Genomic DNA, 72089 nt, shown 5'->3' with positions numbered 1-72089 from the left:
CAATCTCTCTATGGCTCTCGAAGCAATAAAGGAATGAGAAGCACCGGGGTCCATCAAAGCATACACATCTGAACACCCAATGATGAGATTACCTGACACCACTGTGTTCGATGTATTAGCCTCCTCCTGAGTCACAGTGAAAATCCGTGCTGGGGCTACAGGATTTCCACCTCGGGAACCTGCTGCTGAAGTAGAGGCTGCCCCTCTCCCTCTACCTCTGCCACTACTCTGAGGCATGGCTGGAGCCACTGGCTGCCCTACTGGCTGTGCTACACTGCCTGAACTCATCTGCTGGGAAGGTGCCACAAAAGTCACCTGAGGACACTCTCGAGAAAAATGCCCTACCTGTCCACATCTAAAACAGGCTGAAGATCCCAACTGACAAGCTCCTCTGTGTGGTCTCCCACATCTCCTACATGCTGGAATAGCTGTGCCAGAGCTTGAGCCACTACCCATTCCCAGACCAGACTTGACTTTACTCCAGAACCTATTCTTTGTTCCTTTTGCCTTATCCCATCTTTTGCTACCTGAGGTGCCTGAACTGGGGGCCTTAGAACCCGAAGCCTGTGCCTTTGACTATTTTTGAATATTGGCACTAGCTTCCATCTTTCTAGCTGCATCCACAATAGAGTGGAAACTCTCCTTTTCTGCTGGAAGGATCAAAGAAGAATACCTGGGATGAAGTCTCATGGTATATCTTCTAGCTTTCTTCTGATCAGTATCATAGGCCTGACCCACGTACTGAAGTAAATCTAGGAACTTATCCGTAAACTCATCAACCGTCATCTCATCTGTTTGTCTCAACTGCTCAAACTCTATTATCTTCATCTCCCTGGAGCTATCAGGAAAAACCCATCCTGCAAACTCATTAGCAAACTCTCCCCACGACATACTGTTCATTCTAGGCTCTATATAGTTCCTGAACCATTCCCGAGCCTTCCTACACTTTAGTGTAAACCCTGCCATCTTAATGGCTCTACTATCATCCGCACCCAACTCATCAGTAATCATTTTCACAAATCTCAGATACTCAAATTGATCATCTCCTGTATTAAACTTAGGAGCATCCAATTTAAGGTACTCAGTCATCTGCACCTTACTCCCAGATGAACTAGGTGGAGGTATTTGTGCAACAGGGACTACTGGTTCTGTTTGTGATGGTGGAGGTACTGGTTCATTTATTTCTGGGTGTGCTGCACTTGGATGGATAGGGGAGAGTGGATACATAGGATATGGTGGATATGATGGGTAATAGTAAGGATATGGCATATATGGCATGGATGTAGGATATGGGTCAAATCGAAAGTACTCCGACATACCTTCCATCGGATACTCTGGATCCTGGGAAACAGCTGGATAATCAAAACCTGAGGCCTGTACACCTCCCAGAGATTCTCCCATACCTTCATCCATAGACGGATCAGTCTCCATGGCCTCCCTCACTTCCTCTGATCTACCTCCTCTAACTATCTCTCTTCTGCTCTCGTCTACAGACCTTCTAGGGTCTATTGACAAGCCTTCCCTGCTAGATCTCTGAGACCTTACCCTCGGCAATGCAGGAGGACGAGCAGCTAATCCCTCACTATCTGATGGGACTCCAGTCAATCGAGCTGATCGACGAGTTCCTCGCATCTTAACTCTGAAAAACAACACATACTATCGCATATCAGCACATAACATATATCTCAATCATAATACACATGCATATGCATTTCATAGCATCAAAAAGACAGGACTCCACATCCTATCCTAGTAGACATGATTCCCTATTGTGCTTGACCAACTGTAATCTCTATGAGCCCGACACTCTCTCTATAGGTCCGATCATGTGAACCTAGGGCTCTGATACCAATCTGTAACGACCCCAAAATGGACCGTCACCGACGCTAGGATTCAGGTCGGCTTAAGGCCGCCAGAACCCGTAGCAAGCCTGCTATACTCTCTGTGTACCTGTAAATCTCATACATGATCATACATTTCTGTGAAAATAAAACTCTTTGCTGAACCACGGCTTAACCTGTGCATGCACTATCTCTGTATCCTGTACTCTGTACCCCTGACTAGAGCTTGCTCTAGATGGGTTATATCATACCTGTTAAGCCTGGTTTCTCACATACTCTGTAAAACATATACATAGACAGATCATGTACACAACAAAAGATTTACAACACAAACCACTAAGTCAAGCACATATCTAACTGAATATACAACAAGCACATCTCTTTAATAGTACATGTCCACTCTAAGCTATTACAAGTCTCTTCTCTTTTTCTGAACTCTTCTGAACATCCCCTGTACACTGTACACTGAACCTGCAAGACTGGGGTTAAGGGAGTGGGATGAGCTCTATAGCCCAGTGAGTAGAAAATATGATATGATGGAATGCGTCATAACACAGACAATCCACATCAAGAGTAAACCTGTCACCACATAGTCCCAGTAAACCGTGCCAGGCCGTAGACTGGGGTCCTGGACTTCCTGTACCATATATGTATATGTGTATATAACACCTGTACTTACCATTTGCCAGCATAGACCATATGCCTATACCCGCCAGGCCGTAGAATGGGGTCCTGGACTTCCTATACCTGCCAGGCCGTAGAATGGGGTCCTGGTCTTCCTGTCTGGAACTACTGGATCATTCAGCATTTACCCACACCAACAATTAAACTATGCAATGCAACATCTTTGTGAATTCTAATGCAATCAACCTATTGCATATATATGATGCATGAAATATGCCAAAAGCAGTTAATGTCTTAATGAAAACGAGTAATAAGTTTAGTTCCACTCACCTCTGGCTCTGGACTGACTCTGCAGGTTCTGTACACTCTGGAGCAGTACTCACTGCTGCTCTCTCTGGTTCCTCTGGTCTGTATAAGCACATAAAGACTCAATATGAGGGACCAAACTATCTTAAGAATAACTCTATTAAACTCCCCAAGAATCCCCTTAAACTCACTCTAAAACTCAAGCAAAGCATGCAAAAGAAAAGCTGGACAGGACACTTTCGGCGGCAGGTTCGGCGGCCGAAAGTCCTCTCCAGAGACGAAACTCATGCACCTTCGGCGGCCGAATCTTTTCTTTCGGCGGCCGAACCCTTTCAGGGGCAAGTTTCGGGGGCCAAAACACACTCCAGAGACGAAAGTCTCTACCCTTCGGCGGCACCTACGGCGGCCGAATCCCCCAAACAAAGCCGAACATTCAAAACTCTAGAGGGCAAGCTGTGGCAGCCAAAGCCACCATGCAAGAGGTTCGGCGGCCGAATGAACCTTCGGCTGCCGATCCTGAGTTCATCCAGAACTCAGCCCCGACGGCAAACAAGCTCCTCCATCCCTTCAAGCACTCAAAACATGCATACCTCAACTCCTCAACACACATATACTCATGTATATGTACAAAGGGGTCCAAAACTACCTAAAAACCCCAACAAACACATCAAATATAACACATAATCATGCTTTCATGCATAAACCATCAAAAAAACACCCTTCTTCACCCAAGCATGCATCTCTACCCAACCCTTCATAAAACTTTTGTAAAACATTAAAACATGTTCAAGATCTTCACTTACCTCCTGTAAACAAGAAGATGAACGATCTGAACAAAGAGAAATGGATCAACTCCTCTTCAAAGTCATAAAATCTCAAAACTAAGCTTTTTGCTTCAAACCGTCAAAACCTTTTGAAAACCAACAAAACTTTGCAGGAGCTGCTAAAAGGCTTGCAAATAAAACATGGGAGACGTGGCCAATCTTCTGGACAGGGTTTGGAGATAACACCTGTCCAAAATGCTGACTAAGGAATGCTCAATAGTTGGCTAGCCAACTCAGCTTCGGCTGCCGAATCGCATGCAAAACCATGCAACATTCGGGGGCCGAATCTGAGCTTCGGAAGCCGAACATTGGGCACTTTCGGCGGCCGAACTTACCTTCGACGGCCGAACTTGGCAAAAGTCCCCATAGACGTTTCTCTTCAAAACACATATCATTTCAAATTGAACACCTTAAAACAAAACATAACACTTAAGAAGACAGAAATCCTATCCTTCTATAGAATTCCAACACCCCGGATTCCACCAGACGACAGGAATTCCGGTGCCGGATTCTAGCCGGGTATTACAGCTGGAGGTGTCTCCTAAAGAGAGGGTGATTCGTTATGGGAAGAAGGTAAATTAGCTCTAAAATATACCGGATCCTTTGAAATCCTGCAAAGGATTGGGAAGGTATCCTACAAGCTAGATTTACCTACTTCAATGGGGGAGATCCATCCGATTTCCATGTTCCCAAGACATGTGAGTTTGTGTCGGATCCGAGTGAGGTTCTTAAGGAACCAGAGGTGGAGATTGCAGGGGATCTCACCTATGTTGAGCAGCTAGTACGGATCATAGACACGCAGGCCAGAGAGTAGGGGGACAAGGATATCCCGATGGTAAAGGTCCCTTGAAATCACCTCAGTATAAAAAGTACGCCTGGGAGACCGAAAGTTCATACTCCAGTGGTACCATGTTTCTTTTTAGGCTAGAATTATGTGTATGTTTATGTTATGTGTATGCATGTGCTAGTTGAGGAACATTCGTGGACGAATGTTCTTAAGGGGGGAAGAATGTAATACCCGGCTAGATTCCGGCATCGAAATCCCTACCTTCCGACGGAAGCTCCGTTGGAACTTGGAATTTCTAAAGATGCCAGAGTCTTCTAGAGGAGTAAAAGGTGTTTCTAAAATGTTTTCATATGATTTTATAGTTTTAATGCAAAAGAAACTGAGTTTTGAAAAGAAAAGACCAAGGAGGCATTTGCCAGGTTCGGCCGCCGAAAGTCAAGTTCGGCCGCAGAACATGGGGCTGTTTTGGGAGTGCTTTAGGCTTCCGAAGGCTTTGAGTGAAGTAAACCAAGTTCGGCAGCCGAAAGTCAAGTTCGGCCGCCGAACATGGGATAGTTTAGGAGGCACGTTAGGCTTCCGAAGGTGGTTTCCTTTCTGCCGCCGAACGTGGTGAAGTTTTGGCAGCAGAATTGGTTGCCGAAGGAGGTTTAGCTGGCCACCTATAAAAGGCCCCGTGTCCGGAAAATGGGCGAGTTTTCTCTCTCTTTTCGGGCATAGGTGAGTTCATGCTCTCCTTTGGTTGTTTTTATGCTTTTTCTTCAGATCCCTCAAGTTTTCATGAGTTTTATCTTTGCTTTGAAGAGTTTTAAGCTTTGATCAAGGTTTTGAGAGCTTGGAGACTTTTGGAGCTTGGACTCTCCATACCTTCAAGCTTGGGTCGCACCAACCCTCAATCTTCAAGAGGTAAGTGTAGATCCTTATCTTTTGTGATGTTTTAAGTGAGTTTTATGAAGGGTTATGGGTTAGGAATGCATGGGTAGTATGGATGTGCATGTTAAGGGTTTTGATACCCTTTATGATAAAAGTATGTTAATGCATGTTTATGTGATGTTTGTTGGGGGTTTAGGCTAGCTTGAGACCCCTATATGCTTGTTCTATGAGTTGTGCATGTTTTGGAAGTGTTGGATGTGAGTGAGGGAAGTTTTGGAGGCGGATTGCATGAGGCAGAAATGGGTTCTACCTTGCTGGGGAACCCAGGTTCGGCCGCCGAAAGTGGTTTCGGCTTCCGAACCTGCCTGTGGACGCAATCTTTGGCCGCCAAACCTTGCCCCCGAAAATGGACTTTCGGCTTTGGAAAGGACTTTCGGCCGTTGAAGGTGCCGCCGAAAGTGCCTGGCTTTCATCTCTGGAGGAGACTTTCGGCCGCCGAACCTGCCGCCGAAAGTGCCTGACTTTCGGATCTGTGGGAGCATTCGGCCGCCGAATGTGCCGCCAAAGGTGCCCTGTCCAGCCTTCCTTTGCCTATTTTGCATGCATGTTTTGAGGTGTTTTAGAGGGGTTTTTGGGGAGATGTTTAGTGTTATGTTAGAGTCGTTTGGTCCCTCATTTGAGTCCACCTGTGTAGGATTAGACCTGAGGAACCGAGGTGATCAGCAGTGTTAGCTGCTTCAGAGTTAGTTCAGAGCTAGCTAGAGGTGAGTAGGACTGAACTTTATGTTTTAAAATAAATTAAATGTTTTAAGCATGTTCATGCATCATGAATGCCATGTTATGTAATAGGTTGTTTGCATTAGAATTCACGAATATGGTGCATTGCATAATACGATGAAAATGATGTGGATGAATATTGAATGATCCTCTAGCCCGTAGTACGATATAATATGATATGATATGACATGATGTGACATGAGATAGAAAGACCAGGTGTGGCCTAATCGCCCCTAGCAATATGTTATAAGTAAGAAAAGACCAGGCGTGGCCTAATCGCCCTTGACATAGTTGGACATGTTATGATATGAGCTATGTAAGAGGAGACCAGGCGTGGCCTTATCGCCCCTGGCACAATTGGACATGTTACGATAGGTAGAGGGCTATTGGTGACAAGTTCATCCTTGATGTGATATGTTTGTGATGTGATGCATTTCATGAAAGCATATGTTTAAATGATTTTATTATTGTTCTGCTCACTAGGCTTTATAGCTCACCCTTCTCCCCTAACCCCAGGCTTGCAGGGTCAGAGATAGTTCAGGAGGTCAGCAGGTTATGGCTATGGTTATGTTATGTAATAGAATAGTAGTGGACATGACGTAATGTAAAATTATGTAATGATGTAAAAGAGATGTATTGTAAACTAATGTATTGCGGTTTAGTATTGTGCTTAGCCCTAATGTTTATGGTTTGTCCCTGGTATACATGATCTTTATGTATGTTTAAAATGAGATATGATGAACCAAGCTTGACGTATGATATGTGGACCCAACTGGAGCATTTGATGAGGGCTCCAGTAAGGGGGGTTTTATGTTTTCAGCTTTTATGCATATTCAGGTTAAGCTTGGTAGATGTGAAAAGTTAAAGTTTTATGCTATGTTTGATCATGTATGGGATTATACCAGCTGTACAGGATGTATGTTCGGCTTGCTACAGGTCCTGGCGACCTTAAGTCGATCTGGATCCTAGCGCCGGTAACGGTCCGGTTTCCGGGTCGCTACAGACCTCATGAATAGAGTTTTCAGTCAGTATCTGGATCACTTTGTTATTGTCTTTATTGATGATATCTTGGTGTATTCTAGGAATGCAGAGGAGCATGCCCATCATCTAAGGCTAGTATTGCAGACCTTGAGGGAGCATGGCTTGTATGCCAAGTTCTCCAAGTGTGAGTTCTGGTTAAGGAGTATTTCTTTCTTGGGGCATGTTGTGTCAGATCAAGGCATTGAAGTAGACCCCAAAAAGATAGAGGCTGTAGTTAGCTGGCCTAGACCCACTTCAGTGTTAGAGATTAAGAGTTTTCTGGGTTTGGCAGGCTATTACAGGAGGTTCGTTCAGGACTTCTTGAAGATTGCTGCTCCTATGACCAGATTGACGAAGAAGAATCAGACTTTTGTGTGGTCTGACCAATGTGAAGAGAGTTTTGAAGAGCTCAAGAAGAGGTTGACTTCAGTACCGGTGTTAGCTCTGCCTATCAGCAATGCAGACTTCACAGTGTTCTGTGATGCATCCTGAGTGGGACTGGGTTGTGTGTTGATGCAGAATGAGAGGGTAATTGCTTATGCTTCTAGGCAGTTGAAGAAGCATGAGATAAATTATCCTACACATGACCTATAGATGGCAGCGGTGATCTTTGCACTTAAGATGTGGCGGCATTACCTTTATGGGGTTAAATGTGAGATCTTTACAGATCATAAAAGCTTGCAGTACATCGTGAGTAAGAGAGAGTTGAATTTGAGGCAGAGGAGGTGGGTAGAACTGCTTAGTGACTATGATTGTACGATTCAGTACCATCCGGGTAAGGCAAATGTTGTGGCAGATGCCCTAAGCCGAAAATCATTTGGCAGTTTATCCCACATTGCAGTAGAGAGAAGACCGGTGGTGAAAGAATTCTATAAGCTCCTTGATGAGGGGTTGCAGTTAGAGTTGTCTGGTACAAGTGCCTTGATCGCTCAGATGAGGGTGACGCCTGTGTTTCTGGAGCAGGTGGCTCAGAAACAGCATGAGGATCCAGAGTTAGTAAAGATCGCCAGGACTGTTCAGTCAGGCAGCAATGAAGAGTTTCGATTTGACAACAAAGGGATCCTCCGCTATGGAACCAGGTTATGTGTACCAGATGATGAGAGAAGCTCATAGTGTCAGATACAGTGTTCACCCGGGAGCCACCAAGATGTACCAGGATTTGAAACGAGTTTATTGGTGGCCAGCCATGAAGAGAGAGGTGGCACAGTTCGTGTCAGCTTGTGAAGTTTGTCAAAGGGTAAAGCTGGAACATCAGAAGCTGGCTGGAATACTTAACCCACTGCCGATTCCAGAGTGGAAATGAGAGAATATAGCTATGGATTTTGTAGTGGGGTTACCGGCAGTGTCTAACAAACTAGACTCCATATGGGTGATTGTGGATAGACTGACCAAATCTACTCATTTTATCCCTGTCAGGAGTGGCTACTCTGTAGACAAGTTGGCCCAGGTGTTTGTTGATGAGGTGGTTAGGTTGCATGGGGCTCCTGTTTCAATTGTGTCTGATAGAGGACCCCAGTTCACCTCCAGGTTTTGGCGAAGTTTGCAGAATGCAATGGGCACAAGATTGGACTTTAGCACTGCTTTCCATCCACAGACTGACGGGCAGTCAGAGAGGGCCATCCAGACTATTGAAGATATGCTCAGAATATGTGTGCTAGATTTTGGCGGTACTTGGATGTAATACCCGGCTAGACTCCGGTATTAGAATTCCTACCGCCCGGTGGAATCTCGGATGTCGGAGACCTCTAGAAGGGTAAAATCATGTTTTCATAAAATGTTTTAATGTGTTTTATGATTTTAAGTAAGAAAGAAGTTGAGTTTTGAATGAAAAAGACCATGGAGGCATTTCCAGGTTCGGCCGCCGAACATGGGATGGTTTAGGGGGGCAAGTTAGGCTTCCGAAAGTGGCTCAGGTTCGGCCGCCGAACCTCATGTTCGGCCGCCGAACTTGCATGAGTTTTGGAGGCACCTTAGGCTGCCGAAGGGTGGTCTGGCCAGCCCTATATAAGGACTCCATGGCCGAAACGGGCGAGCTTTCTCCCCATTTTCGGCCAACGGTGAGTCTATGCTCTCCTATGGTCTTTTTGATGGTTTTTCCACCAATCTTTCCAGTTTTAACAAGTGTTTGCTTGGTTTTTGAAGATTTGTGAACTTTGAGCAAGTTGTGGAACTTGGAGACCCAAGGAGCGAGATCTCCCCCATCTCCGAGTTGGATCGTCTTCCCTCTCGATCTTCAAGAGGTAAGCTTCGATCCTACCATCCTAGTATGTTTTAAATAAGTTTTATGAGATTTGTGGGGTAGAAATACATGTTTAGCTTATTTTTTGAGTTTATGGGTTAATGTTGAGTTTTTGAACAATGTGGGTTGTTTATGTATGTTTGATGTATTGTAGTTGGGGTTTAGGATAGTTTGAGACCCCTATATACTTGTTGGCTTGAGTTTGCTTGTTGTAGGATAGGTAAATGCATGATTGAATGGGTTGGGAGGCATTTGTGCATGTAAGACGCTGAGTTCTGCCCTTTGGAAGAACTCAGGTTCGGCAGCTGAAGGGACTTTCGGCCGCCGAACCTGCCTGTGGAGGCAAGCCTTTGGCTGCCAAACCCTGCCCCCGAAAGTGGACTTTCGGCTCTGGAAGGGAGTTTCGGCCGCCGAAGGTGCCGCCGAACATGCATGAGTTTCGTCTTTGGAAGGAACCTTCGGCCGCCAAAAGTGCCGCTGAAGGTGCATGACTTTCGTCTCTGGAGGGACTTTCGGCCGCCGAACCTGCCGCCGAAAGTGCCCTGTCCAGCCTTCCTTTGCATGTTTTCTATGATTGTTTCAAGGTGTTTTAGGGGGTTTTTGGGGAGTATTTTAGAGTCATATTCATGTATGTTTGGTCCCTCATTTGAGTCCACCTGTGTAGGTTCGGACCCGAGGAACCGAGGACCCCAACAGTGAGTCAGCTGCTTCAGAGTCTTGTCTGAGCTAGCTTGAGGTGAGTAGAATGACTCTTTACGTTTTTAAGCAAATAATGAAAGTTTTAGCATGATCCACGCATCATGAATGCCATGAGATATATTAGGTTGTTTGCATTAGAATTCACGAATATGTTGCATTGCATATTATGTTGTTGATGTGGATGAATGTTGAATGATCCCTTAGCCCTCGTATAAAATGATATGATGATGATTCGGTATGGAAGTCCAGGAAGACCCATTCTACGTCCCTGGCACTATGTAAGAGAAAGTCCAGGAAGACCCATTCTACGTCCCTGGCACATTGGAATGTTATGACATGTTATGTAAGGGAAAGACCAGGACCCATTCTACATTCTGGCACTATTGGATTATGTAGAGGGCTATTGGTGACAAGTTCATCCTTAATGTGATTTGTTTGTGTTGTGATGCATTTTATGAAAGCATGAACTATAAATATAATGTTTTATTATTATGCTCACTGGGCTCTTGTAGCTCACCCCTTTCCCTTAATCCCCCCAGATTTGCAGGTACGGGATAGACCAGGAAGTCAGCTTGAATAAAGTCTTGGTTATGTAATAGCTAGTGGTGGACATGATAACTATTGAAATGTAATGTAATGAATAGTATTGAATAGTCATGTAATGTAATGATGTTTATTGAGGTTTAGAGTGGTGCTTGACCCTAGTTTGTATGTTAATCCCTTTTGTTACATGATCTTTCAAAGGTAATGGTTTAATGATGTTCTATGTAGACCAAACTTATTATATGCTATGTTACCCTATTGGAGTATTTGTTGAGGACTCCAGTGTGGGGTTGATGCTTATAATCATAAGTTGTGCATGCACAGGTTGAGTTTGGTGATTGATTGAGAAAAGTTCAAAATTTTTATGTAATTGTTGATCATGTATGGGATTAAACAGGTATACAGGTTGTATGTTAGGCTTGCTACAGGTCCCAGCGTCCTTAAGCCGATCTGGGTCCTAGCGCCGGTAGCAGTCCGGTTTCTGGGTCGTTACAGTTTGGTATCAGAGCCCTAGGTTCATATGGTCGGAGCTAGAAAGTGTCGGGCTCATAGATGTTCTAGAAGGTCAAGCACAATAGGAAAATCATGTCCACTAGGATAGGATGTAGAGTCCTGTCTTGAATGATGATGTGAAATGCCATGATTTTATGCATGTGCATTGATGATATGCTATGTATGCCATGTATGTGATGCGGGTTCATGTGTTTCCACATGAACCATATGATGCTAATGTTATGTGATGTGTGTTGTTTTTCAGTAAGCAAGATGAGAGGAACTCATCGATCTTCACGATTGACTGGAGTACCACCCTAGGATGAGGGCAAGGATGCCCGTCCTCCAGCATTGCCTAGGGCAGTGTCCTGCAGGTCTAGCAGGGAGAGAACATCAAGGGACCCTAGAAGGTCTTTTGTTGTGAGCAGAAGAGGAATAGTGCAAGGTGGAATGTCAGAAGATGTGGGGAATGATATGGATGTGGATCAGAGGAGGGATGGCAGTCTTGGAGTGAGTATGTCTGAAGAGGGTATGGGAGAGTCCCAAGGAGGCACTCAGGCCTCGGGATTTGTTCAGCCACCCCAGTACCCACCCTTTTCACAGAATCCCGGGTATTCGATGGGAGGTACATCGGATTACCCCAGCTTTAACCCTTATCACTCTCACATGCCATACCCACCCTTCTACCCACCATACCCACAGTACCCTATGTACCCACCCCCATCTTTCTACCCAGGTTCAGCAAACCCTACCCCAGGAGATGCTGCACCTCCTCCACCACCAGCAGAACCTACTGTCCCAGAAACCCAAATGCCTAAGCCTAGCTCATTTGGAGGGAGCAAGGTCAAGATGACCGATTACATGAAGCTGGGTGCTCCCCAATATGAGACAGGTGATGACCCGTTTGTGTACCTTGAGAGGGCCAAGATGATTACAGATGAGATAGGAGCTGATGACTGTAGAGCCATTCAGATGGCTGGGTTCACACTGAAATGTAAGAAGGCCCGAGAGTGGTTTAAAAACTATGTGAGCCCGAGGTTGGATAGCCTATCATGGGAGGAGTTTGCTAATGAGTTTGCAGGATGGGCTTTCCCTGACAGTTCAAGGGAGTTGAAGATGATTGAATTTGAGCAGTTGAGGCAGAAGGAGGAGATGAGTGTGGATGAGTACACAGACAGATTCTTGGAGCTGTTGGCGTTTGCTGGGTAGAATCTTGAGACAAATCAGAAAAAGTCTAGGAGGTATATCATGAGGCTTCATTCCAGGTATTCCTCCTTGATTCAGTCAGTAGAGAGGGAGAGTTTCCATGCCATAGTGGATATGGCTCGGAGAATGGAGGCTAGTGCAATAATCAAAGGGAAAGTCAAGCAGTCAGTGGCACAGCCTTCTGGTTCCAAGACCCCAGGTGGGGGAAGGTTAGACCCTTCTTCCTTGAGTTCAGGCAGTAAGAGGTGGAGCAACACCACCAAGAAGCCAAAAAAGAACAAGTTCTAGAACAAGATCAAGTCAGGTCTGGGATTAGGGAGTGGCTCGAGCTCAGGTGCAGATAATGCAGTATGCATGAAGTGTGGGAAGCCGCACAAAGGAGTATGTCGGTTTGGGATGACAGCCTGCTTCAGATATGGGCAGGAGGGACACATGGCTCGGGAGTGTCCTAGAGCAGCTGTTGTGGCACAGTCTCAGCAGACAGCTTCTGGTAGTGTGGCTCAGCCAGTAGCTCCAGCCGCGACTCAGGCCAGTGGCAGAGGCAGAGGGAGAGGGGCAGCCTCTTCTTCAGCAGGTTTCAGGGTTGAGGGTCCCTCAGCTCCAGCACGGATCTTCACCATGACTCAGCAGGAGGCAAATACATCAAACACCGTGGTGTCAGGTAATCTCATCATTGGTTGTTCAGATGTTTATTCCTTAATGGACCCTGGTGCATCTCATTCTTTCATTGCTCCGAGAGCCGTCGAGAGGTTGGGTTTGATGATATCTGGGTTAGAGTGTCCCCTATGGGTCAGTGGACCCAAGTGTGACCCGTCAGTGGCAGAGTCAGTCTGCCAGTGTAGTCCAGTTTTTGTTGAGGGGAGATGCCTTTCAGCCGACCTTGTGGTTCTAGATTTGACAGATTTTGACGTCATTCTAGGGATGGATTGGCTATCTACCCATGGTGCTACCTTGGACTGCAGAGACAAGGTAGTCAGGTTCAGATGTCAGGATGGGTCAGAGGTTGTCTTCAGAGGAGACAGGAGTGGTACACCTAGAGGTTTGATATCAGCCCTACAGGCTCGTAGGCTGCTCAGGAGGGATTGTCAGGGTTTTCTAGCTCATGTGAGAGAGCTAGACAGTCATGTCAGAGAGCCCGCCTCAGTGCCCATGGTAAGAGAGTTCATAGATGTTTTCCCAGACGAGCTGCCAGGTTTACCACCTGCTAGGGAGATAGAGTTCAAAATTGAGTTGATGTCTGGAACCAGTCCGATCTCTATCCCTCCCTACAGGATGGCACCAGCAGAATTGAAGGAGCTTAAAGAGCAGTTACAAGAGCTGGTAGATAAGGGTTTCATCCGACCGAGTACCTCGCCTTGGGGTGCTCCAGTGCTGTTTGTGAAAAAGAAAGATGGATCTCTTAGACTTTGTATCGACTACAGGCAGTTGAACAAGGTCACTACCAAGAATAAGTACCCGTTGCCAAGGATCGACGATCTATTCGACCAGCTAGCAGGAGCAGGTTGTTTCTCCAAGATAGATATGAGATCCGGGTACCATCAACTGAGGATAAGAGAAGAGGATGTACCGAAGATAGCATTCAGGACCAGATATGGGCACTATGAGTTCCTTGTAATACTGTTCGGGTTGACCAATGCCCCTGCAGCATTCATGGATCTCATGAACAGAGTTTTCAGTCAATATCTGGATCACTTTGTTATTGTCTTCATAGATGATATTTTAGTGTATTCCAGGAATGCAGAGGAGCATGCCCATCATCTGAGGTTAGTTCTGCAGACCTTGAGGGAACATGGCTTGTATGCCAAGTTCTCCAAATGTGAGTTATAACTGAGGAGCATTTCATTCTTGGGGCATGTTGTGTCAGAAAATGGAATAGAGGTGGACCCCAAGAAGGTGGAAGCCGTAGCTAACTGGCCTAGACCCACTACAGTGACAGAGATCAAGAGCTTCTTGGGTTTGGCAGGTTACTACAAGAGGTTCGTTCAGGACTTCTCTAAGATTGTAGCTCCCATGACCAGATTGACTAAGAAGAACCAGAGGTTTGTGTGGACCGACCAGTGTGAAGAGAGCTTTGAGGAGCTAAAGAAGAAGTTGACGTCGGCACCGGTGTTAGCTTTGCCAACTAGTAATGAAGACTTCACGGTTTTCTGTGATGCGTCCCGTGTGGGACTGGGTTGTGTACTGGTGCAGAATGAAAGGGTGATTGCTTATGCTTCTAGGCAACTAAAGAAGCACGAGTTGAATTACCCTACACATGACCTGGAGATGGCAGCAGTAATCTTTGCACTCAAGTTGTGGAGGCATTACCTCTATGGGGTTAAATGTGAGATCTTTACAGATCATAAAAGCCTGCAGTATATCTTGAGTCAGAGAGAGTTGAACCTGAGGCAAAGAAGATGGGTAGAACTGCTTAGTGACTATGATTGTAAGATTCAGTACCATCCGGGTAAGGCGAATGTTGTCATGTTTCCATGTTAAGAAAGTTCATGTCAGATCCGGGCAAGGTTCTTAGTGAGCCTGATGTGGAGATCCAAGAAGATCTCACCTATGTTGAACAGCCAGTACGGATCCTAGACACCCAGATCAGAAAGCTAAGAAATAAGGAAATCCCGATGGTGAAAGTCCTTTGGAATCACCACAACATCGAAGAGTGTACCTGGGAGACACGGGAGTCCATGCTTCGGCAATATCCTCATCTCTTTTAAGGTGAGTATTATGTGTTTTCTATGTATGTTATGTTTTATGCTATGTTTTGCTATTCATGTGTTGTTTGGTGAACATTCGGGGACGAATGTTCTTAAGGGGGGAAGAATGTAATACCCGGCTAGACTCCGGTATCAGAATTCCTACCGCCCGGTGGAATCTTAGATGTCGGAGACCTCTAGAAGGGTAAAATCATGTTTTCATAAAAATGTTTTAATGTGTTTTATGATTTTAAGTAAGAAAGAAGTTGAGTTTTGAATGAAAATGACCATGGAGGCATTTCCAGGTTCGGCCGCCGAACCTCAAGTTCGGCCGCTGAACATGGGATGGTTTAGGGGGCCAAGTTAGGCTTCCGAAAGTGGCTCAGGTTCGACCGCCGAACCTCATGTTCAGCCGCCGAACTTGCATGAGTTTTGGAGGCACCTTAGGCTGCCGAAGGGTGGTCTGGCCAGCCCTATATAAGGACTCCATGGCCGAAACGGGCGAGCTTTCTCTCCATTTTCGGCCAACGGTGAGTCTATGCTCTCTTATGGTCGTTTTTGATGGTTTTTCCTCCAATCTTTCCAGTTTTCACAAGTGTTTACTTGGTTTTTAAAGATTTGTGAACTTTGAGCAAGTTGTGGAACTTGGAGACCCAAGGAGCGAGATCTCCCCCATCTCCGAGTTGGATCGTCTTTCCTCTCGATCTTCAAGAGGTAAGCTTCGATCCTACCATCCTAGTATGTTTTAAACAAGTTTTATGAGATTTGTGGGGTAGAAATGCATGTTTAGGTTATTTTTTGAGTTTATGAGTTAATGTTGAGTTTTTGAACAATGTGGGTTGTTTATGTATGTTTGATGTATTGTAGTTGAGGTTTAGGATAGTTTGAGACCCCTATATGCTTGTTGGCTTGAGTTTGCTTGTTGTAGGATAGGTAAATGCATGATTGAATGGGTTGGGAGGCATTTGTGCATGTAAGAGGTTGAGTTCTGCCCTTTGGAAGAACTCAGGTTCGGCAGCCGAAGGGACTTTCGGCCGCCGAACCTGCCTGTGGAGGCAAGCCTTTGGCTGCCGAACCCTGCCCCCGAAAGTGGACTTTCGGCTCTGGAAGGGAGTTTCGGACACCGAAGGTGCCGCCGAACATGCATGAGTTTCGTCTCCTGAAGGAACCTTCGGCCGCCGAAAGTGTCGCCGAAGGTGCATGACTTTCGTCTTTGGAGGGACTTTCAGCCGCCGAACCTGCCGCCGAAAGTGCCCTGTCCAGCCTTCCTTTGCATGTTTTCTATGATTGTTTCAAGGTGTTTTTAGAGTCATATTCATGTATGTTTGGTCCCTCATTTGAGTCCACCTGTGTAGGTTCGGACCCGAGGAACCGAGGACCCCAGCAGTGAGTCAGCTGTTTTAGAGTCTTGTCTGAGCTAGCCTGAGGTGAGTAGAATGACTCTTTACATTTTTAAGCAAATAATGAAAGTTTTAGCATGATCCATGCATCATGAATGCCATGAGATATATTAGGTTATTTGCATTAGAATTCACGAATATGTTGCATTGCATATTATGTTGTTGGTGTGGATGAATGTTGAGTGATCCCTTAGCCCTCGTATGAAATGATATGATGATGATTCGGTATGGAAGTCCAGGAAGACCCATTCTACGTCCCTGGCACATTGAAATGTTATGACATGTTATGTAAGGGAAAGACCAGGACCCATTCTACGTTCTGGCACTATTGGATTATGTAGAGGGCTATTGGTGACAAGTTCATCCTTAATGTGATTTGTTTGTGTTGTGATGCATTTCATGAAAGCATGAACTATAAATATAATGTTTTATTATTCTGCTCACTAGGCTCTTGTAGCTCACCCCTTTCCCTTAATCCCCCAGATTTGCAAGTACGGGATAGACTAGGAAGTCAGCTTGAATAAAGTCTTGGTTATGTAATAGCTAGTGGTGGACATGATAACTATTGAAATGTAATGTAATGAATAGTATTGAACAGTCATGTAATGTAATGATGTTTATTGAGGTTTAGAGTGGTGCTTGACCCTAGTTTGTATGTTAATCCCTTTTGTTACATGATCTTTCAAAGGTAATGGTTTAATGATGTTTTATGTAGACCAAACTTATTATATGCTATGTTACCCTATTGGAGTATTTGTTGAGGACTCCAGTGTGGGGTTGATGCTTATAATCATAAGTTGTGCATGCACAGGTTGAGTTTGGTGATTGATTGAGAAAAGTTCAAAATTTTTATGTAATTGTTGATCATGTATGGGATTAAACAGGTATACAGGTTGTATGTTAGGCTTGCTACGGGTCCCGGCGGCCTTAAGCCGATCTCGATCCTAGCGCCGGTAGCGGTCCGGTTTTCGGGTCGTTACATTAGAGGCAGCATCTACTTTTGGTGGAGTTTGCCTACAATAACAGCTATCATGCTAGCATAGGGATGGCTCCATATGAAGCTCTTTATGGGAGGAAGTGCAGGTCACCTGTTTGCTGGGAAGAAGTTGGCTAGAGGTCCTTAGCAGGGCTTGAGTTGATTGAGATCACCAGCAGGGTAGTGCCTATGATCAGAGAAAAAATCAAAACTGCTGTGAGTCGGCAGAAAAGCTATGCAGATGTTCGCAAGAAGCAGCTAGAGTTTCAGGAGGGTGAGTTGGTGTTGCTCAAAGTGTCTCCAATAAAAAGGGTGGTTCGTTTTGGGAAGAAAGGGAAATTAGCTCCGCGATACATCGGACCCTTCGAGATTTTGTAGAAGATTGGGAATGTATCGTATAAGTTAGATTTACCTACTTCTATGGAAAGAATTCATCCGGTTTTCCACATTTCTATGCTACGAAAGTTCGTGTCAGATTCGGGCAAGGTTCTTAGTGAGCCTGATGTAGAGATCCTTGGGGATCTAACCTATGTTGAGCAGCCAGTACGGATTCTTGACACGCAGATCCGGAAGCTGAGAAACAAGAAGATCCCGATGGTGAAAGTCCTTTGGAACTACCATAATCTTGAAGAGTGTACCTGGGAGACACGGGAGTCTATGCTCCAGCAATACCCCTACCTCTTTTGAGGTACGAGTTTATATTTTCTGTTGTGTTTTTATGTGATGTTCCTTGTTATGGTTTGAGTATGCATGTGTTAGAGAGGAACATTCGGGGACGAATGTTCTTAAGGGGGGAAGAATGTAATACCCGGCTCGAACCCGGCATCGGAATTCCTACTGTCCGACGGAATTTCCGTTGGAATCTAGGATTCAGGGACGTCGGAGCCTTCCTAAGGGGTAAATCAGAGGCTTGTTAAAATGTTTTTATGTTTTTGAGTAAGAAAATTGAGTTTTGAAAAGGAAAAAGACCAAGGAGGAAATTGTCAGGTTCGACCGCCAAAAGTGAAGTTCGGCCGCCGAAAGTTGCATGGTTTTGTTGCCCCCGAATCCCCACTTCGGCTGCCGAAGGTGATGGAGGTTTGCATGCAACTTGAGCCGCCGAAGGAGAGTCGGTTGGCCACCTATAAAAGTCCCGTTGACCGGAAATGGAGGGTGTTTACACTCTCTTTTCGTGCAAGGGTAGGTTTTTGTCCTCCTTTGGTTGTTTTCATCTTGTTCTTCTAAATCATGCAAGTTTTCATGAGTTGTGAACTTTGTTTTGAAGTTTTGAGCAAAAGAAGGCAAAGGTGAAAGATTTGGAGGCTTTGGATCGTTTCCTCTCCATCTTTGAGTTGGGACCATCAATCCTCTCGATCTTCAAGAGGTAAGCATGGATCCTCACCTCTCCTTATGTTTTGAGCATGTTTTAAGGGTTTAAGAGTGTTTTATGGCATGTTTAGAGTGGATCTAGGTGTTTGAGTATATGTTGGCCATATGCTATATGTGATGCTATGTTGATGTTTGAGGAGTTTGAACTAGTTTGTAAGCTCCTATATGCATGACTAAGGGTATATGTGTAACAGCCCGAATACCGAACTGCTACCGGCGCTAGGATCCAGATCGGCTTAAGGCCGCTGGGACCCGTAGCAAGCCTACTGTGAACTCTGTGTACCTGTGAAATCCCATACATGATCATACATTTTCGGTAACAAATTAAAACTTGTCTTTGTTCCAAGGCTTCACCTGTGCATGCACTATCTCTGGTCTCATCATTACTCTAGGCGGATTAATCTCATAATGGTAAGCCTGGTTTTTCTCATATACATAGAGGACAAACATAAACATAAACTGACCATGTATATACAAAAGGGATTACTACAAATGGTCAAGCACTATGCTATACATCTTATTACACAACGACTATCTCTGTACAAGTACATGTCCATACTAGCTATTACATAACTCTGCTTCTTCCATACCCTGCTGGACTCCCTCTGGACTCTGAACCTGCAAGACTGGGGTGGAGGGAGAGGGATGAGCTATACAAGCCCAATGAGTAGAACTATAAAACATGATCTCATGGAATGCATCACGTCACAGCTAGTCCAGTCTGAGTCGCGGATAGACATGACCACCAAAAATCCCTACCCTGGGAGGATGCCTGGCCTAGCCAGGTCTTATAACCTCAAGTTGCCTGGCCCGGCCAGGTCTTACTCACTCTGCCCGCCTGACCCGGCCAGGTCTTACTATCTCTGCTGCCTGGCCTAGCCAGGTCTTACCTATAGATGGCTGCCTGGCCCGGCTAGGTCTTATAACAGAGTCTCTCTGCCTGCCTGGCCCGGCCAGGTCTTACATGACAGAGGTAGGGCTATTGGGGTCGCCTTGGTCCATCCACATCATCATATACAGCAAATTATGCAATGCAATGCGCCATCTTCGTGAAACTAGTGCAATCAACCTACCATAATCATCATGATGCATGAAAGATGCTAAAAGCATTTTAACCCAGTAGAAGTTCCACTCACCTCTGATAGACTCTGAACTAACTCTGCAGGTTCTGCTGCAGTACTCACTGCTGCCTTCCCTAATTCCTCTGGTCCGTACCTATACAGGTGGACTCAAATGAGGGACCAAACTAACTCAAGAACATGTCTAAGAAACTCCCTAAAACCCCTCTAAACCATCCTAGAACAATCACATAAAACATGCAAAGGAAGGCTGGACAGGGCACTTTCGGCGGCAGGTTCGGCGGCCGAAACCCCACTCCAGAGACGAAACTCATGCATGTTCGGCGGCCGAACTTCTTTCTTCGGCGGCCGAAACCCTTCGGGGGCAAGGTTCGGAGGCCAAAAGGCTCTCCAGAGACAAAAGTCCCTCACCTTCGGCGGCACCTTCGGCGGCCGAACCTTGCCTCCAGAGACGAAAGTCCCAAATTGCGGGGGCAAGCTTTGGCAGCCGAAGCCACCTCCAAACATGTTCGGCGACCGAACCTTCCTTCGGCGGCCGAACCTGGTTTTTTTGTCCAGTGGACAGAACCTTGCTCTGTTTCATGCAAACTTTGCCCAAAAACCCTACAACATGCATATCAACTACTCCCAACTAGCACATACCATATATCATGCATATAGAGGTCCAAAACTAGCCTAAAACCTCAACAAAACATATGAAACAACACTTAAACATTCATGAACACAAAAATCTCCCAAAACCTCACCTAAACCTAATCATGCATACTACCCATCAAACTTCCATAAAACCTTCAAAAATCAGTAAAAGAGGTTCTCGATCTGTACTTACCTCTTCTAAACAAGAGATTGCACGATCCTAACGTGGAGAAATGGAGAAATTCTCGCTCAAACTCTCCAAGCTTCAAACTTTGTTCTTTTTGCTTAAAACCTTCACAAATCACCACAACTCTTAAAAACTTGGAAAGATTTGAAGGAAATCATGAAAGTCAACTTGGAAAGAGTTTGGACTCACCTCTGGCTGAAGATGGAAGAAAATCTCATCCTTCCACCGACTTAGCGCCCTTAAATAGGTGGCTGGCCAGACCACCTTCGGCGGCCAAACATGAATCCGAAACCATGCAAGGTTCGGCGGCCGAAAGTGACCTTTGGCGGCCGAACTTGCCATTTTCTTCCTTTGTTGTTTTTCTTTCAAAAACTCATTTCTTTAACACTTTAAAACATTAAAACATGTTAAAATACATTCATAAACATATGTATTACCCTTGTCGAGGGTTTCGACACCTGAGATTCCCCCGGTCTATAGGAATTCTGATGCCGGACTCAAGCCGAGTATTACATTCTCCTCCCCTTAAGAACATTCGTCCCCGAATGTCCTCAAACAGATAAGCACATAAACACATCATAAAGGGGAAACTAACGAACCTTAAAACAGATATGGGTATTGCTGGAGCATAGACTCCCGTGTCTCCCAGGTACACTCCTCTAGATTGTGGTGGTTCCACAGAACCTTTACCATCGGAATCTCCTTGTTTCTCAACCTTCTGATCTGGGTATCAATGATCCGCATTGGCTGCTCTACATAGGTGAGATCTCCTAGAATCTCCATCTCAGGCTCACTGAGAACCTTCTCTGGATCTGACACAAACTTCCTGAGCATAGGAACATGGAAAACCGGATGGATTCTTTCCATGGAAGCTGGTAAATCTAGCTTGTACGACACATTCCCGATCTTCTGCAAGATCTCAAAGGGACCAATGTACCGTGGCGCTAGCTTACCCTTTCTCCCAAATCGAACCACTCATTTCATTGGAGACACCTTTAGCAACACCATATCCCCCTCCTGAAACTCTATCTGCTTCCTGCGGATGTCTGCATAACTCTTCTGTCTGCTAACAGCTGTTCTGATCCTTTCTCTGATGATGGGCACTAACTTGTTGGTAATTTCTACTAACTCTGGCCCTGCCAGAGCCTTCTCTCCAACTTCTTCCCAGCAAACAGGTGTTCTGCACTTCCTTCCATACAGAGCTTCATAAGGGGCCATCCCTATGCTAGCATGATGGCTGTTGTTGTAGGCAAACTCCACCAAAGGTAGATACTGCCTCCAAGAACCGCCAAAGTCTAACACACACATCCGGAGCATATCCTCGATGGTCTGGATGGTCCTTTCTGACTGTCCGTCCGTCTGTGGATGGAAAGCAGTGCTGAAATCCAATCTTGTACCCATAGCCTCTTGCAGACTCCGCCAAAACCTGGAGGTGAACTGAGGTCCTCTATCTGATACTATAGACACTGGAACTCCATGCAGCTTGACTATCTCGTCCACATATACCTGCGCTAGTTTGTCCACAAAATAGTTGCTCTTGACTAGAATGAAGTGAGCAGATTTAGTCAATCAATCCACAATCACCCATATGGAGTCTAGTCTATTGGACGTCGCCGGTAACCCCACTACAAAATCCATTGCTATATTCTCCCATTTCCACTCTGGAATCGGTAGTGGGTTAAGCATTCCAGCCGGCTTCTGATGCTCTAGCTTCACCCTTTGACATGTTTCGCAGGCTGACACGAACTGTGCCACTTCTCTCTTCATCGCTGGCCACCAATACACTCTTCGCAGATCTTGATACATCTTGGTGGCTCCAGGGTGAACGCTATACCTCGCATTATGAGCCTCTCTCATAATGTCTTCTTTTAAACTCGGGTCATCTGGTACACATAACCTTTTCCCATGACGAAGAATCCCCTCACTATCAAATCTGAACTCTGCACTGTTGCCTGACTGAACAGTCCTGGCAATCTTCACTAACTCAGGGTCCTCGTGCTGTTTCAGAGCCACTTGCTCCAGAAACACGGGTGTAACTCGCATCTGTGCAATCAAAGCACCTGTACCAGACAACTGCAACTGTAGCCCTTCACTGACTAACCTGTAGAACTCCTTCACCACTGGCCTCCTTTCTGCTGTGATATGGGACAGACTGCCAAGTGATTTCCGGCTCAAGGCATCCGCTACTACATTAGCCTTTCCCGGATGATACTGGATCTTGCAATCATAATCACTGAGCAACTCTACCCACCGTCTCTGCCTCAAATTTAACTCTCTCTGGCTCAAGATGTGCTGCAGGCTCTTATGATCTGTAAAGATCTCACATTTTACCCCATAGAGGTAATGCCTCCACATCTTGAGTGCAAAGATAACAGCTGCCATCTCAAGATCATGTGTCGGGTAATTCAGCTCGTGCTTCTTCAGCTGTCTAGAAGCATAAGCTATCACTCTCCCATTCTGCATCAACACACAACCCAATCCCACTCGGGATGCATCACAGAACACTGTGAAATCTTCATCACTGATCGGCAGAGCTAACACCGGTGCTGAAGTCAACCGTCTCTTCAACTCTTCAAAACTGTCATCACATTCCTCTGACCATACAAACTTCTGATTCTTTCTGGTTAGTCTGGTCATAGGAGCAGCTATCTTCGAGAAGTCCTGAACGAACCTCCTATAGTAGCCTGCCAAACCCAGAAAACTCTTAATCTTTGTCACTGTGGTGGGTGTAGGCCAGTTGGCTACAGCTTTTATCTTCTTGGGGTCCACTGCTATACCTTCATCTGATACTACATGCCCCAAGAAAGAAATGCTCCTCAGCCAGAATTCACACTTGGAGAACTTGGCATACAAGCCATGCTCCCTCAAGGTCTGTAAGACAATCCTCAGATGCTGGGCATGTTCCTCGGCATTCCTGGAATACACCAAGATATCATCTATGAAGACGATCACAAAGCGATCCAGGTACTCTCTGAAAACTCTATTCATGAGATCCATGAATGCTGCAGGGGCATTAGTTAACCCAAACGGAATTACCAGGAACTCATAATGCCCATATCTGGTCCTGAAGGCGGTCTTAGGTACATCCTCTTCCCTGATTCTCAACTGGTGGTATACGGATCTCAGATCTATTTTCGAAAAATATCCTGCTCCTGCTAACTGGTCGAATAGATCATCGATCCTGGGTAAAGGATACTTGTTCTTGGTAGTGGCTTTGTTCAACTGCCTGTAGTCGATACAAAGTCGAAGAGATCCATCCTTCTTCCTGATGAACAGTACTGGAGCACCCCAAGGTGAGGTACTCGGGCGGATGAAACCCTTGTCTACCAACTCCTGTAACTGATCTTTCAACTCTCTCAGCTCTGCTGGCGCCATCCTGTAGGGAGGAATAGAGATCGGTCTGGTACCAGGCATCAACTCTATCTCGAACTCTATTTCCCTACTAGGTGGTAGTCCTGGAAGCTCTTCAGGAAACATATCTGGGAATTCTCTAACAACTGGTACTGTGGATGGTTCCCTAACCCGACTATCTAGCTCCCTCACATGAGCTAGGAACCCTTGACAACCCCTCCTCAACAACCTACGAGCCTGAAGGGCTGATATCAATCCCCTAGGTGTCCCTTTCCTGTCTCCTCTAAAGACACACTCTGACCCATCCTGGTCTCTGAAACTGACTACCTTATCTCTACAGTTCAGGGTCACATCATACATAGATAACCAATCCATCCCTAGAATGACATCAAAGTCTGTCAACTCTAGAACCACAAGGTTAGCTGGAAGGTATCTACTCTCAATGCACACTGGACTGAACTGACAGACTGACTCTGCCAAAGATGGATCACACTTGGGTCCACTGACCCAGAGAGGACACTCTAGCTCGGAAACTATCAGACCCAACCTCTCTGCGGCTCTGGAAGCAATAAAAGAGTGAGAAGCACCGGGGTCCATCAAAGCATACACCTCGGAACACCCAATGATGAGATTACCTGACACCACTGTGTTCGAAGTGTTTACCTCCTGCTGCGTCATGGTGAAAATCCGTGCTGGGGCTGATGGACCTGCACCTCGGGAACCCATCCCTGATGAAGAGGCTGACCCTCTTCCTCTTCCTCTGCCACTGCTCTGAGGTATGGCTGTAGCTACTGGCTGTACCACACTACCGGAAGTCATCTGCGGGGATGGTGCCATAAAGGTCGCCTGAGGACATTCCCGAGCGTAATGCCCTTCCTGCCCACATTTGTAGCAGGCTGTAGATCCCAGCAGACAAGATCCTCTGTGCTGCCTTCCACACCGCTTGCATACTGGAATATCTGTGCCCGTACTGGAGCCACTACCCACTCCCAGACTAGATTTAACCCTGTTCCAGAACTTGCCCCTCTTTCCTCTGAATCTATCCCATCTTTTCTTGCTCGCACTTGCCGTACTCTGTGAGGAGGAACCTGGTTTAGAACCAGAAGATTGTGCCTTTGGCTGTTTGACTGATCCCTGTAGTATGGCACTAGCCTCCATTTTCCTTGCAGCATCCACAATACAGTGGAAACTCTCCTTCTCTGCTGGAAGGATCAAGGAGAAATACCTAGGGTGAAGCCTCGTGGCATATCTCCTTGCCTTCTTCTAATCTGTATCATACGCCTGACCCACGTATGGTAACAATTCCAGGAACTTATCTGTATACTCCTCAACACTCATCTCATCTGTCTGTCGCAACTGCTCAAATTCCACAATCTTCAGTTCCCTGGAACTGTCAGGAAAAGCCCACCCAGCAAACTCGTTGGCGAACTCTTCCCACGTCATACTGTCTATTCTCGGGTCCATATAGTTCTTGAACCATTCTCTAGCTTTCTTGCACTTTAATGTGAACCCTGCCATCTCAATGGCCCTGCTGTCATCTGCTCCCAACTCACTTGTTATCATTCTCACTGCACTAAGATACTCAAAGGGATCATCTCCTGTATTGAATTTAGGAGCATCCAACTTCAAGTACTCAGTCATCTTCACCTTGCTTCCCCCTGAAGAACTGGGTTGCTGCACTTCGGCAACAGGAACTACTGGTTCTGGTAGTGGTGGTGGAGGTACTGTTTCTCTTGATTCAGGCTGTGTGGGACTTGGTTGAAAAGGTGGGGGTGGATACATCTGATATGGTGGATAAAAGGAAGGATAGGGCATATAAGACATATAGGGTGGATATGGGGCGAAGCTAGAGTAATCCGACGTACCTCCCATCGGATACCCTGGGCCCTGAGGAAAGGGTGGATAGCCAAACTCCGAGGCCTGAGCGCCTCTCTGAGACTCCCCCATACCTTCTTCCGACCTTCCTACTCCCATACGTTCATCTCTACTCTGATCACCTTCCATATCAACTCTTTCTTCTGAACTTCCCCCTCTACCTACTCCTCTTCTGCTCTCGTCAGAAGACCTTCTAGGGTCTCATGACGTTCCCTCCCTGCTAGACCTTTGTGTCCTTGCCCTTGGCAATGCAGTTGGATGAGCAGCTGTACCCTCACTTTCAGGTGGGACTCCAGTCAATCTCGCGGATCGACGAGTTCCTCGCATCTTAACTCTCTCTGAAAACATCACAAAACATAACACATCAGCAACATATAGTCCATGTGGAAACACATCAACCCTCAAGCATCAATCACATAGAAACAATGCACATGCATAAATCATGGCATTCCACATCATCATACAGACAGGACTAACATCCTATCCTAGTGGACATGTTTTCCTAGTGTGCTTGACCTACTAGAACCTCTATGAGCCCGACCCTCTCTCTATAGGTCCGACCATGTGAACCTAGGGCTCTGATACCAATCTGTAACAGCCCGAATACCGAACTGCTATCGGCGCTAGGCTCCAGATCGGCTTAAGGCCGCCGGGACCCGTAGCAAGCCTACTGTGAACTCTGTGTACCTGTGAAATCCCATACATGATCATACATTTTCGGTAACAAATTAAAACTTGTCTTTGTTCCAAGGCTTCACCTGTGCATGCACTATCTCTAGTCTATCTCAATCCCTACTAGAGCTCATCATTACTCTAGGCGGATTAATCTCATAATGGTAAGCCTGGTTTTTCTCATATACATAAAGGACAAACATAAACATAAACTGACCATGTATATACAAAAGGGATTACTACAAATGGTCAAGCACTATGCTATACATCTTATTACACAACGACTATCTTTGTACAAGTACATGTCCACACTAGCTATTACATAACTCTGCTTCTTCCATACCCTGCTGGACTCCCTCTGGACTCTGAACCTGCAAGACTGGGGTGGAGGGAGAGGGATGAGCTATACAAGCCCAATGAGTAGAACTATAAAACATGATCTCATGGAATGCATCACGTCACAGCTAGTCCAGTCTGAGTCGCGGATAGACATGACCACCAAAAATCCCTATCCTGGGAGGATGCCTGGCCTAGCCAGGTCTTATAACCTCAAGTTGCCTGGCCCGGCCAGGTCTTACTCACTCTGCCCGCCTGGCCCGGCCAGGTCTTACTATCTCTGCTGCCTGGCCTAGCCAGGTCTTACCTACAGATGGCTGCCTGGCCCGGCCAGGTCTTATAACAGAGTCTCTCTGCCTGCCTGGCCCGGCCAGGTCTTACATGACAGAGGTAGGGCTATTGGGGTCGCCTTGGTCCATCCACATCATCATATACAGCAAATTATGCAATGCAATGCGCCATCTTCGTGAAACTAGTGCAATCAACCTACCATAATCATCATGATGCATGAAAGATGCTAAAAGCATTTTAACCCAGTAGAAGTTCCACTCACCTCTGATAGACTCTGAACTAACTCTGCAGGTTCTGCTGCAGTACTCACTGCTGCCTTCCCTGATTCCTCTGGTCCGTACCTACACAGGTGGACTCAAATGAGGGACCAAACTAACTCAAGAACATGTCTAAGAAACTCCCTAAAACCCCTCTAAACCATCCTAGAACAATCACATAAAACATGCAAAGGAAGGCTGGACAGGGCACTTTCGGCGGCAGGTTCGGCGGCCGAAACCCCACTCCAGAGACAAAGCTCATGCATGTTCGGCGACCGAACTTCTTTCTTCGGCGGCCGAAACCCTTCGGGGGCAAGGTTCGGAGGCCAAAAGGCTCTCCAGAGACGAAAGTCCCTCACCTTCAGTGGCACCTTCGGCGGCCGAACCTTGCCTCCAGAGACGAAAGTCCCAAATTGCGGGGGCAAGCTTTGGCAGCCGAAGCCACCTCCAAACATGTTCGGCGGCCGAACCTTCCTTCGGCGGCCGAACCTGGTTTTTTTGTCCAATGGACAGAACCTTGCTCTGTTTCATGCAAACTTTGCCCAAAAACCCTACAACATGCATATCAACTACTCCCAACTAGCACATACCATATATCATGCATATAGAGGTCCAAAACTAGCCTAAAACCTCAACAAAACATATGAAACAACACTTAAACATTCATGAACACAAAAATCTCCCAAAACCTCACCTAAACCTAATCATGCATACTACCCATCAAACTTCCATAAAACCTTCAAAAATCAGTAAAAGAGGTTCTCGATCTGTACTTACCTCTTCTAAACAAGAGATTGCACGATCCTAACGTGGAGAAATGGAGAAATCCTCGCTCAAACTCTCCAAGCTTCAAACTTTGTTCTTTTTGCTTAAAACCTTCAAAAATCACCAAAACTCTTAAAAACTTGGAAAGATTTGAAGGAAATCATGAAAGTCAACTTGGAAAGGGTTTGGACTCACCTCTGGCTGAAGATGGAAGAAAATCTCATCCTTCCACCGACTTGGCGCCCTTAAATAGGTGGCTGGCCAGACCACCTTCGGCGGCCAAACATGAATCTGAAACCATGCAAGGTTCGGCGGCCGAAAGTGACCTTCGGCGGCCGAACTTGCCATTTTCTTCCTTTGTTGTTTTTCTTTCAAAAACTCATTTCTTTAACACTTTAAAACATTAAAACATGTTAAAATACATTCATAAACATATGTATTACCCTTCTTGAGGGTTCCGACACCTGAGATTCCCCCGGTCTACAGGAATTCCGATGCCGGACTCAAGCCGGGTATTACAATATGCATGGTTATGAGAAGTTGGTTGCATGTTGAGAGTGTTTGGTTTGGTTTTGGAGGCTGATTTTGCATGTGTGACCCGAGTTCTGCCTTCTTGGAGAACTCAGGTTCGGCAGCCGAAGCAAGGTTCGGCCGCCGAACCCCTTATGGATGCTGTTTTGGCCGCCTAACCTCGCCCCCGAAGGTTTAGACTTTCGGCTCTGGAGGGAGTTTCGGCCGCCGAACATGCCACCAAAGGTGGATGACTTTCGGCTCTGGAAGGTCTTTCAGCCCCCGAACCTTGCCCCCGAAAGTTTCGACTTTCAGATCTGGAGGGACTTTCGGCCGCTGAAGGTGCCACCGAAAGTGCATGAGTTTCGGATCTGGAGAGGGGTTTGGCCGCCGAAGGTGCCGCCGAAAGACCCCTGTCCAACCTTCCTTTGCTTGTTTTTTCATGCATGTTTGTGACATTTTAGGGGGGTTTTGGGGGAATGTTTAGAGTTATGGTAGAGTATGTCGGAACCTCATTTGAGTCCACCTGTGTAGGTTCGGACCCGAAGAACCAAGGAGGCCCTCAGTGTTAGCTGGTTCAGAGGTATTCCAGCGTATACTAGAGGTGAGTGGAACTAAACTATGTTTTAACTTCAATGCAAAGTTTTAGCATGACTCATGCATCATAAATGCCATGTGTTTATAGGATGTACTGCATTCGAACTCACGAATATGTTGCATTGCATTATATGTTATGGATGTGGATGAATGTTGGATGATCCTTTAGTACTTGAGAAAGACCAGGAGCCCATTCTACGCCCTGGCACAAGTTATGAGAAAGACCAGGAGCCCATTCTACACCCTGGCACGAGTTATGAGAAAGACCAGGTGCCCATGCTACGCCCTGGCACTAGTGCAGTATGTCAGGACTATTGGTGACAAGTTCATCCTTGATATGATTTGTTTGTGATGTGATGCATTTAATGGAGGCATGTTTTAATGTTTTTATTAGTGCTCTACTCACTGGACTCTAGTAGCTCACCCCTCTCCTTAATCCCCAGGTTTGCAAGGCCAGAGTTAGCATGGGATAGCTTCAGGAGAAAAGCTTTTGTAATAGTTCAGTAGTAGACATGTATTGAAAATAATGTAAAGTCATGTAATGTATATTGGTGATAGAGTTGTGCTTGGCCCTAGAGCTGGTTATTTCCTTTGTACATGATCTGTATATTATTATGTCTTATAATGATATATGTTGAGGACCAAGCTTAATGTATGACATGATGACCCAACTAGAGCATTTGATGAGGGCTCTAGGATGGGGTTTTATGTTTTCAGAGTTAATGTGCATGCACCGGTTAAGGTTGGTAGATGTAAAGTTTCAAATTTTTATGGAAATTGTTGATCATGTATGGGATTTACCAGGTTTGTAGAATGTATAACAGGCTTGCTACGGGTCCCGGCGGCCTTAAGCCGATCTGGATCCTAGCGCCGGTAGCGGTCCGGTCACCGGGTCGTTACATTTCTTAACCAACATCCAATCACCAAAATCATCTAAAACAGCTGGATTAACCACCTGATTGTCGGGTAACTGAGCTACCTTAGGAGCAGGGTTACTATGAGCCGAATTAGGCACATTCTCTACATTCTTTGGCTGCAACTCTTTCCGCAACGAAGGACAATTATCTTTCATATGCCCAAAAATTCCACATGAAAAACAAACCATATGCAACGCCTCATATTCAATACGTCGAACTCTCCGGTTCAGCTTGAATTTCGACAAAAGAGGCTTCGTAACATCAACTTCAACACATAATCTCGCAAAATGCCCTCTTGTCACTCGGCTAGTGTTATTATCCACTCTGATAGGATCTCCTATCTTCCTCCCCAATCGCATAATAAAATCCTCATTAAAATATTCAATTGGAAGGCATGGAAATCGGACCCAAACTACTAAGCGTTCCAAAGAAACATTAAATGGATCAAAATCCGGGCACCATTGGCGAACTGGCAAATAATGATCAGCTATAATCCATGGTCCACCCTCCAGTGCAAAATCAAAATCTTCCCTACTATTAAATCGAGCAAGGAAAAAATTATTGTCCAGAGCAATTAAGTCCATAGGGGATTTAGGTTTCCAGAGTTCCTTCACCCTTCGCGATAAATAGGCATACCCTATTGATCTTCCAATCAGCTTGATAATCAAGGAGTTCTTCCATGGTTTACAATAACGAGATATCTCAATTTTAGTAAGTTTAATATTAGGGTACTTTTCATCCTCCTCATCTAGGGATGGCAACGGATCGGGTATTTTCGGGTACCCGATCCGACCGAACCCTAATAAAACGGATTTGGATAGTTATAATCGGATTTGGGACGGGTTCGGATTTTAAAAATAATACTCGTTGTGGGTTCGGATCGGATTCGGGTTTTATGTACAGGGTACCCACTACCCGAACCCGTTTATATAAATAATTAATTTAATATAAAAAATATATTTTACAATAATATTTATAAATTTTTTTATATATTTTATTTAAAAATTTAAATTTAAATATTCTTTAGAAATATTAAATTTTTTAAATAAAAATTATTAATGAAAAATATTTTTTATATAAATTATTAATTAAAATATACAAGATTAAACGGGTTCGGATTTTATTCGGATAATAATAATCGGGTTTGGGATGGATTCGGATAATTTAAATTAATTTTTAATCGAGTTCGGAACGAATTCGGATATTACTAATATAAATCAGGTTCGGGTTCGGGTAGTTTAATTTTCGCGGGTACCCTACCCGTTTACATCCCTATCCTCATCCTCTTCCCCATCAGAAAGCTCATACAACTCTTCATCATTCACTTCAATTGTGTCAGCAATCAAAGTCTCGTTATTAGGAATTCTATTGACTAGCATATCCCTAAACGAAGGACTCATTGGAGACGATTGTCCATCAGACTCAAACTTTCCACCGTCTTGTTCTTCTAAAGAGAAACCTCCATCACCATTCTTACGCTTCCTATGGCCACTATGTTGCAAGAGATCATCTTTTTCCATATTCTCGTTGCCGGAATCTGACATTCCGGTGGAATGTGGATAGAGATTTGCCGTGATCCGGCGTCGATTGAAGATCTGCAGAAATTTTTTTTTTTTTCTCGGCTGATCCGCCGTCAAATTGAAGTAATTCAAAGTTAGATTTACTTTTAATTTTTACATGTTTTTTTATTAAATTAAAAACGAAAAAGTAGAAAACAAAATCCACCCTTAATCTGTAGTAATTTTAATTCACCAATAGCCTTTTATGTAGCGTGTTTCCACAAAGTGCACCAGCTGCTCTTCATGGCCAAAACAGAGCATGTGTTATCAATTTAACAATCCGGAGTTTCAGACACAAAAATGAAGGCTGTCCAGTTTTAGCTACTGTATTAATTAAGACAGTTGACAGTACCAATCCAACTCACTTTGCTTTAATTTTTAGGACATGACACAACAATATGGCACCTACTAACATTAAATTTCTAGCCCACTTTTGTTTTTTTTTTTTTTATCAAATCATAGATATTTTAAAGATAAAATACTATCCGCAATTATTTATTCCATCCATGATTTTGAACCTTCAACTCACTCTTCGTGACTATTATAAAAATCTGGTGGAGCTTTCCCCACCAATATTTTCCCACTCTTTAAGACACACCCCATGTTCCACAAAAAGGGTATAAGTGGAGGCTACCAAAGGAAAATTCACATCAGAAACAAAAGTAAAAAATGGAGCTTGGGACACCCAAAATACAGAATTTTCTAAGGCTTTGTTCAATCTTGCTCTTGATTTTGGCAGCTTGTTTAGTAGGGTTTGATTCTCAGACAAAGTCTATTGTTTACCTTGAAAAGAAAGTGAGTTACAAGGTCTTGCAAGCTTTTCCGTAAGTTTTATTCCTTTATTTTTTATTCTTTCACTCGACTGTTATTTTAATTTCAGTATTATTACGTTAAAATTTATCGGCGAAATTTGTTTAGTTAATGTAATATGTTTAAATTTTTTTTTAAATATTGATCTAGTGTTTGGATTTTCATTTGGATATAGAACTTTGGTGTATGTGGATGCTGTGGCTGCTGCTTATAATCTTCTTCAACTAATAAGCAGAATTTCTTTCTTATCTGAGTACAAAGGAAGCTTTAAGAGTTCTTATAGATATGTGTATTGGTGTTGTTACTTGGTGGATCAGGTATTTAATTTCTTGATTTAATTTATATTCCCATAAGCTATTAGTTAATTTTTGGGTTAAAGCAGGGATATGCTTGCTTAATACTTTGATATTTTGGTTGCTTTTCATGGGTATTCAGGCTGGATTCCTTTTAAGTGCAAATCCAAGAAATTCTTCTTTTTTTTTTCTTCGTGTGTGTGAAAAATTTTAATCTGAATCAAGTTTAATAAATGGAACATTAATATTGCAGAATTTTTTTACTAAAGTTTTAAAAAAATAAAAATAAGTAAAATAAAATTTAAATTTTTTTATAAAATTATTAATTAGTTGAAGAATAGAGGAGATTGGCATGCACTTGCTCATATATGGAAAGAGTTGGAGAAATTAAAAATAAAAGAAGGATTGTTTTCTATCTTTTATTATCTTTTATTTTCTCTAATTTAGAGAGAGAAAAAAAAAGAATTGTGAAAATAAATGACTTTTTATAAAAAAAGTTATAAAATATAAAGGCCAAATAATCAAATTTTATTCTGTTTTTTTTTTAATTTTAACAATTTTCACCTAATATGATAATATTGTTAACAATATCTAACCTATTTAATAAGAAAATAAAATAAACACCTATAATATCTTATATAACTATATTTATTTTACTTATTTAAACGTTGAAAATCATAAAATAAATGTTTTCCTATTATTTATTTTTAGTTATTAGAAATAAATTAAAAAAATTAAAAGAAAAGAAAAGAAAAGAAAAGAAAAAATATTTATGTTTTTAGAAAGGAAAAAATTACAAAAACATATATATATATATATTTTACCATCATAAGTGATAATAAATAGAATTAAAATGGGTAAATAAACGACAGAGACGAATTCAGATTAAAAATTAATATAAAATTTTCCATTTGATAATTAGAAAAAAAATCGAACACAATTTTAATTCATTTTGGGCGCAGCTAAGCATTGAATGGTTGATTTTATGTGAAAAGATTGCAGTGTACATAACGTTTGCGGCAAGCTCAGCAGCACTAGAGCAGTCAGTTTTAGTATTGACAGGAGCTGAGGCCTTGTATTGGATGAAGTGGTGCAACAAGTTTACCAGATTCTGCTTCCAAATTGGTGGTGCTTTGTTCTGCAACTACGCAGCCTGTGCTCTTATGGCCTTCATCTCCTCTATTTCTGCCTTCAATTTATTTAGACTTTATTCACCCAAACACTTTCTCGTCTTAAAGACCACTTAATCTCTCTCAAAGACCTTATGTTAGGTTTCAAGATTTGATGGTTGAGGAGAGACTGAGATTGAATACAAATTGTGTAAGTAGCTGCGTATGAGATATGGGTTAATTGGAATGTATTTTCTTTTAATTTACAAAAAAAATCATATTTAAGTCAGCCGGATTTTATTTATTTCTTGTTATAAGCAAAGATTACTATTCTTATCGCAGGAAAAGTCTTACCTATATTTTTATAAATTAAATCTACCATAATTAAATTTTTACACTGTCTTAGAGAATTTTAGGTAATTTTTCCTCAGACATTAAATAAATAATACTTCAATTCTCCTAAAAAAATTTTCACACCAACCCCTCTATATATTATTTTTTAATTCACAAAAGTCACTCCCAAATTTTCAAGCTTTGAACTTTAAAGTCTTCTGCTTAGATTTTTCTTCTCTTCAAAATATTTAAGATGAGTTATTCACACATTATTAAGTTATTTTTATACATTACTTTTTACTTGTAAGAAGTAATTAGACATTTTTTTCAATTACTTATATTTTCTATTTTAACTCTAAATAAATAAAAAGAAAATTATTATTAAATTTCTAAATTTTTTTAATAAATTATTAACTTGTTCGTATTTCAAAATTATACAATTAAAAGTTTATATTTGTATTTTATAAAATTAATTTTTAAATATTTTTTCAAAAAATAAATTATTAACTTACCTGGAGTATTTATGTTATTTAGTCCAAAGAATTTTAACTAGTACTAGTAAATTTAAACATTCATATTATTTAGTCTATTTAACAAAGGCTAAAATAAATTGAGGAATGATTTTTTAAAAAATTATTAAACAATTTAATTTTATAAAATATAAAAGCGTTCTACTTGAGTGATTTTGATATTAAGAGAACCAGTGAATCTTCTAAAAACTCTTGAAATTGATAGCTACTAAATAAAACTGCAACTATCCTACTTCTCCATTCTTTTTCGATCTAAAAAATTTGCCTTTAATTTGAAGTTTTCAATTTTAAGTATATTGTTTTTTTTTAATTTTAAAATATCTATAAAGTAAGTTATTTATTCATTAATTTATTTATTTTATATAATCACTTTTTATTATTAAGAAGTGACAATTATTTTTATATATTTTTATTTATATAATTAAAATTATATATGAAACTATTTAATCTTATAGAAATAAATTTAAAATTTTCAGAAAAAAATAGCTTTTATAATTACTATTTAGATTTTGAAAAAAATTAAATCTAGAAAAAAATAATCGTTTAATTGGTTATGATATATATATATATATATATATATATATATATATATTAAAAATATAGATAAAATCAAATAATATTTATATGAATAATAACTAAAGTATTCAATTTTTTTAAAAAAAATCTAAAGTAGATAAATTGATTTAATTTGTTAAAGTTGTATTTATGTGAATATGCTTCAGTTATTTTAAATCTCAACTTAAGGATTTTATGATAAAAATTTTTATAAAATGAGTGAAATTGACTAACTTCATAAAATTAGATTCCTAACTTAAATTTCTAGATCAGCTGTACAGTTCCTCGTTGCTGATTCCCGAAGGGCAACCCTTATATCTCAGTCAAACTCACGTCCTCAAATTTTCTTCTGGGGCAAAATCAATTACTAGATTTTCTATATAGTTATAATATTGCAGAAAACATATCCCTTGACTCTGTTCCTACATCAAAAACACATACCGATGGATCTCCGAATCTTCAATATTCCACATGGTTCCATCGCGATCAGCTTGTCTTAAGCTAAATGTTCAAGTTATTGCTATTTAAACAACAAAAGAATGTTGGCATAAGTTGTCCTCCATCTTTGTGTCAGGATCTCGAACACAAGTCTAGCAATTTCACATGCAGTTGAAACATTTGCCTAAAGGATTGCCCCTGTTGATAAATACATGAAACAAGCTAAATCAATTTTGGACCAATTCTCGACTTTGAAATGTCCAATTCTCGAAGATGTCTTAATTTGCGGACTTGGTTCATACTTTTGGCCCTTCACTCATGCCATTGTGGCAAGAAACAATCTTATTTCATTTGATGATCTATACGTTGAGCCAAAAAACTCAACTTCAAATAGACTGGCTCACTGTGCATCCATTAGTCAAGCCTGTGACTCATCTAACTAGTACTAATTTCAACATTGAGGACGCTCCAATAATCAACCGTCTTCACCCTCATTGCCACTACTCCTAATACCATTTGCCACAATTGCTAAGGACATGGTCACTTTGCTCGCCAATTTCCATCACCAAAATCCAACTCTTCCACTATGCCATTAATTACCTACATCCAACACAGACATAGGATTGGACTCACGAGTAATTATCATGTAACTACTAACGAAGGAAACATATCTCATTCAACACCATACCTTCGCAATAATGAAATCACAATTACTAAGAGTAATATGTTCCTATTTCTGCTTGTTGTTCTTCTATTGTTTGTTCGATTAATTTTGCTTCTTTATCTACTTGGCACACTCGTTTTGGACATACCAATAGTTGTGAATTAAATTAAGCCATTGATAGAGCACACGGTAGGCAGAAACACATTTTTAAAAAATTTCTTTTTACATCAGATTCCGTCCCCAAAACTTAGTGTTTTATTATTTTTAACATCATCATACAAAGAAAAAAAAAAGCATATAAATAACAAGGCTATTTATTGTTAGCCTATTTATATTTTGGGAGAAATATAGAAAGAGAAAGAGAAAAAGAACCTAATAGGTTGTCGCCTTTTATAGTACGTAAATCTCTTTTCGGCTTGAAGAGACGAGGCTTCTAGTCACAAGTCCATTTATTCTTCCACTCGAACTACCTTCAAGTAAGACCATCAAGTTCCCATAAATCCTCCTCCTTGTGCTCTCTCGGCTAGCCACCAAAGGAAGGATGAGGGAATCAACAAAATTTGGATGGAAATGAGAAATTGAGTCTTTGAACACTTTAAAGCACTTGAGTTCCTGAGTGGCAACTCCAAATGTGTCAAGATCTCAAAGCCATTGTAGAGGAATTGGTTGGTTTCGTAGGAGAAGCCAGGGAAAAAGAAGAGAAATCTCTAAACTCGCATGGATTATGAGAAGAAGTGAGATGTGGGGTCCACATGTCATCCACTTATCTTATACTATATTTGGATTGATGAAAAATAAGGAGGGAAGAAGAATAAAAGGAGAAAATAGAGGTGAAAAGTGATTTCCCTTTATTTAGAAAAGGAAGGAAAAAAAATGGAGGAGAATATAATGATTATTTTCTTTTCGCATAATCTCTCCAATTTGGAGAGAAAATGAAAAAAGATGAGAGGGAAAGTGTATTATTTGAATTAAATTACAATTAAACCCATAATAATGCAAATTTGAATTTGTAAAAGTAAAAGGGTAAAATAGCAATTTCACACATAATATTTTCTTTCCTATCATATTTTGAACTTTCCAAATAAGAGAAAATAAAATTATTTTCAATTTTTTTTATTTTTATTTTCCTTTATCCAAACAAGAGAATGGAAAATAAATGAAGGATTCTTTCTCTATTTTCATCTTATTTCCTTTCCTCCATGACATTTTGCCAAACATAGTCTTATGATTAAAGAGATATATAGGCCTCTCTATCTTCCATTTGTCGCCATGCGTGGAACGACACTTGTGGGGTTCCTTAATTTATAATACCCTCATTAATCTCCATTAATTAACTCATAAATAAGAGCCCATGAAATGGCGACCACGACTTGTGTCTTCCAAGCCCATTAGGTTTGTAGAGATTTTCTTCACTCTTTTTCAAGCCCATTTCCTTTTGTCTAATAAAAGGGCATAAACTAAAACCCCCTTTTAATTTATGGCTTATTAATTAAAAATTAATTACTCGTTTATTGAATATGATTCCAGTCAAACTAAACACTTTGTAATTTAATTGAAAAATTAAATTTATTAATTCAATTAATTAATTAAATTAATAATTATTACCGAGAATTAATTTTACTATGTGTAACTTCTTAGATTCATAATTAATTGATAATAAAAAATCAACACGTTGATATTTAATAGAAAACAATCTCTCTGTTTATACTATGAATTTAATTTCTAATTTAACCTTCGCTTTCACAAGTCATGGTTGACATCTAGCATAATACGCTAATTAGTAGTGAATGTATTATCCCATCATCTTAAAATCTTGATTATATTTACTATACACTAAAATTATTTTCATTAGAAAATCCCAATCACGGTTAGATTCTCCATAAATGTTGAATGCTAGCTATAATTCTTAAATATATGTGATTTTTAAATTTTAAAATATTAAGCCACAGTTTGCTAACTTAAGAGCAAGTCAGCAACAATACAATACATATGACTTTAGCTGTAATATATATTTTTTTTTGTAGGGGTAGTTTAAACTGTCATATGAATGCTAGTGGCTACTTTGTAATGAGCTATATTTGTATGGAATAATATCCAATAAAAGAGTGCATATTTTATTGTTTTTATATTCATGGATGAAAAAGTAAAAAAATTATCAATAAGTTGGCGAATCAAAGATCCTAAGTAAAAGAAGATCTTAGGTAAAAGAAGATCTTAGGTAAAAAGAAGTCCATTAGAGTAGCGAAGCACTCTCTCATAGTAGAACAAACTATAGAGTCAAGAATTTTGGATAGTCATGACTCTTAAATATGCATGCTTGGATTGAAGAGTAATTGAGCTCTTAAAGATGCATGCTTGGATTGATGAGTAATTGAGCTATAAGTCGCGTCATAAATACTCACAGTTATGAGAAAGGATTCCATTTAAGAGGATTATCGATGTAATCATATTTTGAGAAATATTAATAACAGTCACTTGAAGGGACTAATAAAATGGAGAGTGTTAGACGGTCACCTATTTAAGTGACTGTCATCACCGATATTTCTCACATATTTTGTAGTGCTAGAAAATAGTTATTGATTTGGATGAGCATGATTTTAAGGATTAACATATTTGCATAGATTTAATTGTTGTATATCACATCATTGGTATTATATATTAGGGTTGTATTATTGGTATATGATATAGCCTAATTTATAGGTTTTGTTCCTGTTTTAATTATCTTCCTATTTTAGAAGTCAATATATAGTCTAGGATGTAATTGACAGAAACATAAAATTAAGAGAGATTGACAGAGCTTTTTTTTTTCTTTTTCTTTTTTTACTTTTCAGTCTCTATCTTTTTTCTACATTTAGTATACTTGTTTCACGCAATTTTGGAGTTAAATTACTTTTGTTTCATTGTTTTAGAGTGTGTTATTACTTGTTTATTTAATTTTTCTTAACTGATCCTCTTTAGGCAATTTGAAAGCCTACAGGATAAATTTTCAAAGAAATAGTCAAGTTAAAATAAAAGGTGAAAGAAATAATACATCCAACATAGAATTAAAAGAAAATAAATCCGTAATAAAGTTCTGTATTTTATTTAAAATAGTTCAATTTTTAATTTACTTTTATAAAAATAAAATAAATTAAAGAGTTAATTATTTAAAAAGAAAAAAATTTTAAAATTTAAATTTTTATTATGTTGATGCACCTTACTGGTTAGTAGGAATAACTGCCCGCCAACTCTCTTTTATCTCTTTGCTATAGTTAATGAGTTGGCAAGATACTCTCCTTAAAAAAAAATGCTCTATTCCCTTCAGAAGGCTATCGATTATCAAAACAGTTTTTAGAGAGTTTTTTTTCTCTAGATTTAATTTTTTGTTGGACTATTTTCTATAGATGTCGGACTATCTCCTTATGTGTCGGGTAATCTCTTGTGTTCGTGTGAAACGGAAAGACGATAATTGTGTAATCTATGGATATTTAGGTACTTGGATTCAAATACATTGCAACCGAGCTGAGTTGAGGGCCCAGCCTGGGCAATCCAAGCGCGCACAGGCTGAGTCGAGAGCCTAGCCCACGCGTTGGCTTAGGCAGCCCATGCTTGTTTTTTATTTTATTTTTTTTAAAAAAAAATTTAAAGGAAATTATGCATTTAAACAAAAAAAATTTGTTAGTCCAAAATTTATAAAAAAATTTTTGAAGTGATATGTAAAAAAAAATTAAAATTAAAATTGTGCATTTTTTATATAATTAATTTTTAGTAATTTTTAAATTATTATTAAATAATTTTTTTAATATTTTTTTTAGAAAATGTGTAACGACCCGAAAATCGGACCGCTACCGGCGCTAGGATCCGGATCGACTTAAGGCCGCCGGGACCCGTAGCAAGCCTAACATGCATCCTGAAAACCTGTTTAATCCCATACATGATCAACAATCATACATAAAAATTAAAACTTTTCTTTCATTCATTCCTCATACACCAAACTCAACCTGTGCATGCACTAAACATAATCATAATCATAAACTTGACCCCTCTGTGGGATCTCATCGATGCCCCCAATGGGTGGCATAACATGCGTTGAGTTGGCTAATCATAGACATCAATAAACATTAAGATCATGTATAAAAAAGGGATTACAATATACTATGGTCAAGCACACTTCTAACCTCAACATCGTTACATTACATATCTATACATCATTATACAATTTGTCATGTCCACATTCTAACTATTACATACATATGACTTTACTCTTCTTGACTTCTCTGTCTAGCCCGTACCTGCAATCCTGGGGGATTAGGGAAAAGGGGTGAGCTACAAGAGCCCAGTGAGCAGAATAATAGAAAACAATATTTAAAATCTCATGTCATCATGTAATGCAACACATCACAGCAAATCACATCTCAGATGATATTGTCACCGATAGTCCTCTACATTCCAAAGTGCCGGGACGTAGAATGAGTACAACCGGTCTTTCTCTTAACATAACATATCATACATACCAATGTGCCAGGGACGTAGAATGGGTACAACCTGGACTTTCTCTTACATAGTGTCAGGGACGTAGAATGGGTACAACCTGGACTTCCATACCATATCATGCCGTAGCATCATCATACCATATGAGGACTAAAGGATCATCCAATAACCAATCCACATCAACATCATAAATGCAATGCAACATATTCGTGAATTCTAATGCAAACAACCTAATTCATCACATGGCATTCATGATGCATGAACATGCTCAACTGTATAATTCATTTGCTTTAAAAGCATAAAGGTTTATTCTACTCACCTCTGGCTGAAGCTCTACAGACAAAGACTGATGCAGCTAACTCACTGCTGGGGTCCTCGGTTCCTCGGGTCCGAACCTACACAGGTGGACTCAAATGAGGGACCAAACAACTAGAACATAACTCTAAAAACATCCCCCAAAAACCCCCCCTAAAACACCTCAAACAATCGTGTAAAAACATGCAAAGGAAGGCTGAACAGGGCAGGTTCGGCGGCACCTTCGGCCGCCGAAAGTCCCTCTAGAGCCGAAACCCAGGCAGGTTCGGCGGCACCTTCGGCGGCCGAAAGTCCCAGACAGAGACGAAAGTCTCTTTTCGGGGGCAACTTCGGCAGCCGAAAGGCCTGCCTCCCCAGCCATGTTCGGCGGCCGAAAGTTCCTTCGGCTGCCGAACCTGGTTTCTGCCAAAGGGCAGAAACTTGGCTCCTTTATGCACATTTGCCTCCCAAATCTTTCAACATGCATATAACTCATTCAAATCATGCAAATATACATACATTGGCTCCTAGAGACTTCAAACTAACTTAAACCCCAACTACAACACACAACAACAACACATTGCTCAAAAACACAACATAAACTCAAAAACCTAACCATGAGCTAAACATGCATTCTACCCCATAGATCTTGCATAAAACTTACTTTAAACATGAAATGAGCTTAAGATCGGCTCTTACCTCTTGAAGATCGAGAGAGAGACGTCCTAAACTCGGAGGTGGGAGAGATTTGAGTCCTTGAACCTCAAAGCTCCAAAACTTGCTCAAAACTTGGAAATCTTCAAAACAAGATGAAAACTTGTGAAAATCATGAAAGATTTGAAGGAAAGAACTCAAGGATGGTGAGGAATGGCGGAAAGGCTCACCTTGGCCGAAAATGGGGAAAAAGCTCGCCCGTTTTCGGGTAAGGGACCCTTTTATAGTGGCTGGCCAGGCCACGTTCGGGGGCCGAATGTGCCTCCGCATGCATGTCATGTTCGGCGGCCGAACTTGAGGTTCGGCGGCCGAACCTGGGCTTCCCTCACTTATGCCTTCGGGGGCCTAAGGCTCACCCAAAAAGCATGCATGTTCGGCGGCCAAACTTTTGAGTTTCGGCGGCCGAACCTGAGTTTCCTCCAAGGGTGTTTTCATGCAAAAACTCATTTCCCTTTTTACTTAAAACCATGAAATACATTAAAACATTTTATGAAAACATGTTTCTACCCTACTAGAGGCTTCTGACATCCGAGATTCCACCGGACGGTAGGAATTCCGATACCGGAGTCTAGCCGGGTATTATATTCTCCCCCCTTAAGAACATTCGTCCCCGAATGTTCCTCAACTAGCACACAGCATGGCATACACATAACATACACATAAAGCATATAGAACTCACAAAGAACTAACCTTAGAAAAGATAAGGGTATTGCTGGAGCATGGACTCCCGTGTCTCCCAAGTACATTCTTCCATATTGTGGTGGTTCCACAGGACTTTCACCATCGGGATTTCCTTGTTCCTCAACTTTCTGATCTGGGTGTCTATGATCCGTACTGGCTGCTCAACATAGGTGAGATCCTCTTGGATCTCCACATCAGGCTCACTAAGAACCTTACTCGGATCTGACACAAACTTTCTCAACATTGAAACATGGAAAACCGGATGGATTCTTTCCATTGAAGCATGTAAATCCAGCTTGTACGACACATTCCCAATCTTTTGCAAGATTTCAAAGGGTCCAATGTATCGTGGGGCTAGTTTACCCTTCTTCCCAAAGCGAACCACTCCTTTCATAGGAGACACCTTGAGCAATACCAGATCCCCCTCCTGAAACTCTACTTGCCTTCTGCGGATGTCTGCATAACTCTTCTGTCTGCTTGAATCAGTCTTGATTCTTTCTCTGATTAAGGGTACCACCCTGCTGGTGATCTCTACTAGCTCAGGTCCTGCCAAGGCCTTCTCTCCAACTTCCTCCCAGCAAACAGGTGACCTGCACTGCCTTCCATATAAAGCTTCATATGGAGCCATCCCGATGCTAGCATGATGGCTGTTATTGTAGGCAAACTCCACCAAAGGTAGATGTTGCCTCCAAGAACCGCCAAAGTCCAGCACACACATTCTAAGCATATCCTCGATAGTCTGGATGGTCTTTTCGGACTGTCCGTCCATCTGGGGGTGGAAGGCAGTACTGAAATCCAACTTGGTACCCATGGCATTCTGCAGACTCCGCCAAAACCTGGAGGTGAACTGGGGCCCTCTATCCGAAACTATAGAAACAGGAACCCCATGCAGCCTGACGATCTCATCCACATATACCTGCGCCAACTTGTCCACAGAATAGCCACTCCTGACAGGGATGAAGTGAGCAGATTTGGTGAGTCTGTCCACAATCACCCATATGGAGTCCAATCTGTTGGACGCCGTCGGTAACCCCACTACGAAGTCCATAGCTATATTCTCCCATTTCCACTCTGGAATAGGTAGCGGGTTAAGCATTCCAGCCGGCTTCTGATGTTCCAGCTTCACACTTTGACACACTTCACAGGCTGACACAAACTGCGCCACTTCTTTCTTCATCGTTGGCCACCAATAAAACTTCTTCAGATCTTGATACATCTTGGTGGCTCCGGGGTGAACGCTGTATCTTGCATTATGAGCCTCCCTCATAATGTCTCCTTTTAGCCCTATGTCATCTGGTACACACAATCGACTCCCATAGCGGAGGATCCCCTTACTGTCGAACCTGAACTCACTATCTTTGCCTGACTGAACAGTCCTGGCAATCTTCACTAACTCTGGGTCCTCATGCTGTTTCTGAGCCACCTGCTCCAAAAACACGGGTGCCACTCTCATCTGGGCCACTAAAGCACCTGTACCAGACAACTCCAACTGTAGACCTTCATCAATGAGCTTGTAAAACTCCTTCACCACTGGTCTCCTCTCTGCCGTAATGTGGGATAGACTGCCTAGTGACTTCCGGCTTAGGGCGTCTGCCACAACATTCGCCTTACCCGGATGATACTGAATCTTGCAATCGTAGTCACTCAGCAGTTTTACCCATCTCCTCTGTCTCAAATTTAAATCTCTTTGACTCAGGATGTACTGCAGGCTCTTATGATCTGTAAAGATCTCACATTTTACCCCATAGAGGTAGTGCCTCCACATCTTGAGTGCAAAGATTACTGCTGCCATCTCAAGGTCATGTGTGGGGTAATTCAACTCATGCTTCTTTAGCTGCCTAGAAGCATAAGCAATCACCCTCTCATTCTGCATTAGTACACAACCCAGTCCCACACGGGACGCATCACAAAAGACTGTAAAGTCCTCCTCACTAGATGGCAGGGCTAAAACTGGTGCTGAAGTCAACCTCTTCTTAAGCTCTTCAAAACTCTTTTCGCACTGGTCGGTCCACACAAACTTCTGATTCTTCCTGGTCAACCGGGTCAGAGGAGCTGCTATTTTTGAGAAGTCCTGAACGAACCTCCTGTAGTAACCTGCTAAACCCAAGAAACTCCTGATCTCTGTTACTGAAGTGGGTCTAGGCCAGTTAGCTACAGCTTCCACTTTCTTGGGGTCCACCTCAATCCCATTCTCTGACACTACATGCCCCAAGAACGAAATGCTCCTCAGCCAGAACTCACACTTAGAGAACTTGGCATACAAGCCATGTTCCCTCAAGGTCTGCAAAACCAACCGCAGATGATGGGCATGCTCCTCTGCATTCCTGGAATACACTAAGATATCATCTATGAAGACAATAACAAAGTGATCCAGGTATTGACTAAACACTCTGTTCATGAGGTCCATGAATGCTGCAGGGGCGTTGGTTAACCCGAACGGCATTACAAGGAACTCAAAATGCCCATATCTGGTCCTGAAAGCTGTCTTCGGCACATCCTCTTCCCTTATCCTTAGCTGATGGTACCCCGATCTCAGATCTATTTTGGAGAAACAACCCGCTCCTGCTAGCTGGTCGAATAGATCGTCGATTCTTGGCAATGGGTACTTATTCTTGGTAGTGACTTTGTTCAACTGCCTGTAGTCGATACAAAGTCTAAGGGATCCATCCTTCTTTCTCACAAACAAGACTGGTGCACCCCAAGGTGAGGTGCTCGGTCGGATGAAGCCCTTTTCTACCAGCTCTTGCAACTGTTCTTTCAATTCCTTTAACTCAGCTGGAGCCATCCTGTAGGGAGGGATAGAGATCGGTCGGGTTCCAGGCATCAGTTCTATCTCGAACTCTATCTCCCTAGCAGGTGGTAAACCTGGCAGCTCGTCTGGGAAGACGTCTAGAAACTCTCTAACCACTGGCACCGAGGCGGGCTCTCTAACCTGACTGCTAAGCTCTCTCACATGAGCCAAATACTCCTGACATCCCTTCCTAAGCAACCTACGAGCCTAAAGAGCCGATATCAGACCTCTAGGTGTACCCCTTCTGTCTCCCCTGAAGACAACCTCTGATCCATCCTGACCTCTGAACCTGACTACCTTGTCCCTGCAGTCCAAGGTAGCACCATGGGTAGATAACCAGTCCATCCCTAGAATGACGTCAAAATCTGTCAAATCTAGAACCACCAGGTCGGCGGACAAGCATCTTCCCTCAACAAACACAGGACTACACTGGCAGACTGACTCTGCCACTGATGGATCACACTTGGGTCCACTGACCCAGAGAGGACACTCTAACTCAGAGATCATCAACCCCAACCTCTGGACGGCTCTCGGAGCAATAAAAGAATGAGATGCACCAGGGTCCATCAAGGCATACACATCTGAACAACCAATGACTAAATTGCCTGCCACCACGGTGTTAGATGCATCTGCCTCCTGTTGAGTCATCGTGAAGATCCGTGCTGGAGCTGATGGACCTTCACCTCTGAAACCTGCTGAAGAAGAGGCTGCCCCTCTCCCTCTGCCTCTGCCACTGGCCTGAGTCATGGCTGGAGCTGCTGGCTGAGCCACACTACCAGAAGCTGTCTGCTGAGACTGTGCTCCAAAAGCTGCCCTAGGACACTCCCATGCCATGTGTCCCTCTTGCCCGCATCTGAAGCAGGTTGCTGTCCCAGCCCGACAAACTCCCCTGTGTGGCCTACCACACTTTGCACAAACTGCATTATCCGCACCAGAGCTCGAGCCACTCCTTAGTCCCAGACTAGACTTGACCTTGTTCCAAAACTTGTTCTTCTTGGGCTTCCTAGTGGTGTTATTCCACTTTTTGCTACCTAAAGCTGCTGCACTAAAAGAAGAAGAGCCTGGGGTCTTAGAACCAGAAGGCTGTGCCACTGACTGCTTAACTGTTCCCTGAACGATGGCACTGGCCTCCATTTTCCTGGCCATATCCACTATGGCATGGAAGCTCTCCCTATCTGCGGACTGGATCAAGGAGGAATATCTAGAGTGGAGTTTCATGATATACCTCCTCGACCTTTTCTGGTCTGAGTCAAGGTTTTGCCCTGCAAATGGCAACAGCTCCAAGAATCTGTCTGTGAACTCCTCTACACTCATATCATCGGTCTGCCTCAACTGCTCAAACTCTATCATCTTCAGCTCCCTTGAACTATCTGGGAAAGCCCATCCTGCAAACTCGTTTGCAAATTCTTCCCAAGACATGCTGTCTACTCTGGGGTTCACATAATTCTTGAACCATTCTCGTGCCTTCTTGCACTTAAGCGTGAACCCAGCCATCTGAATGGCTCTACTATCATCAGCCCCAATCTCATCTGTGATCACCTTAACCCTTTCAAGATACACAAACGGGTCATCCCCTTTTTCATACTGAGGAGCACCCAACTTCATGTAGTCTGTCATCTTGACCTTACTCCCACTGGCTGAGCTAGGTCTAGGAGGTTGAGTAACTGGGGCTGCTGGTTCTGCAGGTGGTGGAGGTGGTGCAACATTTTCTGAGGTAGGGTTTGGATAGTAAGGTGGGGGTGGATACATTGGGTACTGTGAATATGATGGGTAGTAGGGTGGGTATGGCATCTGTGTGGGATAAGGGGTGAAACTAGGGTAATCCGATGTACCTCCCATCGAATACCCGGGGTTTTGTGAGAAGTGTGGGTAGTGGGGTGGCTGAACAAATCCCGAGGCCTGAGTGCCTCCTTGGGACTCTCCCATTCCCTCCTCTGACATACTAACTCCCAGACTGCCATCCCTCCTCTGCTCTACATCCATATCATCTCCCATGTCTTCTGACATTCCTCCCTGAACTGTTCCCCTCACTGATCTGCTCCTACCCAAATCCAGAGACCTTCTAGGGTCCCTTACTGCTCTGTCCCTGTTGGACCTGCTTGACATTGCCCTAGGCAATGTAGGAGGACGGGCGCTCATGCCCTCATCCTCAGGTGGCACTCCAGTCAATCTTGCTGATCAACGAGTTCCTCTCATCCTATTTTCTGAAAAACAGTGCACATAGCAAGCAAACATTAGCATCATATGGTTCATGTGGGCACACATGAACCCTCATCACATACATCACATAGCATTAATGCACATGCATATAATCATGGCATTTCACATCATAAAACAAGACAGGACTCCACATCCTATCCTAGTGGACATGATCTTCCTATTGTGCTTGACCTTCTATAACATCTATGAGCCCGACACTCTAGGTCCGACCATATGAACCTAGGGCTCTGATACCATTCTGTAACGACCCGAAAATCGGACCGCTACCGGCGCTAGGATCCGAGTCGACTTAAGGCCGTCGGGACCCGTAGCAAGCCTAACATGTATCCTGAAAACCTGTTTAATCCCATACATGATCAACAATCATACATAAAAATTAAAACTTTTCTTTCATTCATTCCTCATACACCAAACTCAACCTGTGCATGCACTAAACATAATCATAATCATAAACTTGACCCCTCTGTGGGATCTCATCGATGCCCCCAATGGGTGGCATAACATGCGTTGAGTTGGCTAATCATAGACATCAATAAACATTAAGATCATGTATCAAAAAGGGATTACAATATACTATGGTCAAGCACACTTCTAACCTCAACATCGTTACATTACATATCTATACATCATTATACAATTTGTCATGTCCACATTCTAACTATTACATACATATGACTTTACTCTTCTTGACTTCTCTGTCTAGCCCGTACCTGCAATCCTGGGGGATTAGGGAAAAGGGGTGAGCTACAAGAGCCCAGTGAGCAGAATAATAGAAAACAATATTTAAAATCTCATGCCATCATGTAATGCAACACATCACAACAAATCACATCTCGGATGGTATTGTCACCGATAGTCTTCTACATTCCAAAGTGTCGGGACGTAGAATGGGTACAACCGGTCTTTCTCTTAACATAACATATCATACATACCAATGTGCCAGGGATGTAGAATGGGTACAACCTGGACTTTCTCTTACATAGTGCCAGGGACGTAGAATGGGTACAACCTGGACTTCCATACCATATCATGCCGTAGCATCATCATACCATATGAGGACTAAAGGATCATCCAATAATCAATCCACATCAACATCATAAATGCAATGCAACATATTCGTGAATTCTAATGCAAACAACCTAATTCATCACATGGCATTCATGATGCATGAACATGCTCAACTGTATAATTCATTTGCTTTAAAAACATAAAGGTTTATTCTACTCACCTCTGGCTGAAGCTCTACAGACAAAGACTGATGCAGCTAACTCACTGCTGGGGTCCTCGGTTCCTCGGGTCCGAACCTACACAGGTGGACTCAAATGAGGGACCAAACAACTAGAACATAACTCTAAAAACATCCCCCAAAAACCCCCCTAAAACACCTCAAACAATCGTGTAAAAACATGCAAAGGAAGGCTGAACAGGGCAGGTTCGGCGGCACCTTCGGCGGCCGAAAGTCCCAGACAGAGACGAAAGTCTCTTTTCGGGGGCAACTTCGGCAGCCGAAAGGCCTGCCTCCCCAGCCATGTTCGGCGGCCGAAAGTTCCTTCGGCTGCCGAACCTGGTTTCTGCCAAAGGGCAGAAACTTGGCTCCTTTATGCACATTTGCCTCCCAAATCTTTCAACATGCATATAACTCATTCAAATCATGCAAATATACATACATTGGCTCCTAGGGGCTTCAAACTAACTTAAACCCCAACTACAACACACAACAACAACACATTGCTCAAAAACACAACATAAACTCAAAAACCTAACCATGAGCTAAACATGCATTCTACCCCATAGATCTTGCATAAAACTTACTTTAAACATGAAATGAGCTTAAGATCGGCTCTTACCTCTTGAAGATCGAGAGAGAGACGTCCTAAACTCGGAGGTGGGAGAGATTTGAGTCCTTGAACCTCAAAGCTCCAAAACTTGCTCAAAACTTGGAAATCTTCAAAACAAGATGAAAACTTGTGAAAATCATGAAAGATTTGAAGGAAAGAACTCAAGGATGGTGAGGAATGGCGGAAAGGCTCACCTTGGCCGAAAATGGGGAAAAAGCTCGCCCGTTTTCGGCTAAGGGACCCTTTTATAGTGGCTGGCCAGGCCACGTTCGGGGGCCGAATGTGCCTCCGCATGCATGCCATGTTCGGCGGCCGAACTTGAGGTTCGGCGGCCGAACCTGGGCTTCCCTCACTTATGCCTTCGGGGGCCTAAGGCTCACCCGAAAAGCATGCATGTTCGGCGGCTGAACTTTTGAGTTTCGGCGGCCGAACCTGAGTTTCCTCCAAGGGTGTTTTCATGCAAAAACTCATTTCCCTTTTTACTTAAAACCATGAAATACATTAAAACATTTTATGAAAACATGTTTATACCCTACTAGAGGCTTCTGACATCCGAGATTCCACCGGACGGTAGGAATTCCGATACCGGAGTCTAGCCGGGTATTACAAAATGTCCAAAGTTTTTTTTATTGATGATGTCACTATTATTTTTATTTTTGACTGTTATTTTTTTTTGTATGTGTACAAAAATATAATATTGATTTCTAATATAATGTAAGTCATTTGTGACTCGGTACGAGCACTTCTACCGAACTAAGAGGTCAGGTAGATGAGATGATTAGATAGCTGATAATCTTCAAGATAGATCCTATAGACACTTCAAACGAGATCAACCATCTAGTGAGTTTATTATCGATAAGTTTTTTTTTAGAAATGTGTTTTTTTCTTTTGCAAGAAAGAAATATATATGTTTTTTTGCAAGGATTGTGTTGCTAATTCCAATCTAAAAAGAAATTTTGAATTTTATTTGGAAAAAGTCCTACAGTTGCCTTAGGTTGGACTGCATTAGTGAATATTTCAAATGGTTTGCAAATAAGACGGCATGTCATTCGATAGGATTATCAAGACTAATAGTAAGTCTATAGTTAAGCCAAAACTTTTTAAAGTTGACTGTGATTTGAATCGATTAAATGAAGTTCTACACATATTTTCTTGAACATTTTATATCAGTGTTTCAAGTCTATATTAGACGTGAATAGTTTTTTTTGAGAATTATTATTATTATTCATGTAGTTTTTTTTATATTTCTATGGATACTATTATAATGAACAATATTATCTTTCATCGTTTCACAATTTTAAATAATATGTTATTTTATTTCATGAATTGTTAATTGTTCATTATTTTTATATCATATATTGATGTATGGTATATGAGTTGATGTTTCTGGATATCAATTATAAAATATTCTAAAACTCTTAAATCATAAGTAATTTAGTATATAAATCTTAACACAATTAATTGTGATTAATTTTTATAACACATTAGGATTTTAGATGATAATTGGGAACATAGTAAACTTTTGACTCTAAAGTCTAATTTAAAATAATTATTAATATAATTTATTAGTATTAAGATTAGTATATGTATGAACTAAGAATTAACTCACGTGCACAAATATCCCCAATTTAGACTAAGAATAATATCTACTTTTAAATCTTTTTAGTTTATCTTATAAAGTGAGAGAAACTAAATGAGGATAACTATGAAATCTAAAGTAAGAAAATCCAGTATGTACTCGAGGAACTAGGAGGTCTAGAATCTCTTAACCTAGTTATGGAAATACTAGAATAGGGTAACACAGTCCAGTATAGGTTGAACCGTGAAGCTATGATGTTTGGAAGAAGTGAATTCAACTGCGCACATCATTTTAGTAAGCAAAATGAATGACATTGTTATGCTTGGGCTTACAAAAATATAATTTAACAACATAGATATGGTCTGTACCTGAAAGTGAGATTTGAAAGAGTCTCGCTTGTCATTCTTATAGCTTATATTATATAATTAGATATTTATAAAAAGAGTTCTTGGTATGATATAAGAATACGTCTTAAGATTATGAGCTAAGAGATGCTCGCCATATTTTGACTGATAAACAAAATGTTTAAGCGGTCATATGCTCTTTACCTAAACACCTAGAATCACATGAAAAATACTATTTATCCATAACATCCATATTAAATATATGGAAGATAACATAAATAGCTCTAGTTCTAAAAGAAAAAAAGAAAACTAGTAAAACCATCAAGGTGGTAAATAACATGAGATAGAAAAATTTAAGCCCAATTAGAAACACCAATAATGGGAGGGGTAAAGATCCTTTCGAATAGAAGAATGAAAATGTTGCTAAGATCAAATGTTTTAACTATATAGAATATGATCGGAATACCTTAGTAGAATTTTGATGACATCTCCTATGAGCAAGATGTATATTCATTTGGAAATAACTCCAAAGTGAAGTTGAAAGCACCTATTAGCTTGCTATATGTGGTAAGCAAATTATGCTCCTACATAATATCCAATTTATTCCATAAATTCAATGAAATTTATTATTTGTGTTGGTGTTAATTAAACTTTTTTTTTTTATTTTTATGAACTTGATATAAACTTATTATAAGTATAAGTTCTGGCGGTTCTAGATATTTCATGAATGCTCATATTGGCTTAGAAGTTATATGTAACTTTAATAATATATTTTTTTTCCTATTTTACATCTTTTGATACCTCTATAAATGATGTAAATATGTAGTATTCTATACTTGGTCACATTAGTTAAAAGATATGCAGTGATTAGTCAAAGTGGGCCTATTAGGTAATATTAATAAAGTAGATATGTCCACTTGTGAATATTGCTTAATTTGAAATTATCTAGGAACAAGAGCTGAATTTCTATTGTGTTTAATCTTTTCTAGTGAATGTGATTATATGCATGCGGGGCTAGACATAGGGGGAATCTATTTCGTAATTAATGACTACTCTTTGTAAGGTTATGTCTATTTGATATCTCATTATCTTGATACTTTGAGTTGCTTTATTAAATTTTCAAATTTAGTTGAGAATCAATTAGACTGAAAAGCGAAAACTTTAAGAACCAATCGAGGTAGAAAATTTCTGTCAGAGCAATTTAGAAATTGTATAATAGAAATGAGAAATAGAACCCGATTAAATTGGATCAATAATGAGATGAGATAATTTTGTCAATCATGTATTGGGATGATACATTGTTAGTAATCACTATTAAACTTAACCTAATACTCACATAATCAGTAACTTTCCATTCCATATGAGTTATGGACTAAACACAAATTTATTTGTGGACTTTAAAATCATAGGTTGTAAAATTACTCACAAACCTTTATATAAATTTGTACCAAGAGAAAAAATATATTCTTTCCAAGATATCTTTGAGCATTTAAAAGGATATGTATTTTTTAGTGAGCAAGATAACGGAAGTTTAACTGAGTTTGAATCATAGGCTATCACATCTTTTTAGTTTTTTGTTTTACAAGCATGTGGAGATAGGACAAGTCTTACCTCCAAATTAAACTCATGACGAGACTGCTTCCGCTATAGAAATTTTTGACAGATACACATCTAAGTGGGAGCAATTTGAATACAGATGAATATGGTTATTAGTTTCATAATTGCATTTTGAAGTAAGTTTAGTCATAGAATTTAGTTTGAGTGGGAGTAACATACATATTGATGAGTCAATAGATCAATATCAACTACGACGAATGTGTCATCTGAAGATTTACAGCTATCATTTTGAGATTAAAGGGAAAGTATTTATTATTGCTCCTGATGGAGATGAGCTGAGAAATATGTTTCTTAAACTCTTAGATCTTCAACTAAGAAAAAAATGGATTAAAATAATGACTGAGAAATGGAGTCAATAAAGAGTTAGTCAATATAGAGTTGCAATTAGGACGTAAAGCTATTGAGAATTAATGGATTCTTAAAGTGAAGCGTAAGGCTGACGGCAGTATCAAGACATAAGTTAACCCATGTCAGGATTATGTAAATCAGTCACTTCATGTAATTTAGCTAAAATTGCATATTTAAGAGAAATTGCTTGACTAAGGTGCCTGTTGGCAAAATTTGACGGGTGTCGAATCCGTCAATTTAAAATTTATCTCCATTTTCTTGATTCAAAAGAATTTATAGATAGAGAAAATGAGTATCGATCCCACAGAGATCCTAACTCTGTTTAATTTAGATTATTAGTTGAATAAGAAGAATAGTTTAAAATAAAAAGAGAGAAGAAGAAAATTTTTGTTTGAAGAAATTAATTTTTACTTTGGGCAAGCCAAAACTTTAAAGAAGAAAAACACTCAATTGAGATGGTGAAATAAATAATCAGATTAAAATTCAGCTGAAGGTAATCAAATTGAGAGGTTGGCAGTTGATTATTAATTAGAAAAACAATTCATTTTATTATCTATTATTTGGTTATAGTGTTTAAACACATGAATCCTACCAAATCTTATTTATTATTAAATTAATCTGCTTCGCACCCCAACACGTAGATTTAATTAGTTAACTACTTTAAAAGAGAAAAACTCAAACTTTGATCAATAAAAACACGCGAATTATTTAAATCAAATCTATTAATTTTTTAATATAAACGAATATGCTAATTGCTACTTCTTATTAACCTAATTAAATCTATAATTATTTAATTGGATTAATTAGCAATATGTTGTCTTTTCAAGAGATTCAATAGACCTTTCAATTTTTAAGAGGACAACAATAGAGGTGGTATTCCTCTAAAATAAAAATTAATATAATATAAAAATAAGATGAAGAGAAGTTAAGAACATAATCTCACAACTTGAATAAACCTCACTTTTGATTAACCTTCAATTGAAAAGAAAGTGTTTAGTCTCTAAGTGCCATAATAAAATTGCAAAAACTAAAGAAAAGAGAAAAAGAAGGGGGCAACTAGGAGGTGGCTGAATATAAGAGAGGGGAAGAAGAGAAAAAATATATGATGACTAGGTTAATTCTTGAGCAGTCTTTATACAGGCTTTTCCACAATAAAAAGATAAATATTCAAAATTTAAAATAAACTCTACTACTCTTATTTTATTCCAATCCTAATTTGATTGTGTTTGCTTCAATATGAAATTGATCTGATCTCTGTACAGCTAGAAAAATCGGGATTACAGTTAGCAAATTCGAATTCTAAAGTCTTTCCGTCTCCTTGGACTACAGCCTTAGGCAAGACTGTAACCTCCAATCAGAAAATCTTCTAATTCAATATCTTTTTATTCCTTTAATATAGATGATAAAAAAAAAAGATAAACGATTCATTATACAATGAATAGATGAATTAATAATAGATTTTGCTTACTCTTCCTATATTTATTCAAAGAAGAAAATGATTTGATTCAATTGAGGAAAATAAGTGAAATCGAGTGAAGCTTCCTGGTAGGAGTAAGAAGAAAGTTGAAGGTTTTAGTAGAGTGAATATTAAACCATATAATAATCGTGTCAAAGTATTTGATAAAGTATAGTAGATTTTTATGATCAAACAAACTTAATTTCTCAGAATAATTTAAATTCTTAAGGTTATTGGATATTTTTTATTTAAAGTGGAGTTATAAAAGTTAGTTGAGATGCTTTTGTGATTATGAATGTCGCAAAATTTAAAATAAAATAATCTCTCTGTACTAAAAATATACTAAAAGTAAGCACTTTAATTGGAGGATCGTGAGTTAAAGTAAGAACTATATTAATAATCAATAGTGATTGATACCAGAAAAAATAGACTTTTATATAAATTGTAAAGACTAATTTAATTGAATTTAGAGGTGAAAATTATAAGGCATTGATTAAGGCAGGTAGAAGTGCACCAAAAGTTTTTTTTTTTTAAGTTATGAGTGATTTATAAAGAAGAAAAATAATTAATAGATAAATATTTTTCTTTAATTAGTAAATTTATTATAGAGTAGTTTTACATTGATTAAATTAAAATTTTATATTTTTTATTATTTATGGATGATTATTACAGCCCAATTTATTTTAGACTATCTATGGAATTATTAAATACATATATTATCTCTTAATTACAAAAAAAAATTATATATATAACAAATAAATATAATATAAGTTTTAAATATAGTTGATCAATTTCTTTTAGTCCAGTAAATCTATGTATCTTTAGTTTATTCAGATAACTTTTTTTTTTTACAATTTGTTATGTATTTAATTTTACAATTTGAATGTGTGCATGTATTAAATATATTGAATATATCACCTAATTATGTGAAATGGATTACTGAAAGGAGTTTCACCAAGCTACTGTATATAAAATGTCAATGAAAGCTTGGAATTTTGAACTGATTGCTTGAAAAAGCAAATGCAAGTGTTTGAAAAATAAATAACTGAGATTGAAAATTAAAAGATAGCTTTGAACATAAAACTGATTGGTCGAGTTGTTGGCTCTTCAAAGTTGCTGGAAACTACTTTATATTTATAATCTTTGTACTGTACTACAGCAATATTTGAACGTCGTTCTATGTTGCCACTAGCTCTGACAACTTTGCTCCTTTAACTTGCAGCGGGTCACACGATACTCGACCCATTCATGGCCTCCACTGCACCTGGCCGGCATTTGTATCTCCACCGGTCTTTTCTACTTCTCATAATTTCTTCTCATTCCTCTCCTGTTCTTCTTTTTATTCTTATTTTTTTTCCTCTTTTCAATTTTTTTTTCTTTAAATTTTTACCATATTTTCTCTATTTCCCTGATATAATTTTGAAAAAACTATCATAGGATCTTTGAGTTGTAGAGAAATTAAGTAATTAGTCCTTATAATTCTTAGAAATAATAAAATGTCTATTATTATTTTAAAATATAATAATTTAATCATTATGTTAAAAATTCCATTATTTAAAACAGAGAATTGTTAATCAAAAGAGAGTAATTTTTAATTTTAAAAATAACTTCTTTAACCATTATAATTCTAAAAATAAACTTTGTCTACTTCAAATTGATGGCCATCATGACGAGAAATGATTGCTTCTATTGCCCAACTTAGAAAGTCTAAACTTAATGGCAAATCTCACAAACCCATCTTGTTAACTTATTTCTCCACTTACCCAGTTAATTCACCACACCCCATCCTCAAATCTCCTTCATTGATTGAGTTTCTTGCCTCCTTAACAAGAATTTATGGTTTCTATCTTAATAACATTATTCTAAATCACTAAATTTTTTTAATATTTTCTCTCAATCTTTTTAAACAGTTGGGTGTAAATTCTCTGTGTGATCCACCCTTCTCTTTCTCATACTTGTGTCGTTCACCTCTATCAGCGGTGCTTGCTATTTTTCTTTACCATTAGCAGTCCATCGGAGATGCATCGACAATACTCGAGCCTCAATTGGTCTCGTCGTGAAGAGATATATAGTATAAATTAGTCATTCATCACAAGTGCTTTCCGTTCACCCTTTTTATTAGAAATACTTGCTCTTTCAGCTCTGCAAATTTATGATATAATTTTTTAAATAGATAAGGTTTTTGTATTTAGGTTTTCATTTTTGTTTTGATTTTGTGTATAGATGAAATTTGTTGCTGTTGATTTGAGATTTAATTTGTGTTTGGATTTAAAATACTAGTGAAATTTGTAGTTGATTTAAAGAAATTCCAGGAATATGTTGATGTTGATGATATTGATTTGGGAATTGAATATTTTATTTATGAATTTCTTTTTTTTTTTTGCATATTTTGGATTTGAAACTGTGTTGATTGTGTTGTATACTGAATTAAAAAATTTGTACTTGTTGAAGTTGAATCTGTATCGATTGTGTTGTATATTGGATAAATGGACTTTGATGAATGCTCTCATGTAGAAACACATCAACAATGAAAAGGAAAACAAGAGTTTAAAAGTCCCTCTTTGTATAGAGGCGGCTACTTAAAATGCAAAATCGATTTTTTATCCGAGATAAATGGAATTTGTTAAAAATTCTTAACAGAAGAATCAAATGAATATATTTTAAGATACCGAGAGATAATTTAATTATCTCTAATAATTATAAGAATCAATTAGATATTTTCCTTAAAAACTTAAGAGCTTATTATTTTATATAAAATAATTTTTTCTATATTTTTCTTCTGTATAAGTTAGGCCTTGATATTGCTTTAATATCAATAACTTAAAAGACTTTGTAATAAAAATTTTTTCTTTAATATGTATTTACCAACAGAAAATTCATTGATAAACACCAATAGACTTGAATATGTCAATATAAAATTAAAACTACCAACGAGGTTCATTGCAACTAACCTAATCCATTGGTAATCTATCGTTAATTTCAATTATCAAAGAACTTTACAGTATAACAGCATCTAGCAAACCCAAAAATCTCAATCTCCATCTCTAGCTAATAGCTATACTGTTAATCACATATCATGGAATTACAATGATTCATGGTGAGAAAGCTTTTTAAGATATTCATGAATTCTTGCACAGCATCATTACTTATGCACAAGTTCCATATAAATAACATCTTGATCATGCCAATCAGGTTCAGATATATGATTTGATCCCAGAATCCGGATTTTGCAAATAATTGCATATATCATCAATCATAAACTGATTGGTAGGAGTAATGCTTTAATCAATATAGGGATTTCATCATTACTTTTCTCTTTTCTCTTGCCCTTTCCTTTTTCTATCTGTTCTTCATTTACGTTCATATATATTCTGCCAAGTCAATATTATTACTTAATTTGGGTTTTAAATCTTAGAGCTAGCTAGCTAGGTCTTTGCTTCCTGATGTTGATGAGTATGAGAATTTCTACTTGGAACCCGTGGAACAAGAATCATCTCTTGAATTCATCTCTCTTGTTCCATATCCCACTTCATCAACGAACCTACCACCATGTCCATGGCCGTGCTCAAAACCGGCTTGATTCCGACGAGCAAGGTTGAACCCACTCATGCTAGATGATCTAGACCTAGAGTTTGTCCCTCCATGAGCTCTAACAGCTGAACTTAACTCTCTGCTTTTCTTAGCTTAGGTTCTCTCCAGCTTATGAGCATTTTGGTGGCCACAGCCTGAGAGCTATAAAACTTTCTTTGACAATAGTTGCATGAGAAACTCCGTGGCTCTGCAGGACTACGAGGTGAAGAGGATGAAGAAGAAATGGCTCAAGAACAAGCTCTAGGTTTAGCTGATTATTTGGTAAACTCAGATGTAGAGAGGTATTTGGTTGGAAATCCATGGACCCAGAAAGAGATAATGGGCTTTTTTCATATAATGTACGTACTAAATTCTTTACGGGTCTTATTCTCATAGACTCGATCATGAGTAGATTTTGTTTTCTTTCACATTCAATTTGAAAAATGACATAAGATAATCAGATTCATCAAAATCATCCCATTTATATCTATATATATCGCCACAACTATTTTAGTTGAGGCCATAGAGTATCTACCTGGAAGGCTATTTTCTTTACAAATTACCTTTACCAGCATCCCTTATCTTATTTCTAAAGTTGACGAAAGTATATAATTGAAAGAAAAAGTGTGGAAAAGTTCTTATGGTTGCATGTAGCTTTTAGCAAACGCAAAAAGTTGGTCACAGAAATGAATTATAACCTCATGAAAGCCATATGTCTACGTGTAATTTTATGGTCCAACTGTACTCCTCTGTTTTGGACAAAATCAAAGTCTGTTATGGTACAACTATCTTTTAAGACCTTCAAGTTCAGTGTCTTACAGCTCATGAATCACAATTTTAATGGTTTGCTAGTATTTACATTGCTTTCATATGTCCAATATCCAACAATAACATATGGGAATTCCCAAATCTATTTTAATTTCCTTCCTTGGTAAAGTTTACCAAAAAAAATGAATTCAAAAGATACCAAATTGTCTGTATATATAAATCAATATTGGAATTGTTTTAAACCTCTTGATTTGGAGTAATAATTATAGCTGATAGCAGAAAAAATTATTAAATACACATATTATCTCCTAATAGCAAAAAAATTACATATATAAAAAATGAATATAATTTATTAGCCCAATAGAATTCATATCAATTTCTTTTAGTCCAATAAATCAATCAATTTTTTATTTATTCAATTATTCTTTTTATAATTTATTATTAATCTTATATTATTAAAAATTATATAATTCGGTATTATGTGTTATCTAGAATAGTTATGAGATAGTCTCGAATCACTTAAAATCTAAATAATGAGATTTCGTGTCACACATATTATCTGACTCAACACGTGACATTCATATAATAAAACTCAGATTTATATTGATATAGTCAACATTGCATTAACAATAAGACTCATGATATTCTATTATTGTTTAGATTTATACCAACGATCACCTCATTACATTATATAAATAAGCATCTGACATATTTTAAATATGTATCTCTTAGCACATAACTAACTTAATATTGCTTTATGTTTGATCGCCTCATAATTTTTTTCTATGCAAATTAATTACTTAGCTGCATGCAAATAAGATAACGGTTTGAATATGTATACCACCTAATTATAAATTCGCATTTTTACTTTAAAATAAGACAATTATGTGCAATGGATCCACCGAAAGTAATTTCACCAAGCTACTATAATGATAATGAAAGCTTAGAAATTTGAACTGGTTGCTTGAAAAAGCAGCTTGAAAAATAAATAACTGAGATTGAAAATTAAAAGATAGCTTGAACATAAAACTGATTGGTTGAGTTGTTGACTCTCAACGTTGCTGGGAACTTTATATTTATAATCTTTGTACCAAACTACTTAAATTTTACTATAACATTCTGCAGCAGTTACTCTCCTTAACTTCACTTACCGTTATGGGTGAGCAATATTCGGTTTAAACTGAAAATTGATCAAATCAAATCAATTTAAAATTTTAGTTTGATATTTATTCTTTTTTTTCAATTCGATGTTTATTTTTAAAAATTTTAATTATTTTGGTTTAATTTGATTTTAATTAGAAAAAATTGATAAAATCAAACCGAAACGATTAGTGAATAATATTATGTTATTTTTTATAATATAGAGAGATCATATCATAACTAATATTAAAATATTTCAATTAAACTAAAAATAAGGTATAAAAAAATGAAAAGTCTATTAAAAAATCAAACTAATTAAATCGAATTAAATCAATTGAATCAGATCTATTTGATTCAAATTAATTTTTAATTAAAATCAATTTGATTCGATTTTTATAAATACTAAAATTTCAATTTTATCCATTTTGATTTAATTTTAAATTAAACCGATTAAATATTCACCCTATTAAAATAATATATTTTTTGGTGTTGGTAACCATCTTTGTACATGTTTTTTTTTTTTTTAATCAAAAGAAAATACTAGAAAGGCCTTAGCAGTAGAATAGAGAAGTTAAACACATGATTGTTGCCAGGGATTAAGAAAAGATTCATCCTTTTTATAGGGCTTATATCACTAATAAAAAGTTACACAAATGAGTTTGACGCCATTTAATTAAATTAATAAAATAAAAAAAAATTGATTTTATACGGTTACGTTACTAATATTTAAAATTTAAAATAATCCATCTGCATGCGACTTAATTTTAAGTTCGGAATAATTAAAAAGTTAGCATGTGATTTAATGTTTTTTTAAATATGATTTTATAATTTAATTTGTAATAAAAAAAAATCATGTGATTTCACTCTAATAATAAAGTAAATTTTTTTTTTATAACATTGTTAATAAATGTTGATATGGCATTTAAAAATTAATTAAAATAATTTTTAATAGAATAAATTAATTTTAATTTTTAAAATTTTATAAAATATATAATTTGATTCATATATTTATTCAATTTAAGTATAAAGTTTTGTTTCATAATGAAATAATCTCTTTACTTATAATTCATCCCTATATTCTTATAAATTAGTTTCTAAATATTATAATTATTTATAAATAAATACTTATATTTTTTATTTTACATGTTTATTAAATTTAATATCTTATAGTTAGTGATAAATTAATAAAATAAAAATTAAATCAGGAATTTGGTCACAATATGCATCTAAATTGAAGTTCAAAGAGTTCTTTTTCATTTGACTTATTCTTTCCCAATGATTTTTTTTATTTAATTAAGAAAAAAAGGAAATATTAAATTTTATTTTATTTTTATTTTATTATTTTTCACATATAAAATATTAAAATTAAATAAATAAAGAGATTAATTTATATGAGTTATGGGTGTATTTAAGAAAAAAAAAACTTTTATCTATCTCCATTTATATGAGATATGGGTGGATTATTTTTTTAACTGATTTGCAATTTAATTTAAAATTTTAAAAATTAAAATAATGTAATTTAAAATCTTTAAATATTATTCTCTTTCATCGGTTTGGTATAAGAAATTATAATAAAAGTTTTTTATATTTTTTAGTTCCGATTCTCTTAATTTTTTTTTTACATTTTAATTATATTTACTTTCAATATAATATTTATATTTGTATTTTCAAACATCCGCATACACTATTAAATAATAACAGAATATTAATAGCATAACTATATACAATAAGTTTACAATTATATTTTTAGTGATGTCACTTTTAAATTATACTATACTTAGATGTTATTTTTAATATTTTGTAGCAATTATTCTCTTTTAACTTCACCTGCTGTCACGATCTCTCATAACTGCCTACTAAAGTGTAACAACTTTATTGGTGCTGCTAACAATCTTTGTACATACTCTTTTGTTTTTTTTTTCTTCAGTTACGTGCACAGATATTTAAAATTTAAAAGAATCCATTTCCATGTGACTTAATTTTAATTTACTATCCACCCACCATAAAATTAATTTTACTTTAGTCTTCTCCTTCCTCCTTCAATTTCACTTGTTCTACGTAACCAAAGAAAATCGACAATCACTCGATCAGCTTCCTTGCTAGCTAACGATGCGGGCGCTGATCGGTCCCTTCACCGTCGTCGCTCATCTCATTGACCAGCTCGGCCACCATTTCTCTATCCACAATGCAATGACAAATTTGCTCCTTTGACTACAGTAATATTTGAACGTCGTTCTATGTTGCCACTATCTCCGACAACATTGCTCCTTTAACCTGCAGCGGATCACACGATACTCGACCCATTCGTGGCCTCCACTGCACCTGGCCGGCATTTGTATCTCCACCAGTCTTTTCTACTTCTCATCATTTCTTCTCATTCCTCTCCTTTTCTTCTCTTTACTCTTTTTTTTTTTTTTTTTTTTTTCTCTTTTCTATTTTTTTTGCTTTTAAATTTTTACCATATTTTCTCCATTACCATAATATAATTTTGAAAAAACTACCATAGAGCCTTAGAGTTGTAGTAGAGAAATTAAGTAATTAGTATTTTAAAATATAATAATTTAGTCATTATATTAAAAATTAAAATATTTAAAAGAGAGAAATATTAGTCAAAAGAGAGAGTAATTTTAATAAATAACTATTTAAACTCTCTCGGGAGTTTTAATTAATATATTTGACTAAAACGATACAAAAAGAAGAGATAGGCTAAAAGATGAAAAATTTTCTTAAAATTCTTTAAAAATTGAAAAGTGGATATTTTATAGCTAAGGAAAGCTATTTATAGTAAAAAAAAAATCTTAATATATAAAATTATAAAAATATCTAAAAAATAATTAAAATGTAAAATTGACTTCTAAACGATAAAATATACCTGTTGAATTTTATAACAGGCTTGAGGTACTTGTCACACTTTTGAAATTTGTGAATTTCGAAATTTCTTTTTTAAAAATCTATTGTGGATCCCAATCGGATGTTGGCAGCAAAAATTAGATTCAGTTCAAATCTGCTGTAAAAATCAAAACTAATTGATACAAGTCAAATTTTAAAAATAACTTCTTTAACCATTATAATTCTAAAAATTAACTTTCTCCGGTTCAAATTGATGGCCATCACAAGGAGAAATGAATGCTTCTATTGCTCAACTCAGAAAGTCTAAAATTAATGACAAATATCACGAGCCCATCTTGTTAACTTATTTCTCCACTTATCCAATTAATTCACCACACCCATCCTCAAATCTCCTTCATTGATCGAGTGTCTTGCCTCCTTAGCAAGAATTCATGATTTCTAATGTCTAAATAGAATGAAACTTATGGCCGCTAGATTAGTTTTATATCTTAATAACATTACCCTAAATTATTAAATCTCTTTATATTTTCTCTCAATTTTTTCAAACCGTTGGGTGTAAATTTTTTATGTGATCAATGCTATCTTTTCATTTCTTATTACTGATAGCATAAATTTCTGTTTCTCCAATCAATCATGAGTAATTTTTTTCTTTCGCATTCAATTTGAAAAATGACATAAGATAATAAGATTCATCAAAATCATCCCATTTATATCTATATCGCAGTTGAGGCTATAGAGTATCTACCTAGAGGGCTATTTCCTTTACAAATTACATTTACCAGCATCCTTTATCTTATTTCCAAAGTTGACGAAAGTATATAATTAAAAGAAAAAGTGTGGAAAAGTTCTTATGGTTGCATGTAGCTTTTAGAAAACACAAAAAAGTTGGTCACAGAAATGAATTATAACCTCATAAAAGCCATGTCTACGTGTAATTTTATGGTCCAACTGCACTCCTCTGTTTTGGACAAAATCAAAGTCTGTTGTTTCAATTTCTTGCATTTTGTTGGAATTATTAAATACACATATTATCTCCTAATAGCAGAAAAAATTACATATATAACAAATGAACATAATATAACTTTTAGATATAGTTGATCAATTTCTTTTAGTCCATCATTGATTTATTCAGTTACTCTTTTTATAATTTATTATCTATTTAATTTTATAATCAATTATTGATCTTATATTATTATAAATTGACATGACTCGGTACTATCTGTCATTCAAAATAGTCATGAGATAATCACATATCACTCATAGTCTAAATGATGAGATTTCATATCACACGTATCACACCTATCATCTGAGTCAACACGTGATACCCATATGATAAAATTCAAATTTATATTAACATGGTCAATATTGCATTAATAATAAGATTCACGGTATTTTATTGTTTCTCTAATTTGTACCAACGATCATCTCTTTACATTGTATAAACAAAGATCTGACACATTTTAAATATATATCTCTTAGCACAAAGCTAATTTAATATTGCTCAGAAACTCTTAATATTTGATCATTTACTAAATTGAATGTTATAGTAACTGTAAGTTACCATCCACCTCACACTTTTTTTCTATGCAAATTAATTATTTAGCTACAAGCAAATATTAGATTGACAAAAACGGAATTTGTCTTCTCGCTCTCAGAAGTTTTTTGTCCCTATTTTTTCTAGGATTTTTCTAGTCGTTTTCTTGGCTTTTTTCCAGCGTTGTTCGCCATAAGTGTTCGTATAGATGATGATGTTGTCTTTAAGGAGATGGCGAAAACTTCATCAGCCGGTCTTGTTAATCAGACCCGCAGAGGAAATGAGTACACTTAGCTCGAACTGTTGTGGGTTGGGCAATCCACGGACACTGCAGTTGTTGGAATTCTATGTGAGAGATAGGAGACCAACTTTTTTTTTTAATAGAAAATTTGTGTTTGTCTTCTAAAATTTCTGAAATAAAGGCTCGTTTGGGTTATGATGACTTTGTAGCTGTTGATTGTATAGGGCATAGTGGGGACTTAGCGTTACTCTGACGCTCAGTCTCTCATGTTTCTATTTTGAATTTATTTTCTCATTGCATGGATGTTGAAGTTTTTATTGATGGTATTTGTTCTTGGAGGCTTACGGGTTTTTATGGTCAGCCTAATCGCTTGAGACGAAATGAAACTTTGAATCTCCTTCGTAGCTTAAGGGATTATAGCTCCTTACCTTGGGTTTGTCTCGGTGATTTTAATGACTTACTTGCTATCCATGAGAAGAAAGGAGGGAGGCCACAACCACGTGCTTTAATTCAAGGTTTTCGTGAGGCTGTTTGTGATGCAGGTTTGACTAATTTTCCTATGGGAGGATATCCTTTTACATAGGAGCATGATATGGATTTTGATCATTGGATTGAGGAGAAATTAGATAGGGTTTTGGTATCTAACGGTTGGAGGTATAAATTCCCTTATGCTCAGGCATATACATTGGATATCACTACTTCTGATCACTTGCTAATCTTTCAGGTTCGGTCTATGGTTACTTGCGATCACGCTAGGAGATTCAGGTTTGAGAATTACTGGCTTCGTTTTCCACAATGTAAGGAAATTGTTCTGAACAATTGGAACTCTGAGGTGATAATGAATTTGGAGGATCAGTTGAAGGTTTGCGGGTCAGCTTTATATCACTGGGGTATAGATCTGAAGGAGATACATAGGAAGGAGTTGGAAGAGTGCCAAAATATAATTAAAGCACAACATAGCTCTCGTTTGGGGCAGGATCGTAATGCTATTCATGAAGCATATCAAAAGTTCTTTCAACTGCTACATGACCGTGAGGTTCAATGGAAGCAGAGGGCGAAGGTTTTTTGGCTTCGGGAAAGGGATGCTAATACGCGTTTTTTCCATGCTATGGCTATAGACAGGAAGCGGAAAAATAATGTGCTTAGGTTTTAGAATTCGGAGGGAGTATGGTGTTTGAGAGGGTCGGGCTTGGAAGATTTAATGGTTGGCTACTTTCAAGACATTTTTACATCACGCATGGGCAATATGGAGCCTATCCTTGAACACGTTACTGCATGTGTTACGGAGGAAATGAATCAGAAGCTGATGGAGTCTTATTCAATGGAGGAAGTGAAGGATGCATTGTTTAGCATGAAACCTGATAAAGTTTCAGGCATTGATGGTTTTAATCCTGGATTTTTCCAAAGTCATTGGAAGATTGTGGGTCCCGAAGTGTCCAGAGTGTGCATTCAGTATCTGCAGGAGGGGTCTTTTCCTACCTCTTGGAATGAAACAGTTTTGGTTCTTATACCAAAGAAGCAAACACCTCAGGTAATGAGTGACTTAAGGCCTATTGCATTATGTAACGTTATTTACAAGATTATGAGCAAAATGATAGCGCATAGGTTGAAGGTTATACTGGATACTATCGTCTCTCCAACACAAAATGCTTTCATTCCTGGCAGAAGTATTTAGGATAACAACATTATAGCCTTTGAAATGATGTATTATTTCAATAATAAAAGGAGAGGTAAGGATTGTTTTGCTGCGTTGAAAATGGACATTAGTAAGGTTTATGACAGGATGGAATGGCAGTTTGTCCAAGCAATGCTTCAAAGTTTGGGTTTTAACCAGAACTGGATTAATCTAGTTATGCACTGCATTTCTACTATGAAATATTCGGTCCTATCTGGGAGTTTGTTGTTGGGTCCTATAGTTCCATCCAGAGGGTTAAGACAAGGAGATCCGATCTCGCCTTACCTTTTTATTCTTTGTGATGAAGGTTTATCTCGTATGATTTCAGCTAAGGTAAATTAGGGTTTGATTACAGAATGGTCTATTACGAGAAGAACTCCTATTATTTCACATTTATTTTTGCAGATGGCAGTTTAGTTACTTTCCAAGCAAGTGGCAGAGAGGCACGTGTGGTGAAGGAGATTATGGATGGGTATGCTGAGGCGTCGGGACAATAAATGAATTATTCCAAGTCTTTTTTGTGCTTCTCACGTAATACACCTCTTGATGTGCGGTAGGACGTATGTTCTATATTGTGGGTGATGGAGCAAAAGACTTGGGGGCATATTTGGGTTTGCCGACGCGAATAGGGATTAATAAGTGTGAGGTATTTCAGTTTATGAAGGATAGAATGCGGTAGAAACTCAACTCTTGAAAGCGGAGATGTCTATCTAGGGCGGGGAAAGAAGTGATATTAAAAACTATTCTCTAGGCACTTCCAACGTATGCTATGAATTTATTTTTGGTGCCGCAAATAATTTATTATGAATTGTAGCAACTTATGGCTCGATTTTGGTGGGGGAGAGGAAGCTCTCACGAACGAGATATGCATTGAGTAAGCTGGGAACGAATGGCGAAATTGAAGTTTGATGGTGTAATACCCGGCTAGATTCCGGCATCGTAATCCCTACCTTCCGGCGGAATCTCCGTTGGAATCTGAAATTTTGATGATGCCAGAGTCTTCTTGAGAGGTAAAATGTGTTTCTAAAATGTTTTTATTGATTTCATGGTTTTAAATGAAAAAGGATTGAGTTTTTAAAGGAATAGACCAAGGAGACTTTTTGCCAGGTTCGGCCGCCGAACATGGGAAGGCTTCGGCAGCGCCTTTGGCCTCCGAAAGCATTGTTTGAGGGAGCCCAGGTTCGGCCGCCGAACATGCATGAGTTTAGGGGGCACGTTAGGCTGCCGAAGGTGGTTCAGCAGGCCAACTATAAAGAGCCCTCAGATCGGAAATGGGCGAGTTTTCTCCCCATTCTCGAGCTCAAGTGAGTTTTGGTCCTCCTTTGGTCGTGTTCATGTTTTCCTCTACCCATCCTTCAAGTTTTCATGAGATCTACCATTTGTTTTGAAGTTTTGAAGTTTTGATCAAGGTTTTGAGAGCTTGGAGACTTGTAGAGCTTGGGTCCTCCATATCTCAAGCTTTGGGTCACACCAACCCTCGATCTTCAAGAGGTAAGTGTAGATCCTTGCTTCTCTACTGTTTTAACGAAGTTTTAGTAAGTTTAATGATGTTTTGATGGTTGAGTATGGGTAGATATGCATGTTAGGGTTTATGTGGGTTTTGTGCCCAATGTGTGTTTATGTGATGTTATGTTGAACGTTTAGGCTAGTTTATGCATGTGGGAGAGTGTATGCATGATTGGGAAAGAGCAAGTGAAATTATGGGTTGTTTTGATAGTTTTGGCCTATGTGGGTCATAAGCTATCTATATATGCTTTTGATGTTGTTTTTGGAGTTTAATCTAGCTATTAAGCTCCTTTATGCATGGTTAAGGGTTAATGCTTGGTTTGAGAAGTTTATGCATGTTTTAAGAGGTTGAATGCTTGTTTTGGGGGGTTGGGAGGCTAGTATGCACAAGGGCTGAGTTCTGGAAGAACTCAGGTTCGGCCGCCGAAGGTGGTTTCGGCTGCCGAACTTGCCTATGGATGCTTGGATTGGCCGCCAAACCTTGCCTCCGAAAGTTGTGTTTCGGAGCTGGAGCAGACTTTCGGCCGCCGAAGGTGATGTTCGGCCGCCGAAAGTGCCTGACTTTCGTCTCTGGAGAGAGGGTTCGGCCACCGAAGGTGCCCTTCGTTTCTGGAAGGGACTTTCGGCCGCCGAAAGTGCCGCCGAAAGTGCCCTATCCAGCCCTTTCATGAGTGTTCTGTATGCATGTTTCTATGATGTTTTAGGGGGTTTTTGGAGAGTTGTTTATGAGTTGCTTAGAGTATGTTTGGCTCCTCATTCGAGTCCTCCTGTGTAGGATCGGACCCGAGGAACCGAGGAAGCCATCAGTGTTAGCAGTTGCAGAGTCAGTCCAGCGTCTGCCAGAGGTGAGTGGAACTAAACTTAATGTTTTAAATTAAGAAATTAAATGTTTTCAGAGCATGATCCATGCATCATAAAATGCCATGATATGTAGTAGGTTGTATTGCACTGGTATTCATGAATATGATGCATTGCATAAAATGTTGTTGATGTGGATGAATCTTGAATGATCCTTTATGTAATACCCGGCTAGACTCCGGTATCGGAATTCCTATCGTCCGGTGGAATCTCGGATGTCGGAAGCCTCTAGTGGGGTAGAAACATGTTTTCATAAAATGTTTTAATGTTTTTCATGGTTTTAAGTAAAAAGGAAATGAGTTTTTGCATGAAAACAACCTTGGAGGAAAACCCAGGTTCGGCCGCCGAAACTCAAAGTTCGGCCGCCGAAACTCAAAGTTCGGCCGCCGAACATGTATGCATTTCGGGTGTGCCTTAGGCCTCCGAAGGCATAAGTGAGGGAAGTCCAGGTTCGGCCGCCGAACCTCAAGTTCGGCCGCCGAACATGGCATGCATGCGGAGGCACGTTCGGCCCCCGAACGTGGCCTGGCCAGCCACTATAAAAGGGTCCCTTAGCCGAAAACGAGCGAGCTTTTTCCCCATTTTCGGCCAAGGTGAGCTCTCCGCCGTCCCTCACCGATCTTTGATGTTTTTCCTCTAGATCTTTCAAGATTTTCACTTGTTTTAACTTTGTTTTGAAGATTTGAGCTTTTGAGAAAAGTTTTGGAGCTTGGAGGTTCAAGAACCCAATCTCTCTCTCACCTCCGAGTTTTAGGTCGTCTCTCTCTCGATCTTCAAGAGGTAAGAGCCGATCTTAAGCTCATTGTATGTTTTAAGTAAGTTTTAAGTAGATCTATGGGTTAGAATGCATGTTTAGGTTATGGTTATGTTTATGGGTTTTTGATGAGTTTTTGAGCAATGTGGTTTGTAATGTGTGTTTGATGTGTTGTAGTTGGGGTTTAAGGTAGTTTGAGGCCCCTAGGAGCTTGTATGCATGTTTTGGTTGAGCTAAATGCATGATGATTTGAGTTGGAGGCATTTGTGCATGTTTGAACCAAGTTTCTGCCCTTTGGGAGAAACCAGGTTCGGCAGCCGAAGGGACTTTCGGCCGCCGAACCCTCTTGTGGAGGCAGCCTTCGGTTGCCGAAGCTTGCCCCCGAAAGGAGACTTTTGTCTCTGTCTGGGAGTTTCGGCCGCCGAAAGTGCCGCCGAACATGCATAAGTTTCGCCTCTGTCTGGGAGTTTCGGCCGCCGAAGGTGTCGCCGAACCTGCCTGACTTTCGGCTCTGGAGGGACTTTCGGCCGCCGAACCTGCCGCCGAAAGTGCCCTGTCCAGGCCTCCTTTGCATGTTCTTCTATGGTTGTTTCATGATGTTTTAGGAGGTTTTTGGGGGATGTTTTAGAGTTATGTTAAAGTATGTTGGTCCCTCATTTGAGTCCACCTGTGTAGGTTCGGACCCGAGGAACCGAGGACCTCAGCAGTGAGTTAGCTGCTTCAGTCAGTGTCAGAGCTAGCCAGAGGTGAGTAGAATAACTCCTTATGTTTCCAGTAATTAAATCAGTTGTGAGCATGTTCATGCATCACGAATGCCATGTGATATTTTAGGTTGTTTGCATTAGAAATCACGAATATGTTGCATTGCATAATATGTTGTTGATGTGGATGAATGTTGAATGATCCATTAGCCCTCATATGTTATGACATGATGATATGATATGGAAGTCCAGGTGTGGCCTGCACTACGCCCCTGGCACTATGTAAGAGAAAGACCGGACGTGGCCTGCACTACGCCCCCGACACCATGGATTATGTATGTTATGTTATGTATAAGAGAAAGACCAGGTGTGGCCTGCACTACGCCCCTGGCACGATTGGAATATGTAGAGGGCTAAATGGTGACAAGTTCATCCTTGATATGATTAGTTGTGATGTGATGCATTCCATGATAGCATGTGTTTTAAATGCTTTATGATTCTACTCACTAGGCTCTAGTAGCTCACCCCTCTCCCAAATTCCCCAGGTTTGCAGGTACGGGTTAGACAGAGAAGTCAAGAAGAGTAATGAAGTCTTATGTATGTAATAGTTAGAATGTGGACATGACAGATTGTATAATGATGTATAGATATGTAATGTAATGATATTAAGGTTAGAGGTGTGCTTGACCATAGTATATTGTAATCCCTTTTGATACATGATCTTAATGTTTATTGATGACTATGTTTAGCCAACTCAACACTTGTTATGCCACCCATTGGGGGCATTGATGAGATCCCACAGAGGGGTCAAGTTTATGATTATGGCTATGTTCAGTGCATGCACAGGTTGAGTTTGGTGTATGATAGAATGTATGAAAGAAAAGTTTTAAATTTTTATGTATGTTTGTTGATCATGTATGGGATTAAACAGGTTTACAGGTTTCATGTCAGGCTTGCTACGGGTCCCGGCGGCCTTAAGCCGATCTGGATCCTAGCGCCGGTAGCGGTCCGATTTTCGGGTCGTTACAGAATGGTATCAGAGCCCTAGGTTCATATGGTCGGACCTAGAGTGTCGGGCTCATAGATGTTATAGAAGGTCAAGCACAATAGGAAGATCATGTCCACTAGGATAGGATGTGGAGTCCTGTCTTGCATGATGATGTGAAATGCCATGATTATATGCATGTGCAATAATGATATGTGATGTATGTGATGAGGGTTCATGTGTGCCCGCATGAACCATATAATGCTAATGTTTATGTGATGTGTACTGTTTTTCAGAAAACAGGATGAGAGGAACTCGTCGATCAGCAAGATTGACTGGAGTACTACCTGAAGATGAGGGCACGAGCGCCCGTCCTCCAGCATTGCCTAGGGCAATGTCTAGTAGGTCTAACAGAGAAAGAGCAGTAAGAGACCCTAGAAGGTCTTTGGATCTGGGTAGAAGCAGATCAGTCAGAGGAACAGTTCAGGGAGGAATGTCAGAGGACATGGGGGATGATATGGATGTAGAGCAGAGGAGGGATGGCAGTCTGGGAGTTAGCATGTCAGAAGAGGGAATGGGAGAGTCCCAAGGAGGCACTCAGGCCTCGGGATTTGTTCAGCCACCCCACTACCCACACTTCTCACAAAACCCTGGGTATTCGATGGGAGGCACATCGGATTACCATAGCTTTAGCCCTTATCCCACACAGATGCCATACCCACCTTATTATCCACC

At 39.6% G+C, this 72089-nt stretch overlaps 2 protein-coding genes across 2 annotated transcripts; both read left to right on the top strand.

Annotated features, from left to right (window-relative positions):
* The first annotated feature begins 32265 nt into the window (after positions 1 to 32265).
* On the top strand, positions 32266 to 34257 carry LOC110631221 (CASP-like protein 2C1). Its single transcript, XM_021778972.2, has 3 exons — positions 32266 to 32512; positions 32674 to 32815; positions 33787 to 34257. Exons 1-3 carry the CDS (start codon positions 32358 to 32360, stop codon positions 34036 to 34038), a joined length of 549 nt encoding a protein of 182 aa, XP_021634664.1. The 5' UTR covers positions 32266 to 32357; the 3' UTR covers positions 34039 to 34257.
* A 31210-nt stretch (positions 34258 to 65467) lies between these two features.
* Positions 65468 to 66028, top strand: LOC110608125. The gene has a single exon (XM_021747333.1). The coding sequence runs from the start codon at positions 65468 to 65470 to the stop codon at positions 66026 to 66028; it is 561 nt and encodes a 186-aa protein (XP_021603025.1).
* The last annotated feature ends 6061 nt before the right edge of the window (positions 66029 to 72089 follow it).

Source organism: Manihot esculenta, chromosome 14, assembly GCF_001659605.2.
Source record: "Manihot esculenta cultivar AM560-2 chromosome 14, M.esculenta_v8, whole genome shotgun sequence".
NCBI classification, from domain to species: Eukaryota; Viridiplantae; Streptophyta; class Magnoliopsida; order Malpighiales; family Euphorbiaceae; genus Manihot; species Manihot esculenta.
The sequence above is the reverse complement of the archived record's forward strand: the minus strand, read 5'-3'. Positions and strand labels throughout refer to the sequence as shown.

What these genes read in the sequence shown, in the direction of transcription:
- LOC110631221 (XM_021778972.2), top strand. Translation starts at nt 32,358, where the DNA reads ATGGAGCTTGGGACACCCAAAATACAGAATTTTCTAAGGCTTTGTTCA. An exon ending in AAGGTCTTGCAAGCTTTTCC is followed by an intron (nt 32,513 to 32,673) that starts GTAAGTTTTATT and finishes ATTTGGATATAG; the next exon opens with AACTTTGGTGTATGTGGATG. An exon ending in GTTGTTACTTGGTGGATCAG is followed by an intron (nt 32,816 to 33,786) that starts GTATTTAATTTC and finishes TTATGTGAAAAG; the next exon opens with ATTGCAGTGTACATAACGTT.
- LOC110608125 (XM_021747333.1), top strand. Translation starts at nt 65,468, where the DNA reads ATGGATTTTGATCATTGGATTGAGGAGAAATTAGATAGGGTTTTGGTA.